This window comes from Oryza sativa, chromosome 8, assembly GCF_034140825.1.
Source record: "Oryza sativa Japonica Group chromosome 8, ASM3414082v1".
Lineage (NCBI taxonomy): Eukaryota > Viridiplantae > Streptophyta > Magnoliopsida > Poales > Poaceae > Oryza > Oryza sativa.
This window is the reverse complement of record NC_089042.1, coordinates 1,904,263-1,976,351: the sequence shown is the minus strand read 5'-3', so window position 1 is coordinate 1,976,351 and position 72,089 is coordinate 1,904,263. Positions and strand designations below refer to the sequence as shown.

General features: G+C 47.1%; 2 protein-coding genes, 1 long non-coding RNA gene and 1 pseudogene across 3 annotated transcripts; 1 reads left to right on the top strand and 3 right to left on the bottom strand.

Moving 5' to 3' along the window:
* The first annotated feature begins 36,198 nt into the window (after positions 1-36,198).
* LOC107281889 (probable sugar phosphate/phosphate translocator At3g14410) lies at positions 36,199-37,266 on the top strand (annotated as a pseudogene).
* A 3,195-nt stretch (positions 37,267-40,461) lies between these two features.
* LOC4344603 (plant cysteine oxidase 3) lies at positions 40,462-43,725 on the bottom strand. Its single transcript, XM_015793049.3, has 7 exons — positions 43,397-43,725; positions 43,089-43,249; positions 42,819-42,966; positions 42,451-42,502; positions 41,280-41,428; positions 40,859-40,974; positions 40,462-40,754 (listed from the first exon to the last, which is right to left on the bottom strand). Exons 1-7 carry the CDS (start codon positions 43,566-43,568, stop codon positions 40,740-40,742), a joined length of 813 nt encoding a protein of 270 aa, XP_015648535.1. The 5' UTR covers positions 43,569-43,725; the 3' UTR covers positions 40,462-40,739.
* A 224-nt stretch (positions 43,726-43,949) lies between these two features.
* Positions 43,950-45,895, bottom strand: LOC136351391 (uncharacterized). Its single transcript, XR_010734458.1, has 3 exons — positions 45,827-45,895; positions 45,511-45,691; positions 43,950-44,171 (listed from the first exon to the last, which is right to left on the bottom strand). It is a non-coding gene; the product is annotated as an uncharacterized lncRNA (long non-coding RNA).
* Positions 45,896-46,812: 917 nt separating this feature from the next.
* Positions 46,813-50,015, bottom strand: LOC4344602 (uncharacterized). The gene is made up of 5 exons (XM_015792724.3): positions 49,900-50,015; positions 49,528-49,783; positions 49,134-49,442; positions 48,729-48,946; positions 46,813-47,601 (listed from the first exon to the last, which is right to left on the bottom strand). The coding sequence occupies exons 2-5, from the start codon at positions 49,766-49,768 to the stop codon at positions 46,981-46,983; spliced, it is 1,389 nt and encodes a 462-aa protein (XP_015648210.1). The 5' UTR covers positions 49,769-49,783; positions 49,900-50,015; the 3' UTR covers positions 46,813-46,980.
* Positions 50,016-72,089: the final 22,074 nt, after the last annotated feature.

Here is a 72,089-nt window from a genome sequence, read left to right as displayed (position 1 = left end):
GTTGCGCACCAAATGCTCAGGAATGACTTGGGGTATCATCTGGTTGCACATGATGAACCAAATGCTCAGGGACAATCTGAGTTGTGACATGCTGCCTCGGCTGATTATCAGGTGTCCTCAACCCAGCCGATGCATTTAGCAAACCTTGCTGTTGAATCGGCTGATGTAACACCCTGAAAATTCGACCAACAAAATCGAAACCCTAAAATTTCGGGCCTTCAAAAACTTTTTAAATAAATTGCATCATGCCGATTTTATTCGCCTATTTCATTGGATTTTGATCTCGGAGTTTGTTGATCGCGAATAAAGAATAACTAATTAGGAATAAACCCTGAAATTTATTTGGCTAAATAAATAATCGGAATACAATTTAAAATAAAGGTTAAGGGAGGATAGAAATAAATAAAAATATTATCACGACCATATTGGTAATAATTAAATTTAAATGCGGCGAAATAAGAATTAGCCCTAATTACAATTCAAATAAATTATATATAGCTAAAATTAATCTAGAGTGAATCCATTGGTTGAAATAACACAAATATTCTGTAAACTTCATTTGTGTAAAAATTAGGAATTAAAGAATAAAATTTATATATAGAATAGGCTAAATTAGGGTTAAATAAGAACTAGCACTGTTCATTGCGCTGTAGGTGCTCGACGAGGTTCCCTAGCCCTGCCTCCTCCCCTGCCGCGCGCGCCTCGTGCCCCGAGCCGCCGGGCGCCGTCGCCATCGCCGCCTGCCGCCGCGTGCACGTCCCGTCGCCGCGCCGCCGTCCCATCGCCGCTGCCGCGCCGCGCCGCTGCCGCGCCGCGCCGCGTCGCCGTCGCGACGCCTGTCGCCGTTCCGCCCGTTCCGTCGCACCGAGCCCCGCGCCGCGCCGCGCCGTGCCGCGCCGCCGTCATCGTCGCCTTACGCCCTGCGCGCCGCGCCGTCCCATCGCCATTAGAGCCGGCCGCCCTTCCCCGAGCCCTATAAAACCCCCTGGCCAACCCCTTTCCACCCCACACCATTCCCCCCATTCCCCTCTTCCTCCCCTCTTTCCTCTCCACCGCGCCGCTGCCTTCGTGCCACCGTGCCACCGCCTTCGTTCCGCCGCGCCGTCGCCTCGAAGCCGCCGCACCGCGCTGAGTGCCACGCCATGCGACGCCGCCTTGCGCCGCCGCCGCCGCCCTCCCCCCCCCCCCCCCCCCCCCGCCTCGCGTCCGGTCGCCGTTGCCGCCCGGGTAGGCCGTGAGCCGAGAGAGAGAGGGAGGAAGAAAGAAGCCGGGGGGGAGAAAGGAAAAGAAAAGAAAGAAAAGAGAGAGAGAAGGAAAAAGAAAGGAAAAGAAAAGAAAGAAAAGAGAGAGAGAAGGAAAAAGAGAGAAAAAGGAGAGAAAGGAAAAGAAAAAGGAAATGGGGGAAATAAAATAGGAGTTTGAGGGAGATTAAGAAGTTTAGGAAATTTAGAATGATTAAAATTTAATTATAGGTTAGTTATAGCCTAGAATTGTAAAATATTAATATGATTATAGATTATTTTCGGTAATCTCTGTGAGAGGTCGATTCGCGGTAGGAATTTAGATTTATTTAAGAAATAAATAATTATGTTGAATTCCTAGGAATGTACTTCCCGAATCCCAAAATGACTTAGGTTAAATGACCCAACAATTCGAATAAAGTGGTTTCGCAAACTTTGTAGTCAATTTAGAAAGATCGATTTGCGTTCGACTTTTATGTGAGTTATTTGGATTTTATTTGAATTCAAATCATTTCTTCGCACGTAATTTTAGAGTCCGAGGGAGTTGCGGATCCGAACGAGAGTCAAGACCCGCAGGACTACGAGCAAGGCAAGTCATCACTATTCCTTGAACATGTTGAACCCAATTGCGAAATTGTTTTGCTTACAAATAAAATTGCATGCAATGATGAACATCCTACTTGTGATTATGCCATGCCTTGATTATTGTTTACCCCTTATTCCTTCGTAACCATGTTTACGTATGAGTCCCTAGTCAACTATGACAGATGCTTAGAAATAATATTCTAGAATCATGCATACTCATATTTATCAAATACTATATGCTTGGGCAATTACCTTTGGGAAGGTAATTGAGATGCGGCATGTGGAGATATGAACGCCACATTGCCATGATATTGATGACATGATTTGTGAAAAGAGAAATAAAACTAAACAACTATTTTCGACTGGGGCGGACGGAGGATTTGGGTGGTATCTGGAAAAGGCTAGTACCGTCCCCGGTCAGTTAAGGACCGAGCCATGAAGTTAAGCATGAAACGGCCCCCGTACAACCGCACTTCTCGTATGGGTATAGACCTAGCGGATTAGATAGCCGAGCGGAGGCAGTATCCCTGCATAGATGGTTCACCCCTGAGCGAGGCAGGTGCGCTACGGTGGGACAACCGTTGAGGTAGGGCCACGAGGCGTGCTCCTACATCGGTGTCGCCATTGGTAGGACTGCCATGAGAGTATGAGAGAGAACTTAATGTGTGTGTGAGACTTCTTTCCCGGGAGCGCCAGAACTCCTCTCACTGCTAGAAACATGGACGCCTAGAGTGCATGAGGATGTAAGTTCATGGAGCGGGTACTGCCAATGCGAGGTTATCGAAAGGCTTTGCCGTGACGCGTCTCATGTGTTGGGACGAGGCTCATGTGTTGGGCAGTCGCGGAGTGCGGGTAAAGTGTACATCTACTGCAGTGTGAGTAAACCAAATCTATTCGAATAGCCGTGCTCGCGGTTATTGAGCACCGGGACGTGTATTACACTTGGCTAGACTCTAAATTCTTAACTTGTGTGGGATGGGTTATTGCATGATGATTTTATGCTGTTGGAGCCACTTCCTGAGAGGCGGGAAGGTGGACGTCCTCAGAAAACCATGACGACTCAATGGCGGGAAGCTATCCTTGGGATCACAATGGATGGTGGACAGAACCGTCGTTGTTTAATGTGAACACTCGTACTAAAATTTGATCAGTCTATGCTAGGTCTTAGGCTTGTGAAAAGAATTGCAAAACTAGCTTTATGCAAAAGAACCTGAGGCCCTTCCTTGAAATACCCTCTATCATATGTATTGTTGTTGTGGTGGCTTGCTGAGTACGGTTGGTACTCACCCTTGCAATATAAGAAAACACTTAATCAGAGGTCGGAGATGAAGCTTCGGAGGATCCCTACGCTTACTACCAGGAGGGTAATGAAGACAATGGCGCTCAGTAGGTCTTAGTTACGGTCGTTGCCTGTGGCAATGGCGTGCCACTGCCTTAACTCCGCTGCCTTATCTTCTTCTGCTTTTGGGATGTATTCCGGACCGCTCGGTCTGATGATTTAAGGCTATGCCTGCGGGCTTATGATGTAATAATTCGCACTAGATTCTCGTGTATGTGCACTTGGTATTTCAGCTATGAACTCGTGTGTACCAGACTACTTGATCCAGGGAAATGGTACTGTTTACACGATTGATTCCTGTTATAAAAACGGGAGTCCACAGCTGAACAGCCTGTTGCCTTGGTGGCGTCTGCTGAATCGGCTGTTGCTGTGCCGGATCGACAACTAGTGGATTTGGTAAAAACATAGTCGCCACCTGGTCCTGAGTTAGCCGATTGACATTTTGACCAGCATGCTGTGGCTGCTCTCTCACTAACAACCGAGGATTAATTAGTTGACCTGGTGCCGATGATGGTGCAGCAGGTGCAGGAATCGATACTGGTGCTATTGGCTGAGCTGATGGCGCGTTGGGAGCAATTGGCTGAGCAGCCGACTGATTATTAGTAATCAGGGGCCGATAGTTTGGGAAAACACCCCCTGGTAAGTAAACCGGTCCTGTAGCCTGATACTCAGCTATTGAGCCATCAACCATCGACTTCACCATGTTTGACAAGGTATTGACTAACACTCCAGATTGATTAATCAAAGCATGTTGCACAGCATAGTCAATCCGATCTTGGAAATTATTAAACTGTAGCTGTGCCGTGTTGCCATCTAGGTTAGGATTCTCACCTTGAACTCCCTGAGAACCATCATCTTTATCACCTGAGCCATCTGCAACACCTTTATCACCTGATTGAGCTGTACCATCTGAGTCCTGTTGCACTTTTCCATCCTTGGAAGAACTTGTCCCAGGAACGTCAGCAACCAATTTCATCTTGTATCTCTGAACAATTGTTCCTTGGCGGGTCTCCATGAATGAGTTCAAGAATTGGTTCTGTGTTTGCTGCATCATCACGTCAAACTCCTTCTTTTGTTCAGGTGTCAATTTGTCCACAGTGACAGGCACGATGTTGCCTTCATGAACTTCAGAGCCACCAAGCTTCAGGATCCTAGATTTGGGAGGACCCTCTTTGCCGGCCGAAGACGGCGATGCCGGTGGTTTCTCAGCCATGAGAGAATGCTATTGCGGTTCTGACTTCTAATCTGTCCTACTGGGTGTGCCAAAAGCGTGTTGACGTGAAAACACGAGGCCTGGGAGATCTGCTTAACTCCAGTGCAGGTCCAAAACTTGCCTTTGGGTCTATGAGCGTGCCAGTTGATTTGATCCTGCAATCAACAAGAAACAAAGACAAAGAAACCGCGGTTAAATCCATAAACGATAGCCGATCAGCTAGGTGCCGATGACATATTATTTATATTTGAGCCGATGTCATATATGCATCGATCGGCAGTCATGAATAAGTAAGAAAGGACTAAATCTACTCGATTGGCTGTAGATATTAACAATATATAATCCTTATGTCGATATATACTTAAATCAAGTGATTGGGATAGATCGGTCGCCATGCCGAGACAGTATAAATCACTTAGATCGAAATATATATTAACAACAAGACTATATATGTTCATAGCATAGCCGATCAGATAGATCTAGCATGTATCGGCTAATACTCCGATACCACTCTATATTAAGATATTAAGACAAGTAAAATACATTAAACAGAAGCCTAACATATTTCATTGTAATAAGATCTTAACATAAAGGGCAGATCTAGCATATCAATTAAGCACATAAAATATAAAGCTAAATCAGGTAAGATCGGCTGAAACCCCGATGCTACCCTAATCGGCAACCAGAAGGCAGGCTAGATATTAAGATTCTAAGCACGGCTTATAAGGTCAAACTCAATTGATGCAGCTATAAGTATGAAAAGAAAGACAATATCTAGACAATCAAGCCGCTGGATGTTTCATAGAGTGGTGGATATCCTATATAATCTAAGCCAACGTCGCTATTTAACCTAATCGGCTGCCTTCTAGTAACAGATGTTAACCGATTGAAGGTTAAATAACAATATTGTCAGATATTATATAGGATATATGATAACTCGATGAATTACATAAACAAGATTAGAGTATCATAAAGATGGAAGCACTAATCCCGAGAACACAAGCCGTCATAACAAGTTTTACCTCTAGTTGAAGATCGAAACCGATGCAGCTCAACCCGAAAGCAAGAACTCATCGAAACGAAACAAAAGTGAAAGGGTGGCGATGCGCCGAGATTGTATTGAACATGTGTTAATTGATTACATGGGGCTCGGGGTCTATTTATACCCAAGATTACAAAATATGTCCATATCGGACACGGCCCTTATCTCTAACAAACTCTAAGATACCATAAGTCTTTGCGGCAGTCTTTTGCCCAAACATATCTCTAAGGAAATTACATGAAATATCCTAATTAATAGATACAATTGCCTTCTCAGGACTCTATCCATGCATGGCAATCCTCATGAAGCACATTAACTCAACCCGACAACGTATGCTGTAACATATTGTCGAATCCGACCCAATCGGCTAACCTCGTCCGACTCGAATTCTACCGACTAAGGTCGCAGCCGATTCGGACTTAACCGATTATTGCTCTGTTTCCGAAACGATCTTGGACTTGGATTCCGCTTCGATCTGATCTTCCTCCTCGATACTCAGATTACCAAATTTGGTCGTTAACACACGCACCAGCTAGCAGCCCCCACGCTAGACACCGTCTGCACCAGCGTGCCCCTCATGACTTGTTGGTGGAGAGGAGAGTGAGGGAGAGGTGGGGGAAGAAGAAAAGGAATGAATATGACATGTGGGGCCCTCCATATATGTTTTGCTATGTCTCACTAACATCTGGCCCCACCTGATGACTTAACAAGTCAACCACTGTCAATCTATCACGTTGGCAGAAACTACTTCCCAAACCATTGAATGAGTCGATTTGCACTGGCCTTAAAATATGGAAATACGTTATACCTAGTTTTATAATTGTAGGAAGGAGACGGTTCGATCAAGAGTAAGACACGATGGCAGTAATCCTATCTTACTATAAAGTTATCCCCCATTAACTACTTAAGCTTGGCATGAAAAGATACCACATCATCATCCACTAACAAGATGCCACATCATCATCCACTAACAATCATCACATTTAAACATCATGCAAACATGCTATATCTTTTTAGTTTTTATAATTTAAGAGCTTTTCAAATACAAACATGTTAAATTATCATCCAACATAATTCACATAATGTTTCAATGTATATCTTTTTATTATGTTTTATGATATCCTATATACTGCAAACATGCTATATCTTTATAGTTTTTATAATTTAAGAGCTTTTCAAATACAAACATGTTAAATTATCATCCAACATAATTCACATAATGTTTCAATGTATATCTTTATTATATTTTATGATATCCTATATACTTATATAGTTCATCCTCAATTAGTTAGTGCTTAAATGATTAATCTATGGTCCAAATTATCTTTCTCCTTTTTTCCTCTAATTAAGTCATATCACATCAATTGTTTTTAGCCTTTAGATGATTAATCTATGGTCCAAACTATCTCCCTACTTTTCTTCTTCCATAAAGTCATACCAGCTTACTTTTTACGTTTGAATCACCATTCTACATACTATTTAAATTTAAATTATCATAGACCACATTAATTTACTTAATCTGATGTTATCTAGCTATCTTATACATTATTTTTTTATGTTATCATACTAAATTCCCACAGTAATACGCGGGGTTTCACCTACTAAATTCCCGCAGTAATACGCGGGGTTTCACCTAGTATAGACTAATTCCTTTCAGCGGACACCTGGAATTCTAGATTATGGTGAGCCTTCTAGCCCATGAAAATTGTTTTTCTTTCCTTGACATTATTGGGTCCTGTTCATTTTCTGTATTGGGATGGCAAACTAAAGGGGCAATTACTAAGATGGCACTCTGCTTAATAAGGCTCCCATCGAAGGATCTAATTAGCCAAAGGAAAAGCTAATCTTAAATTTTCAAACTTAATTTCAAGATTGATTTTGAGATATTTTCAATATAGTTTCTTTTTTAGAATTAACTTTTAAGTCACCAAGAACACGTATATAAAAGTTTTACCTAGAAATTTATTTTTATTTTCTAATAAGCTGTTTTGACTTATTAGGGAAAAAGCCAAACGATTGGGTCTTAAAACAATTAGTTTAAGGCAATATAATAGAATATTTTTTTAATAAAAAGTTACTCCCTCCGTTATAATTGTCACTATTTGACCAGCATTTGTTGTAACTTTGACCACTAATATATTTTAAATCATTAGATTATGATGAAAGAAAGTTTAGTGTTTATGATTAGTATGTATGTAATGTACTCCGATAAGATAAAATTTATTTAAGTATTTAGAATACTTTTTTAAAAAATGAATAGTCAATATATAGTGCTTAATGACAGGTACAAAGGAATAGTGGAAGTATATTTATTTTTAGAGGTGTATTCACCGTAATAAACATGTGAACTTGTGAAGTAGCTTAAAAGAACACGCTTTTAAAGTTGCCTTAGATAGAGAGCATGCACAGACGATGGATAGTTGGTGAGCTCTCCACAATCATTTCACAATTGCATTCGTTGTTTCTTTCGGTATGCAAATCAAATTTGGCCTTGCAATTGTAGCCCCCTACTATTCTATATCCGCCTGCTAGAATAACTATTCTGTAATCCCCTTTCCATAACTATTCTGTAATCCCCTTTCCCAAGTGCGCCCCTCCCCTCAGCAGGGGCCTCTCCCTCCCTCCCTGGACCGTGCCCCTCCCTCTCCCTTGCTCTCTCTCACATGCTCCCCTGTCCCTAGTCTGAAGAATCCTAGGTACATAGACGGGATTCCTAATATGACAATGCATTTTGAAGGTCCTAAGACTATAAGTGGGTCCCACATGGCAGGTGACGCTAGATTTAATGGGTAAAGCTAAAACATGTAGTTTTGTGGAATGGAGGTACAGGGTGTGTTCGGCAGTGTTAGTAGTTGGCTGCCAACAGCTACAGTCCTACTACAATAAGGATATAGGGGAAGCAGCAGTGCTGCGGCTGCACAGCCACAGTTCAACACTGCCGAACAGCCCCACTAAATCTATAGTTGTGTGAGACAATTTCTTAAATCTATATTTTTATGATAGGTTTTGCAAAGTACTCGTAGTTCTATAAAATTTACTCTTAATTTATACTTCATATAGCTACACGTTTAGCACACACTACTACATAACACACACAAAAAAAGATTGCACTATAGATGTCGGATTGCTAAAACCGGCACTTATAGAATTTTTCCCACCTTTGCGGGGTGGAAAAATATAGAACCAACGCCTTTTAGCAATTATAGGTGCCATTTTTTCTACTAGAACCGACACCAATACTATAGGTGTCGATTTTCTACGAAAACCGACACCAAAATCGACACCTATAATATATTATAGGAGATGGTTAATTTAAAAACCGACAGCCCATAAAAGCCGAGCCAAGCTGGCTCGACCTTATCTGACCCTCTCCCCCATGCACCCCATCAACAAACGTCCGCCTCCTCCCTCTCCTCCTCCCCGTCCACCTCTCCTCTTCTCCCCTTGCCTACCACCTCCTTCTCCTCCTCCTCCTCTCCGTCCGCCTTCCCTTCACTCCACTCCGGGAGGGTTGGTGTGTGGTTTTCTCCTTGTGTTGGTGGGAAGCATGATGTTGCGGAATCCAGTGGGCGGCGACGACGGGCGATGACGGTGGGAATCATGGTTGGCTACAATAACAGCATCGACGATGTCTCTCCTGCTCTCTTCCACCCCACCATCGCTGCCCCACCTCCTCCCTCTCCACCGCTGCGGCGTCGTGGCGTGCACCCCCTTGATGATGGCGACTCCTGCAGATCCCGACTAGGAGGATCGATGGTGGTCTGGGTGTGATGGGGGGCGGCTCGATGAGCCAATGCATTAAGCTAGCTTTTTTTTCATTCGTGAACATCAAATGTGTCATTTCCTAAACTGACCACCTTTGATTCCTCCTCATAAATGCCGTCTACGAGGTGCCAATTAGAAAATCCGGCACCCATATGGGGCTCCCAACCGGCACCATTTCTATAGGAGCTAGTGAATTAAATTTGCAACATATAATCATTAATTCATCCATAAATTAGAAACAATTACCATGAAATGGCTTCATGGAAGAAGAAAGACAATTTTCATCTTTATAACTAGTGATATATAATCGGGATGATGTGAATTATTTAACTTTAACTACGCTTACAGAGGGGGTAATTATATATGTACTACGTACAAACGATTCATGCATACACACTGGTGGAAAAACCATCTTTCGTCGGTCCGACAAAATCCACAATAGTCCCGGATCCAAAAAGAACCGGGACTAAAGATTGTTTTTAGTCCCGGTTATAAAAATTTTGATCTTTAGTCCCGGTTGGTGTTACCAACCGGGACTAAAGATGATCTTTAGTCCCGGTTCATCCCTTGTCAGATGTATGTCAGGGGGCCGAGGATCTTTAGTCCCGGTTGGTGTCAATAACCGGGACTAAAGATCACCACTTTAGTCACGATTGATACTATCAACCGGGACTAAAATTAAACACGTAGTATATAATCCATATCCCTTATCCTCTCCTCCACACTTATCCCCTCTCCTCAGATCTAACTCTCTTCCTCATCCCCTCTCCTCCAACTCCTCCCCTTCCTCCTCTCCTCCCCTTCTCCCCTTCCTCCTCCCCCCTCCTCCCCTTCCCATCCGGCCGGCCGACGGGCAGCGGCTGGCGGCGCCGCGCATGGAGGCGAGCGGCGGCGGCCGTGGCGGGCGGCGGGGCGGCGCCCAGCGGAGGCCGGCAGGGCCGCGGCCGGCGGCGGGCGGCGGGGCCGCGGCGTCGCGCGCGGCGGCGGGCGGCGGGGCCACGGAGTCGCGCGCGGCGGTGGGCGGCGGTGGCCGGGGCGGGCGGAGGGGCCGCGGCCGGCGGGTCCGCGCCCGGCGGCCGGCGGCCGGTGGGGCCGCGCTCGGCGGTCGTGGCGAGCGGCGGCAGCAGCGGCCATGGTTTTTTTTAAAAAAAATTTGTGATGATTCACTGAGATGTATTTGACTGAGAAGTTACAAATTTGTGATTCATTGTTTGGATCTGTGATGTATTTGAGTAATTTCTTAGGATATTGTGATGTATTTGATTTGTGTGTATAAGTAACTTTATGATTTGTGATGTGGATTTGGTGATGTGAATTTGGGATGTTATTTTGATTTGGGGATTTGCCTACTTGATTCGGGAGAAAATAAAAAGGGAAAAAGAAAAAGAAAAGGAGAACATCTGGTACTGCAGCTATTGTCTCTTTAGTTCCGGTTGGTAACATCAACCGGGACTAAAGATCCTCTCTCTTTACTAACCAGGACTAAAGATGTATCTTTAGTCCCGGTTATTTCAACTGGAACTAAAAATGTACATCTTTAGTCCAGGATCCTTATTTCCGGTTGGAAAACCAGGACTAAAGGGGGTTCCCAACCGGGAGTAAAGATGGTTTCTCCACCAGTGACATGCACATGCATGCAGTGGACGTAATACATGGATGGTCCTTAATTAACTTACATGCATGCAACTGGAATAATAATTAATACAGCCTCTCAAACATGTGTATTTTGGTAAATAGAAAAATAATTAGATTTGCTTAACTACGTTGGACTGAAAAGTCAATAACTTGCAATTAAATAGAGAAATTTCGTTGTATTCTCCTAACTAAGAATTTAGCTAATTCATAGTGGAGCATAGCATAGTAAACCGAGAAAACTATGCAAAAGATATGCTCTCTTGCAATAGAAATCCTTTACGGAAAAATCTTCCGTAGCTTCCATGCTCTTGAATTCACTCGCATTCTCTCGAAGATTGGAATGAAACAATCCGCTATTGGAATAGTAGCTCTTCAGGAAGAGTAGCGGGTGCCATCAAACCCTGCTTGTGATATAGACTTCCTTTTTTGGTCCATCAAGATTCAAGATCTCCGTCTCCGCGCGCTCAGGAAATGTTTCTCATACAGAAGTTCCTTGCCTTCACTATTGGGAACACAGCTTGCTTTCTTTATCTTTCTCAATAAGAATGACTACCACCTCCTGCTGGATCTTCACCTTCTGGAGTTCTTTCAGGAACAGGATATGTAACTAATGAAGCAAGTCCGGCTCTATCAATCTAGAGCTACTAGTTTCACAACTGCTATTGGTGGTCAACTAGTGGTGGTGCAATAACATCCTCAATTGCGTAGCCTATATCAAAAGCTGGATCGACTTCTGGTGTGTGTGGCTTTACAGGTCTTGGCTTATACCTTTGCTTCTCTTCTCTAGGGATCTATACTTGGATATGCGAGGTGGACCGGCAATGCACAACAGAAGCAACATCGCAACATGCATGCATCGTCAGATCAATATATATAGCTCATCACACAGACATAACCTATATCTCCATCACAGATTAAAATCGATCGATTCACAGTACAAAAATGGACGACGGCCGATCGATCGGACAGAATGTTTAGCCTGCAGATATATCGCACAGATCAAAATCTGGTTGGTTCCAACACACACACATTAGCCGGCCCGGAGGCAGAAGAAGCTTACGCGCACACGAAAATCTGCTCTCTGGTTTAGTCGTCTGTCCCAACACAAGACAAATATATATAGAGTATATATAGCTAGCAGCATGTCCATTTTCAAGGTACGGTGTTTGATCGACCGCTACACATCCCTGCTCTTGGAATTAATTGTCCTTGCGCTTACCACGGTTGCGGGAGGAGCCTGCCTCATGGTCGTTCTTCTTCTTCGGAGGTGACCGAACCGCTTCCCTCTTGCCGCTCATGAGAATGCCGAGCATCTCAGCCATCTGCTCAAGAGTGTATGCCTTCAGTTTTTCCGTCAGTTTCCCGGAGAACAATGCAGTGGAGAGGTCACCCCAGTTAGTGAAATGCTTAGTGAACTCGTAAGGCACCATCACATCACTTGATGCTGTAGCTGTACAGTTCTCAACAATCCATTTCTGCAGCTGGGGGAACCTCAAGGGTTCTGAGATACCAACAACGGGGACAGCAAGCGCAGGTGACTCACCGGAGGTCAAAGGCTTCTTGTTTGATTGCCTGACCAAGTCATCAGCCTTCAGGAACGAGACGTGGCAGTGATCCCAGGCCCGAGGACCTAACACAACTGAGCTTCCACCGATGCTGCCGTAGCTGGTGGTGTTCATTAGAACATAGATCCCTTCATCTGGCTTCTCTGAATAAGGGAGTTGGGAGCGTGGTGGGAGTTTCTCCTCGTGGTCTTTGAGCCTGTACCACTTGCCTGCACAACAAGATCAGCACGAATATCATTACATTATATATGAACATTGTTATATAAGTTCAATTTAAATATGCATGTTAATTTGTGGATCGAGTTATATATCCCATATTGATCTAATTTGTTATGTTTTCTTTTATGATCTTTTGGGCAACATGTACAATTAAAACAAGGAATTGAATGTCCCAACAAATCCACATTTCACACAATTAATTAGGGAAGGAACGCGCAATTAAGTCGAGCACATTTTATTGTTGTTTTGAAGTTGAGCTTAATTACACATACACAATCTCACTACAATCCCTAATATTTAATCAGGGAGGGGTGTATAGATCTAAAGAAGATCATCAGGAAAGAAAAGGACAAGCACCTCTTGAGTAGAATGCCTCGAAGTAGAGGTCTTTCCACCTGAACAGCAGATAAACAGGTTCGTCGAAGTTTGATTCTCTTCTCGGTACGAGCCGAACCAAGAAGGTGCCTCCACCCTTTGGTGGCGTGCAAAGCTTGCCCGCGATCTTCTCAAACTTGGTGTTCTCTTTCTCGGCTTGTTGGTTGAGGATAGTCTCCAGCTTTGCAGGAATCTCTTCCATCAGCTTGCGGTAGGTACTTGTGAGCTTGTTCAAGTTAAGCTCAAACTCTGGGGATGGAGTGTTGGAATTAATGAATGGGCCTTAGCCCACTCGAAGATTAATTCTTTGGAAAAATCACAAAAGCCCACCTCATGGGATGGCATGCATGTGGAGTTTAGTACCATCTTGCTTATTCTAGGAGAGGGGGACCTCCTTAAAAGGGAGGATGCCCTCCTAGCCACTTGAAGCATGTGTGGTGGAGAGAAGAGGGGAAACACACGCGCGCGCTCGCTCGCCTCGCCGGGCCGGCGGCGCGCGTGCACGACGTACGCGTCGAATGGTCCGAAAAATTGGCTCCTCACCCTTGCGCAGATGCAGCCTCCTTTTGCAGTTTTGTTTTGCTGCAAATTCGGATTCGTTTTCGTTTTGGAAACGTTCCGAAAAATCCGGTGCGTGCAAACGGCGTGAAGTCCGGATAAGTTACGCGCGACTTATCCGGTTCGGTTACGCGCAGTAGAGATCGTGCGGGCGCCCTGATCAAGTGACCCTTCTCTATATAAACCGACTTGCCGTCTTCACGCAATTGCTTGCGAAATCAATCTAGGGTTTGCCTCCTACTCTGTACTGCGCTGTCGCTCGTAGACTACTCCATCCCGCTCGCCGGCGTGCACCGGCGATCGGGAGAGCAGGTCTCCGGAACCTCTGCCTTCGACGTCCTGCACCAGGAGAAGGCGGCAATAAGGTTTTTGGGAAGCGCTTCGCGCGACTGCTCCCTGTTTGTTCGCGACGGCTCGCCTTCCTCTTCGCTCGTGTGTTTCGTGCCTTCGTAGACACCTGTGAAAAATTTCGACCAAGCAACCGGTCTTTCCGTCACCTCGGTACGTCTTCAATATGTTGCGCATATTTGATCTGTTCATGTTATACTGTGTAGTTTACATGTATAGATCTAATGATGCGTTCATGCTAGTTTTCATCTGTAATGTCATGATTTATTTATGGAATAGATTAAATCATTATATGTCTATAATCTCAACAATCCAAAAACCTTATTATAGGCACTGTGATTTTACTATGGCTGGTTTTGCCGATGCACTGAGGCCGGATAAATTCACCGGTGTGCATTTTAAGAGATGGCAGATCAGGGTCACTCTGTGGCTGACAGCTATGAAATGCTTCTGGGTGAGTACTGGCAAACCTGAAGGAGTTCTTACTGCTGAACAGCAGAAGCAATTCGAGGAAGCCACTACTCTCTTTGTGGGATGCATTCTTAGCGTTCTTGGCGATCGTCTGGTCGAGGTGTATATGCATATGACCGACGCTAAGGAGTTGTGGGATGCACTGAATACTAAATTCGGTGCTACTGATGCTAGCAATGATCTGTATATTATGGAGCAGTTTCATGACTACAAGATGGCTGACAACCGTTCTGTAGTCGAATAGGCTCATGAGATACAAACCATGGCTAAGGAACTCGAACTCCTTAAGTGTGTCTTACCCGACAAATTTGTGGCCGGGTGCATTATTGCAAAACTACCTCCATCTTGGAGGAGTTTCGGTACTGCACTCAAACACAAGAGACAGGAATACTCCGTTGAGGGGTTGATTGCGTCTCTTGATGTTGAGGAGAAAGCTCGGGAAAAAGATGCCGCGTCTAAGGGCGATGGTGGGCAGTCCAGTGCCAATGTTGTGCACAAGGCCCAGAACAAGAGCAAGGGAAAATACAAAGCTCAGCAGACCACCAACTTCAAGAAGTAGAAGAAGAACAACAACAATCCTAATCAGGATGAGAGGACTTGCTTTGTGTGTGGCCAAGTTGGTCATCTGGCTAGGAAGTGTCCACAGCGCAAGGGGATGAAGGCACTTGCAGGGCAGACTTCTAAGTCTGCTAATGTGACCATTGGCAACACTGGAGATGGAAGCGGGTATGGTAATTTACCTACTGTTTTTTCAGTTAATCAATCTACTAATTGGTGGGTTGATACTGGGGCCAATGTACATGTTTGTGCTGACATCTCATTGTTTTCTTCTTATCAGGTCGCACGGGGTTCCACCGTCCTAATGGGGAATGGGTCACATGCTTCTGTTCATGGTGTTGGCACGGTAGATCTGAAGTTTACTTCGGGAAAGATCGTGCAGCTGAAGAACGTGCAGCATGTCCATTCTATCGACAGGAATCTTGTTAGTGGCTCCCGTCTGACTAGAGACGGATTTAAGTTGGTTTTTGAGTCTAATAAAGTAGTCGTGTCTAAACATGGATATTTTATTGGTAAAGGTTATGAGTGCGGAGGCCTGTTCCGCTTTTCCCTTTCTGATTTCTGCAATAAGTCTGTGAACCATATTTGTGGCAGTGTGGATGATGAGGCTAATGTTTGGCATTCACGTTTATGTCATATTAATTTTGGCTTGATGTCTCGGCTTTCCAGCATGTGTTTAATTCCTAAGTTTTCCATTGTCAAAGGTTCTAAGTGCCATAGTTGTGTGCAATCGAAGCAACCTCGCAAGCCTCACAAGGCTGCCGAGGAGAGAAACTTGGCACCACTAGAACTCCTACATTCAGATCTTTGTGAAATGAATGGGGTGTTGACGAAGGGTGAAAAACGATATTTCATGACATTGATTGATGATGCTACTAGATTTTGCTATGTGTACTTGTTGAAAACGAAAGACGAGGCTCTAGACTATTTTAAAATTTATAAGGCAGAAGTTGAAAATCAACTTGACAGAAAGATAAAAAGGCTTAGATCTGATCGTGGTGGAGAGTTTTTCTCGAACGAGTTTGACTTATTCTGTAAGGAACATGGCATCATACATGAGAGGACGCCTCCCTATTCTCCCGAGTCTAATGGGATTGCTGAAAGGAAGAACCGCACACTGACTGACTTGGTGAATGCCATGTTGGACACCGCGGGACTGCCTAAGGCATGGTGGGGGGAGGCATTGTTGACCTCAAATCATGTGTTAAACAGAGTTCCTAACAGAAATAAGGACAAAACACCATATGAGATATGGATTGGTAGAAAACCATCACTTTCTTATTTGCGCACATGGGGGTGCTTGGCGAAAGTCAATGTACCAATAACGAAGAAGCGCAAACTTGGACCTAAGACTGTGGACTGTGTTTTTCTGGGATATGCTTATCATAGCATTGCCTATAGATTTTTAATAGTTAAATCCGAGGTACCGGACATGCATGTTGGTACAATTATGGAGTCTCGTGATGCTACCTTCTTTGAGAGCTTTTTTCCAACCCTCTGAAATAATTCCCAGTTCAATCACACCACCAGAACAAACTGAACATACACATGAACTTGTCTCTGAGGAGGATGTCAGTGAAGCTCCTCGAAGGAGTAAGAGACAAAGGACGGCTAAGTCTTTTGGTGATGATTTCACTGTATACCTCGTGGATGACACTCCTAAGTCAATTTCAGAAGCATATGCATCTCCTGATGCAGACTACTGGAAGGAGGCTGTCCGTAGTGAAATGGATTCCATTATCGCTAACGGGACTTGGGAGGTGACAGAGCGACCCTATGGGTGTAAACCTGTGGGGTGCAAGTGGGTGTTCAAGAAGAAGCTTAGGCCTGACGGTACTATTGAAAAGTACAAGGCTCGGCTTGTTGCTAAGGGCTATACTCAGAAAGAAGGCGAAGATTTCTTTGACACTTACTCACCTGTTGCTAGATTGACCACAATTTGTGTGCTACTTTCCCTAGCAGCCTCACATGGTCTTCTCGTTCATCAAATGGACGTTAAGACAACTTTTCTTAATGGAGAGCTGGATGAGGAGATCTATATGTATCAACCTGATGGGTTTGTAGTTGAAGGTCAAGAAGGCAAAGTGTGCAAATTTTTGAAGTCTTTGTATGGTCTGAAACAAGCTCCTAAGCAATGGCATGAGAAATTTGACAAAACATTGACATCTGCAGGCTTTGCGGTCAATGAGGCAGATAAATGTGTGTACTATCGCCATGGTGGGGGTGAGGGAGTTATTTTGTGCTTGTATGTTGACGACATACTGATATTTGGGACAAACCTTGAGGTGATAAATGAGGTTAAATCATTCTTGTCTCAAAATTTTGATATGAAGGATTTGGGAGTAGCTGATGTTATCTTAAACATTAAGCTAATTAGAGGTGAGAATGAGATTACACTCTTGCAGTCCCATTATGTGGAGAAGATCTTGAATCGTTTTGGCTACATTGATAGTAAGCCTTCTCCAACACCTTATGATCCTAGCTTGTTGCTTCGCAAGAACAAGAGAATTGCTAGGAATCAACTGGAATACTCCCAAATCATTGGCTCGTTGATGTACCTGGCTAGTGCAACTAGGCCTGATATCTCCTTTGCTGTGAGCAAGTTGAGCCGATTTACCTCTAATCCGGGAGATGATCACTGGCGTGCGCTTGAGCGAGTAATGCGCTATCTGAAAGGTACTGTGGAATTGGGGCTTCACTATACTGGGTATCCTGCGGTACAGGAGGGTTATAGTGATTCTAACTGGATCTCTGATGTGGATGAGATCAAAGCCACTAGTGGATATGTTTTCACACTGGGTGGTGGTGCTGTTTCATGGAGGTCTTGCAAACAGACCATTTTGACGAGGTCAACCATGGAAGCAGAGCTAACGGCACTGGATACTGCTACTGTTGAGGCAGAATGGCTGCGTGATCTATTAATGGATCTGCCTGTTGTTGAAAAACCGGTGCCGGCTATCCTTATGAACTGTGACAATCAAACGGTAATTGTCAAAGTGAATAGTTCTAAGGATAATATGAAATCGTCTAGACATGTGAAAAGACGATTGAAGTCTGTCAGGAAATTAAGAAACTCCGGAGTTATAACGTTGGATTACATCCAAACAGCGAGAAACCTGGCAGATCCCTTCACGAAGGGACTATCACGAAATGTGATAGACAATGCATCGAAGGAGATGGGTTTGAGACCCATGTGAGTTATACTATGGTGGTAACCCAGTCTATGTGATCGGAGATCCCGTGAATTAGATCCTGGGAAGAACAAACCATTAATAAACTAGAGGAGAGTACCAATATATATACCCTCTCCAAGTGAAGATGCATATACTCTTGTGAGCTGCAAGGCAGGTTGGCTATGCCTTAATGAGTTCTGTTGGCTTTAATTAGCGAAGATGTTGTCCTGCAGAGCATTCTTGAAAGAACTCACCTTTGTGAGCTTGATTGTTGGTCGCAGTCTATGAAGATTTTGGGTGAATCTTCTAGGAAGCTTACTAAAGACCTAGGAGTATGACTTATACGCTCCACCCGAGGGGTAGTCTACAGACGGTCTAGTACCAGATAAGACTTTGAGTGAAACTTGCTTGCACAAGACTTGCAATTCAAGGCGTAGTCCATTGTTCAAGTTGTGAGTAAGTGTAGCTTGGAGTTCTAGGTGGATGTTCAACCTTAATTGGTCTCCATCGAACCGCTGGTATATAAACAGTATATTGGAAAAGGCAAATCTCAGTGGGATTTTGAGATTTGGTGGGGGATTGTTGGAATTAATGAATGGGCCTTAGCCCACTCGAAGATTAATTCTTTGGAAAAATCACAAAAGCCCACCTCATGGGATGGCATGCATGTGGAGTTTAGTACCACCTTGCTTATTCTAGGAGAGGGGGATCTCCTTAAAAGGGAGGATGCCCTCCTAGCCACTTGAAGCATGTGTGGTGGAGAGAAGAGGGGAAACACACGCGCTCGCTCGCCTCGCCTCGCCTGGCCGGGCCGGGCCGGGCAGGGCAGGGCAGGCGGCGCGCGTGCACGACGTACGCGTCGAATGGTCCGAAAAATTGGCTCCTCACCCTTGCGCAGATGCAGCCTCCTTTTGCAATTTTGTTTTGCTGCAAATTCGGATTCGTTTTCGTTTTGGAAACGTTCCGAAAAATCCGGTGCGTGCAAACGGCGTGGAGTCCGGATAAGTTACGCGCGACTTATCCGGTTCGGTTACGCGCAGTAGAGATCGTGCGGGCGCCCTGATCAAGCGACCCTTCTCTATATAAACCGACTTGCCGTCTTCACGCAATTGCTTGCGAAATCAATCTAGGGTTTGCCTCCTACTCTGTACTGCGCTGTCGCTCGTAGACTACTCCATCCCGCTCGCCGGCGTGCACCGGCGATCGGGAGAGCAGGTCTCCGGAACCTCTGCCTTCGACGTCCTGCACCAGGAGAAGGCGGCAATAAGGTTTTTGGGAAGCGCTTCGCGCGACTGCTCCCTGTTTGTTCGCGACGGCTCGCCTTCCTCTTCGCTCGCGTGTTTCGTGCCTTCGTAGACACCTGCGAAAAATTTCGACCAAGCAACCGGTCTTTCCGTCACCTCGGTACGTCTTCAATATGTTGCGCATATTTGATCTGTTCATGTTATACTGTGTAGTTTACATGTATAGATCTAATGATGCGTTCATGCTAGTTTTCATCTGTAATGTCATGATTTATTTATGGAATAGATTAAATCATTATATGTCTATAATCTCAACATGGAGGAGGCTGAAAGAGATCGCGAGCGAGAAGCAGAAAAAACCAACGATCAGATCGATTACAGAGATCGAAGAACACACATGCATGGCCGGCCGCGAGAAGTCAGTGGAGAAGGAGATCGTATTATATTCGTACGTACCTCCTGATCCTCCACCACCTTCTCCTTCCCCTTCCCCTTCTTCTTATCTGGACCAGCCATGGCAGAAGAGGTCGGTTCGAAGCGTGCCTGATCGATCAAGGGTTTTGGATGGGTTTAGTGTATAAGAATAAAAATAATCAAGCCGCAGCAGTGGACGATCGAGTGGGTGGGTGGGTGAGCGTAGCAGTCTCACCTCTTTTTTTTTTCCCTTCTTTTCTAGAGCATTTTTTTTCTCCTTCAAGGGCAGATGCGGATGTGTGTGGGGATGGAGAAGCCGGCCGGAGAGGAGGAAGAGGAGCACGCGACACGGCCGGGCAATGGCAATGGCAATGGCGGCCTCGGCGTTGGGCGTTGCTGCGTGGGATCTATTATTATTTTATTATTTTCCGGGGTTCTGTCCTATTAGCCAGTGAGGAGAGAGAGAAGGTGAGAGAGAGAGGAGGGGAGGTAAAAGGCTATAGCCACACACACCACCCATGTCCCTTCCCGCATACGCCACGCCACGCCACGCCTCGCACCCCCATCCACCAAACCCTCGCCACCGCCGGCCGGCCGGCCGGCCGGAATCCAGGCCGCGCCGGCGCTCCACTACCCACCACACGCACCTGCAACCTGCACGTACGCAGCCGCACGCGCTCGGGTATACGAGCTCGGTCGTGGCTCCATTCCGCCGGCTAGCCGAGGCGAGGCTCCTCCAGCTTCTCACGCGCGCGGGCCGGCCTCCCTGGCTCCTTGCTCCTCGTCGCTCGATGGCCGAGGGTGGCCCGACGGCGCCGCTCTTGGGGCGCAGCAGTGCCCGGGTGCCAGTGCCAAGTCGGCCGGGGCGCGCGAGCATCGCGATAGGGTTGTCGCGTCCGTACAAATGATCTTCACCAGCAGAATTGCAGAATTAAGGTAAAGGATGCTGCTACAAAAGGCTAATCATTTCGACATGGCTTACTGCAATCAGCTGCGCCATTACCTATAGCAGAATGCCAGAATGAACAAAATTCTCCGAAATTTAAACTGTTGAACAAGCAAAAAAACATGAAGGCCATTCTTTGTGTGTTTGAACATCTCTCGGGGCTAAAAATAAACTTTCATAAAAGTGAAATTTTCTGGTTTGGGGGAGCCAAGGAAATGGAGGACCAATATAGACAACTGTTTGGTTGTAATTCTGGTTCCTTTCCATTCAAATACTTAGGAATCCCCATACACTATCGAAAACTCAGAAATTCTGATTGGAAATATGTGGAGGATAGGTTTCAAAGAAAACTTAGCACATGAAAGGGCAAAAACAGCTCCTATGGTGGGAGATTGGTTCTTCTTAACTCGGTTCTTTCAAGTCTTCCCATGTTCATGTTATACTTTTTTGAAATACCTCGAGGTGTACTTCAAAGACTGGATTACTACCGATCGAGCTTTTTCTGGAGCAGTGATAGCCAGAAAAAGAAATATAGGTTAACAAAATGGGATTATATATGCCAGCCAAAAGATCAAGGTGGACTGGGTGTCCTAAATCTTGATATCATGAATAGATGTTTGTTGAGCAAATGGCTATTCAAGCTTCTTAATGGTGATGGCCTATGGCAAAACCTTTTGCGCAACAAGTACTTAAAGGGTAAACCCCTATCCCACATGTCACACAAACCAGGAACATCCCAATTTTGGGCTGGCCTAATGAAAGTAAAAGATCAATTTTTTCAGTATGGATCTTTTAAACCTGGTAATGGGATGGAAATAAGATTTTGGGAAGACACATGATTGGGCTTGCAACCTCTCAAATATCAATATCCTTCTCTGTACAATGTGGTCCGAAAAAGACATTCTACTTTGGCAGAGGTTATGAGCACAACACCGTTGAATGTTTCATTCCGACGATCAATTGTAGGACCAAAGTTAGTTGAGTAGAACGATCTGATCTCTCGACTAGCTAACATAACCCTGTCAAATGAAAAGGATTGCTTTATTTGGTCGCTACATAAAAATGGCCATTTTTCGGTCAAATCCATGTATAATGCGATCATCAATTCCAATGTAAGAATCCACAAGAGGATCTTATGGGAGGTAAAGGTACCACTAAAAATCAAAGTATTTATGTGGTTTCTTCACAAAAAAGTAATCTTGACAAAAGATAATCTCATAAAGAGAAATTGGAGGGGAAACAAGCAATGTTGTTTTTGTAATACACAAGAGACCATCCAACATCTTTTCTTTGACTGTCATGTTGCACGTTTTGCTTGGCGATGTGTCTTCTTTGCCTTCAACATCCCCCCTCCCCACAATGCAAAAGATATTTTTGGTGACTGGCTAAGGGGAGTGCCTAGACCCACAAAAAAAATGATTTTGTTTGGAGCTTGTGCTTTATGTTGGTCAATTTGGCGTTGCCGTAATGATATAGTTTTTAACCATAAAAAAATGCCTAACATCATGCAGGTTATCTTCATGTGTTCCAATTGGCTCCACTCTTGGTGTATGATGCTTTCACAGGAACAACAGGATACTATGCGCAATGGTGCTACACGCTTGGAATTAGTAGCCAAGGAACTTTTATTCCATTTTGGATGGCGTAGTACCTACAGAATTTCGTGATAGAATCTACGTGATTTTGAAAAAAAAATATTATTTTAGTAGATCATATCATCGGCAGAAGTTGGGGGTTTGTCCCGTCTCGCCTTTTTTAACTTTTCTGTTCACGTCTGAATTTTTTGGCTGTGTGCCTACGGGCAGAGGCCGGAGATGTAACACATTTCCATTATCTAAAAAAAAAATTTAAACTGTTAGATGATCCATGGATGCACTGTTGCATATATATCTATATGAGTAACCTATTTCTGTGAAGTTGTATAGTTTTGTTGATCATTTTCAGGTGCCCAAGATTCTTCTAGTTATCATGTTTGGCCACTTTTAACAGTTTGCAATGCTTGAGAAGGTGTTGTAATGCTGTTCTACTCTCACTGTCTCAAATACAAGCCTATAGTGAATATACCTTGTCCTTTATATGAATCCCGTGGAACTTTATACAGCATGGAAAATATTCATTTGCTCTTCAAAGGTTGAAATATCTTCAACAGAGGTAGTTGTGTAAAAGCTTGGTGATTTCTAGCTTGCGCAAAATTTACAAGTTGTTTTAATCATTTGTGGATTCCCCGCAAAGAAAAAAAACCCCAATCATTTGGGGATTGTGATTTTGTGATGATTAAACATGCTGTATCTATATTTGTAATGCTATAAATTGTATCTTGCATCTCTAAATTTCCTGTTCTATTGAACCTATGTTGTGCGCTCATCATGTGCTTCAGCTTGCGTATTGGTTGATGAAGATGGAGATCACAGTTTCATCTCATACAGTAACCACCATAGGGTCATAATTGATGTATGGCTTTCTGTTTCTGTTGTGTTTAAATTTTGAAGCTTATCTTTGTTCGCTGTAGGCCTCAATCCATGCGGGATGATAATCAGAATTTTCTTTTGCAGATTTGATAATTCATTTGCTTTGAAGATGGTTAATTTGAATCTGTCAAGTTCTTAAGCACTAATGCGTCATTTATAATGCTGCTGAAGATCAGAGGTAATTAACCATAAAAGGGTCTATCCCTTTCTTTTGTTTTGGAAAGGAAGTATGACCTTTTCACTAGCAATAGATTTTGTGATTTATAAGCGTACTATATGTTCATATGTTTTGCGTGCATATAATCATACATTTTCCTTCTTTCCCTGCCTTTTAGTACTTGAGAAAATTTACAGCTACCCAGAACGGTCATGTACTAATGCATCAGATTCAAACCCTCATGTCTGATTCTTCTGCAGAGACCGCACTGTTAGAAAAGCAGATCTGGGATTGGGAAGGAGGATGTTAGAGGCATCTGGAGTTTGATTGTTGATAAACTAGGCTTGAGTGAAAAAAGTTGTTGCAGATTCAATAGCATTTCCATGGTATTTGCTAAAGGTTGCAGAGGATGAATTGTTAGTAGCAGATCACAAGTATGTGCCTCTTCTTGTCCCTTCCATTTGACCTTTTAACTGTCAATTTGATTAACTTGGGTCTTTTCCCACAATTTCTATAGGCATTTACATACAATTTGACTTACTTTTTAACTTTGTGCACCTCTTAGACTTGTTATTTGGTTTAGAGGTTGGCATGTTGTACATATGTACAATTCAGTCAATATCAATTTTAGTTCCATATTGATAATGAAGATCAATGATGTATTGATGTTCCTGTGGATGCTTGCTAGTTATTTCTTTGGTTGACTGGAACCTAAGATTCTTTTGAAGAGAACCATCTCATTTGCTGTTCATATAGTTTTTACAAAATATTTTGACCAAATGTAGCTTTGCTTTCCATTAATTAAAAAAAATTGGAAGCGCTTAAGGCAGCAATGTCACACTACATTCTTGGTTTATGTGGTACCCACACACACAATGTACTATGAATCAACTATAGTAGGCTCCTGTTGGAACATGTTGTCTTGGCTGCTGATTTGCTAAGAAAGGCTTCTTAGTTCTTATACTACTGTTGTGCAACTTTGAAACATCATGGATATTGAAGCATGTCAACTAGGGAAGAAAAAGGAAACTGGAAGAGGTCAGTGTTAGGATTAAGTTTTCCTAGCTCATTGAGTTGTTAAATTATTTTGAAGGTAGGACTGAAAGAATAAAACCATATCAGCAAGCAATAAATGAGAGATGTGCTCTCCTGATGCGCTAAAGAACATTATGATCTGTTAGGCAGATCCCCTGCAAGAAATTTGTCTTAGTTAGTTGCGAGATTTCAGAAGTACGATATCTTCTGGGATGCAGGTTGATATACAAGCTGTTATTGATGTTAAGACTTAATTTGCAGTCAAATTATGTACCTAATGAATTATTCCAATATATTTCCTTTCTGTGAAGATGGTTAAAGGGGTTTGAAGCATGACTTGGATGCCAAGGACACCTCAAATATTCAATTTTCGAATTTTGGATGCCATATCGGTTAGTTTTCCATCTCAAAAGAGTATCAACAGATTTTTGAAGAAGGTAATACCTATTCCAAAGTTTGCTAATGCATAAATCTGTTATAAAACAAAAGCAATATGCTGATGGTTATCGCATATCCTTGTGAGTTGTGATACAGGAGAAATGAGCTATCACTTTTTCTATGAGTTGGCCAGCTCTCCTTGGATACATTATATTTTCCCCTCTTCCTACCAATCAACAAGGAAGACATTTTGTACAACGTACAATGCTTTAAAGAACTGAAGGGTATACATTAGCTTACCATGCATTTTGAACTGTTGTATGCACAAAACAGTCAGAGCACGGGACATACATACTAACTAGGTCCAGTAGATGTATTTTGTTGTCATTTAAAGTTTTAAACTGCTGTAGCAATTCATCAGGTGATCAGGTTCTTCATAATATGCAACCTGATTCTTACATAATGTTATTACTTACCTAATAGGAGGTCAATGGACGGCTGTTTGTATGAAGTATAAGCGTATGACTGTATGGAATTGCAGTTTTCCAAAGATCAAGAGTCTGGTATAGTGATATGTAACCTCCAAAAACTTCTTAAATTCCATGTCGATCCATTCTATACCTTTTGCACTTTGAGCTATCTGAGATGTTCTCTCCTGAAGTGCTAAAGAACGTTCTGATCTGTTAGGGAAGATCCCCTGCAAGGAACTTGACTAATCTGTCACAAGATTTCAGAAATACATTGTCTTCTGGATGCAGGTTGATATATAAGCTGTTATTGATGTTAAGACTTAATTTGCTGTCAAATCATATAACAAACTATTCCAATTTATTTCCTTTCTGTGAATCTGGTCAAAGGGTTTCGAAGCATGACTTGCATACGAAGGATACCTCAAATATTCAATTTTTAAATTTTTGGGATCCTTTTGGTTTGCCACTGTTTGCCATCTTGAGAGTATCGACCTGGTAAGCTGCTTATTTATATGCATATGCTCATTGTGTTTGTGTGATGATATGGAAATTGATGTGCTGATTAAAGCCTTCTTGTGCATTCTTTGGGCATTCATTTCTTATTTGCTTGTGATGAATCTGTAGGAGACATTCAACTGGACAATTTGAAGAGCATATCCATCAAATAAAGGTGCTTCCTGGTAATTGATAAATTTAACAGTAGCACCATTGTTAGTTGTGCACTTATCAAAAAGCTCAAACTTATTTGCAAGTTGGTCTTAGGACGCTTATTACTTTTGACAAAGGGGTATCACATTTGCTATAAGGGCTCTCCCAATGCATAGTGTCTAGATTATTTTGTATTAGAACAGAGAACTAAAACTTCAACTTAAGAGGAATTTTACTTCTTGATTTCACTATTGGTGCCACATTAGTAGCAGAGAGAACTAAAAGTCCATTGTTTGAATAGTAATGTAAGTTATTTAGGTGCATAATTTTAAGAGGAGCTTGACTTGTTTTCTTTTGGTGCCACATTGTACTGTTGCATGGGGGTCGATTAAGATACTGATGCAACTCGAGGTGTTCATCACAACAGGAAGATGCAATATAAAAGCCTGCTTAGATATACCAGCTAATATTGAACTTGCCGCACCTTTGGTTGGGATTTGTATTTGATGCCAAATAAGGGGATCAGGTGCTGAGATTTCTGGTTCTCATTGACCAGCCACAGAAACAGAAAAGGTAAAAAGAACTCCCCCTTTTGGTCATGTACATTTGAATTTCTTGCAGTGAGTTCAACCCTAGTGCCTAGTTGGAAGAAGCTGATCCTTCTTATTTTGATTTACAGCACATTTCCTTTTCTTCTGTAAGAAATTATGTACTTAGTGTTTTGTGCTTTTGAAATGCTTCTTGAAGTTATATGCTAGCTGTTTGCCTATTGGCCGAGTGCCTGACTATATCAAACTTCCTTAGGTCGAGGGAACACAAGGGATTATGTCAGTTTATATCAGTGCACTTCATAATGTATTAATGTATCATTGGCTGGCCAACACTATTTTGTCCAGTAATTAGCACTACTACTGCAATAGCACACCAATCACTTGCCAGGAATCAGCAGAAGTACTTCGTTCTGTTAATAGTCACAGTATGTATAACGCTAAACCCATGTTTTCCTAAAATAATCATTTTTTCTTCCGTGATGTCAATGTTTTTCCTTTTGTTGTCTAGGGTGGTGCGGTGACTGATTTGCAAGAGACTATTGATGCAATCATAAAGGCATCTGATTTTCCTTCGACCATTCTTGTTGCTGGAGTTGGTGAAGTGGACAGAAATGGAGATAATGGGACTGGAAAGTTTCTTGCAAGTATATGATTGATCTACTTATTTCTTATCAGAGCTAAAATTGAACTGTTTGGCTAGGTCTTGCCCACTGCCTTAGATGTTACAACAAATACCGATAACCTTATATTTCCCAGATTGGATAGATTGAGGAGGGAATGACTACCTACATACGAGTCATGAACCATATAAGATTTTCTTATTTGCACAGTAGTTTTTCATCAGTATATCATGTTCCATGACCCATCGAAGCATGAATAAAGCATTTGCAAGTCTGTCTCTCCTCATATGAACAAATCAGGAATATAGTTTATTTTTTTTGAGGGAATGGGTAGGAGCTCTGCCATTTCATTGACATAAGAAAGCAGGAATATAGTTTATGCATTTATATGTATATGTTGAAGACGTATTATTATATCCTTGCTGACATTGTTGGATTTTTGTCAAAATAGATACATATATCTCATGTTAGAGAAGGAAAAAAATGGACAACAGTTAGACAGCTGTTCCTTGAAACCTCCTCTTAGGACAGGGAAAAAAATGTTATCCTGTTTGTTGTTAATGAAAAAAAAACTTTATGCTTAAGATTTCAAGTAATTGAGCGGGTTTCACATTTTTTAAAAAGATTCTGACTGGGGCAGCAACTGAATATGCATATGGTAATGTCAAGAGGCATGCGATTATAGAACATAATAGAAGTCATTTGAAATGTGGTAGTCCCTGGATCTCGATTGGATGGATGTTTCTTAATTCTGAATAGTGTAATGAGTAGGCTTGCTTCTACTCTTCTTTCTTTTTTTAGTCGGGCCGGCCAAAGTAGGCTGGCTAATTACATTAAGATTGGGAGATAGTTTTACATAGTTGGTAGATAATGAAGGCTTTACATTGACAGAAGACTGTCGAACAGTGGAGTTAACACAACCGCCCGGTGATTTTATTTCTTTTTTGCCCTGGAGTTAACACAACTAATATCCACCAAACACAGTGTCGAAACATGATTTCGGCAATAATAAAACGGGGTAGCGCACGAGACCTAAAAGTGGATGGATGTGGAGACAAATGATTTAGACAGGTTCAGGCCCTCTCAATGAGAGGTAATACCCTACTCCTGTTTGGGGATTTGAATCCGCCGGGTGTATTATAGATCTGACGATCTAGTTGTCTCATGTATGCCCCCTAGAGGGCCTCCTGCCCACCTTATATAGGATGGGGGGCAGGATTACAAGATAGAAACCTTAACCAATACGGTATCGGTTTCCTAAATCAGGACTTTAGGCCGTTCCGTAATATACAAGGAAACGTAACACCCAAGTCATGATCTGTTACATATTACATAGATACAAGTTATCCCCTATAACTAGTCGGATAACCATGCCGTGTGGGTATGGGGTACCCATAATCTCCACAGTAGCCCCTGAGACCTTCACAGTCGGAAAGATAACCTTCTCTCGAACTAGATTACTCCAAAGTCGAGTGCTTCAATCATCTTCGCCATGATCTCCCGAGTACTTTTACCAAATCTGAAGACTGTGGAGGGCTGAAAAATATAGTCAGGTGTATCGACTAGATGCACCTAATAGGTGTAACCCCCGACTATGTGGTTAATCGAACAAACCAAACATATAGTCAAGGAATAGATAATCCAACCAACCGAGTGGTTTTGATAATTATAGTCAACCAAGCGACTTAATATCAATATATAGCATATGCGGTGTGAATCCTCCAAATTACATGATCCGAGTGATATACCAACTGCTTTGTAAAATATGATGAGTGATATAGCAAAATAGCTATAAAGAAGCTTGTATATTGTGAATAAAGAAATTTCCAAAGTATTGGGCATACGCCATGCGCACACTGCTTTAACAGATGTGCTTAAGTCCCTAGAAGACACATGGTTTCACCACACCTGGAAATATATGGCATATGTGGTGTAAAATCCGAATAAATAAACTCATAAAGGATTTACCAACCGCCTAGAAAATGACCACAATATATAATCAGCCTAAGCCATAATATTGGTCAATAAAAATGCACACTTACGTGGCAAAAAGCAATGATATTGTATCCAATCAATTGCTTAAAAACCCAAACAGCACCTTGACTTATATATAAAAAAGTCAGCGGGACAGCTATATAAAGCTTTACTGTTTGACACCTTTTAAGATGCATTGTACCAACTCCTAAAAAGTTAAGTAACTGCGGTATAAAAGGATTTTAAGGTATTGGGCACTTGATCACGCGCACTTTGGCCTAAGCAAAAAGTGCCTAAGTCCCTAAAAGAACGTGACAGGCCACACCTGAAAATATGGGCTGCAGACATATTAGGCCTAGGCCAAAAAATATGCCTTCGACACCCTTTAAAGGATGACGCATGTGACATGCTCCCGAGTAACAAATCTTCTGGGTAATATAGACCAAGTGTAGCTCATATGAATAGCTTCTGATCTGAATGACTATCCCTTATGGGATACTCCAAAATAAATATAATAATTGAATCCCGACTGGCGCAAGTATTCAGTTGATAGCCTTTACGGGGAATAATAATTGGTCCAGTCTTTGAGCATAGAAGATAGACTCATGACTATGAATCCATGTGGAATGTATCCGGAACAAGTCCCAATTGGAGATATAATCCTCACGCTTGAGTTGATGAGCCCCTGAGCATATAGTTTGTCCTTCTGTCATAGTCAAAATTGTCTATTGGCAATAGCTGACGCAGTCGGCATGGAGATGAAATGACCAACATGAAGACGAAATTGCTCATCAGAAGTAACGGAAGATGTCAGTGGTAGTAAAAAACAGTGACACCAATCAAAGGTAATGAAGTTGCATAACCATGGAGGCGAAGAAACAGTCGGTGATGACAAAAGCAAACCGACGATGAAGACGTAGACGCGCATCAACAGTGATGGCGAAATCCACCAATCATGAAGATGAAGAAAATAGTTGACGACGACAAACGCAACCGACATGATGAAGATGACGATGTCGGTGATCCAGCCAATAGCAGTGTAGCAACCAATGATAATGACAAAGACGCTCATCAGCATTTGCATAGTAGGTCAACCGTCAAGGTGAAATAATAAGTCGGCGAAAACATAATCATCCATTAGCAACAGCAGAGATGTCAGGGTCGATGAAGCAGAGGTGCTGGTGATGATGTCAGTGACAATAATCCATCAAATTGGTGTTATAGCTGTTGCAGATGCTTCACTTGGAGGAAAGTAGATGATGTTGTCCAACTCGTCGAAACTGAGCTGATTGGTTGATAACTCTGCTCTAAAGCAAAGACGAAGATAATGACTCCTGGAATTGACTCGTTGGCTGATTAATTGATTGCTTCATCTTGTCGAATTTTGAGAGTCTTGTATTTGTGTAGCCCCCGACTCTTTGGTTAGTTGGGAAACAACTGAACATAGAGTCGAGAATTATAGCTTCTTGTCGTCGAGTAATCATTGCTTGATTGAAGATATGTGTTGAAGATGTCCAAGTAGAAATCCGGTAGTGAAGACGCGCAGTTGTGAAGATAAAAGCACCAGTCGGCGGCGGCATAATCAGTCGGCGACGGAAGATGATGATGTCCATCAGTAGTGGTAGCTGTATAAACCAGATGTAGAGGCGAGGGCACTAGTCAGCAGCAGACGAGACGACCGGCGATGAAGATGGTAAGGCCAATCAACACTGGCAGAATCATGCAGCCATGGAAGTGAAGAAACCAGTCGGCAGCCATGGCAAACGTAGGCAGCTTGTGTTGAAGATACTGATGCCTATTAGTAGTGACAGCGATGTAGCCAGCCGTGAAGAAGATAGCATCAGTTGGCGTTATAACAGGCCAGCCGTGCAGGCGGTGACACCAGTCAGCGGCGGATGCGGCGGCCGGTCGGTGAAGACGTAGACGCCCAACAACGGCAGCATAATAGGCCAGCCGTGCAGGCGGAAACACCAGTCGGCGGCGGTCGAAGCGGCCGGTCGGTGAAGACGTAGACGCCCAACAACGGCAGCATAATAGGCCAGCCGTGCAGGCGGAAACACCAGTCGGCGGCGGTCGAAGCAGCCGGTCGGTGAAGACGTAGACGCCCAACAACGGCGGCATAATAAGTCAGCCGTGCAGGCGGAAGCACCAGTCGGCGGCGGACGAGGCGGCCGGTCGGCGAAGACGTAGACGCCCAACAACGGCGGCATAAAGGCCAGCCGTGCAGGCGGAAACACCAGTCGGCGGCGGCGAAGGCAAGCCGGTCGGTGAAGACATAGACGCCCAACAACGGCGGCATAAAGGCCAGCCGTGCAGGCGGAAACACCAGTCGGCGGCGGCGAAGGCAAGCCGGTCGGTGAAGACGTAGACGCCCAACAACGGCGGCATAATAGGCCAGCCGTGCAGGCGGAAACACCAGTCGGCGGCGGTCGAGGCGAGCCGGTGGTGATGTTCTGACTGATCCATTCCTGGAGCGTAAGAGATAAGCTTAAAGCCATGAATCCCTTTTATGCATATCTGGATCTGGATCCTGCAGAACAAACATATAGGATGAGTAGTATCTGATATAAATATAATACTCGAGAAAAAATCAAGTATTTTAAAATATTTATAAATATGTATTTCTCCTCTTATCAATTGTGATTTCCCCGAGCAGATGACTCTGTACATTTAAACACTCTGTCCGACTAGTCATAGCCCACAAGCATCGGGAGTCGGCCTAGGCATTTCCCAAACATGCATATGAGTGATATGAGTTCGTCATTAATGGAACAAAGTTTCACGGATCAGAATTTACTACTCGGGTACTTTTGCAATTATTAAGAGCAGAAAATAAATTTATCTCGTCTCTATGCTTTTGATTTATTCCGAATAATACTTAGCACCTTGCGTTACTCGGTCCATCGAACGAGCCCCCGGGTGCTAGGAATCGGCCCAAAGGCAACCATCCAATGGCAAACCAAACGGAAAGCATAGGAAGATAGAACTCCATAACTCGATAGGTACTTTTGTACTCAGATTATGTCGCAAGCAATCAAGATAAATATTATAAAAAATATGATATAACATCTATAGCCCTCGACTCACTACTCAATGGAAGACCAATTGGTGTAGTGAGGCAGAGGAAAAGGAAAAATATCATATAAAGAATAAAATAAATGATGACTTAGCTTTGTAATATTCCCCTTGGTGATGGCAGAAGTGACCAATGTGGGAACAAAGTCGTCCATCAATAACAATGAAGACACCAGTCGGCGGCGACGGAGGCAGGCCGGCGGTGAAGTCGTAGACGCCCAACAGCGGCGGCATAATAGGCCAGCCGTGTAGGCGGAGGCACCACTCGGCGGCGACGGAGGCAGGCCGGCGGTGAAGTCGTAGACGCCCAACAGCGGCGGCATAATAGGCCAGCCGTGTAGGCGGAGGCACCACTCGGCGGCGACGGAGGCAAGCCGGCGGTGAAGTCGTAGACGCCCAACAGCGGCGGCATAATAGGCCAGCCGTGTAGGCGGAGGCACCACTCGGCGGCGACGGAGGCAAGCCGGCGGTGAAGTCGTAGACGCCCAACAGCGGCGGCATAATAGGCCAGCCGTGTAGGCGGAGGCACCAATCGGCGGCGACGGAGGCAGGCCGGCGGTGAAGTCGTAGACGCCCAACAGCGGCGGCATAATAGGCCAGCCGTGCAGGCGTAAACACCAGTCGGCGGCGGACGAGACGGCCGGTCGGTGAAGACGTAGACGCCCAACAACGGTGGTGTGACCAACCAACCATATAGGCGAAGACACCAGTCGGCGGCGACGGAGGCAGGCCGGCGGTGAAGTCGTAGACGCCCAACAGCGGCGGCATAATAGGCCAGCCGTGCAGGCGGAAACACCAGTCGGCGGCGGACGAGACGGCCGGTCGGTGAAGATGTAGACGCCCAACAACGGTGGTGTGACCAACCAACCATATAGGCGAAGACACCACTCGGCGGCGACGGAGGCAGGCCGGCGGTGAAGTCGTAGACGCCCAACAGCGGCGGCATAATAGGCCAGCCGTGTAGGCGGAGGCACCAATCGGCGGCGACGGAGGCAGGCCGGCGGTGAAGTCGTAGACGCCCAACAGCGGCGGCATAATAGGCCAGCCGTGTAGGCGGAGGCACCAATCGGCGGCGACGGAGGCAGGCCGGCGGTGAAGTCGTAGACGCCCAACAGCGGCGGCATAATAGGCCAGCCGTGTAGGCGGAGGCACCACTCGGCGGCGACGGAGGCAGGCCGGCGGTGAAGTCGTAGACGCCCAACAGCGGCGGCATAATAGGCCAGCCGTGCAGGCGTAAACACCAGTCGGCGGCGGACGAGACGGCCGGTCGGTGAAGACGTAGACGCCCAACAACGGTGGTGTGACCAACCAACCATATAGGCGAAGACACCAGTCGGCGGCGACGGAGGCAGGCCGGCGGTGAAGTCGTAGACGCCCAACAGCGGCGGCATAATAGGCCAGCCGTGCAGGCGGAAACACCAGTCGGCGGCGGACGAGACGGCCGGTCGGTGAAGATGTAGACGCCCAACAACGGTGGTGTGACCAACCAACCATATAGGCGAAGACACCACTCGGCGGCGACGGAGGCAGGCCGGCGGTGAAGTCGTAGACGCCCAACAGCGGCGGCATAATAGGCCAGCCGTGTAGGCGGAGGCACCAATCGGCGGCGACGAAGGCAGGCCGGCGGTGAAGTCGTAGACGCCCAACAGCGGCGGCATAACAGGCCAGCCGTGTAGGCGGAGGCACCAATCGGCGGCGACGGAGGCAGGCCGGCGGTGAAGTCGTAGACGCCCAACAGCGGCGGCATAATAGGCCAGCCGTGTAGGCGGAGGCACCACTCGGCGGCGACGGAGGCAGGCCGGCGGTGAAGTCGTAGACGCCCAACAGCGGCGGCATAATAGGCCAGCCGTGCAGGCGGAAACACCAGTCGGCGGCGGACGAGACGGCCGGTCGGTGAAGATGTAGACGCCCAACAACGGTGGTGTGACCAACCAACCATATAGGCGAAGACACCAGTCGGCGGCGACGGAGGCAGGCCGGCGGTGAAGTCGTAGACGCCCAACAACGGTGGTGTGACCAACCAACCATATAGGCAAAGACACCAGTCGGCGGCGACGGAGGCAGGCCGGCGGTGAAGTCGTAGACGCCCAACAGCGGCGGCATAATAGGCCAGCCGTGTAGGCGGAGGCACCAATCGGCGGCGACGGAGGCAGGCCGGCGGTGAAGTCGTAGACGCCCAACAGCGGCGGCATAACAGGCCAGCCGTGTAGGCGGAGGCACCAATCGGCGGCGACGGAGGCAGGCCGGCGGCGTGAAGTCGTAGACGCCCAACAGCGGCGGCATAATAGGCCAGCCGTGTAGGCGGAGGCACCACTCGGCGGCGACGGAGGCAGGCCGGCGGTGAAGTCGTAGACGCCCAACAGCGGCGGCATAATAGACCAGCCGTGTAGGCGGAGGCACCAATCGGCGGCGACGGAGGCAAGCCAGTGGTGAAGACGATGTCGCTATCGGCAACGGCGGCGGCACACACCAACCGTGGCAGCGAGGCCGCAAGCAGTGAATGATTGTTTGATCTCGACTGCCATCCAATGCATGCGAACAACCATCGCTCCAGCATACATGTAGATTAAATCGACGTATACACGTGCTTGCTCCTGGTGGCCGAGTATATTCCTGTGTCCTGTGCCAATCTAGCAGCACGTCCATCTGCATGGAAGGGAAGAGAGGAGCACTCGGACACGGCAAGAGGCACCCGAGTGGCCGAGTAGGCGACGATGGCGGCCGTGTCGTGATCTCAACCAGCATGTGAAAAACAACAAAAATTGCCAGGAAATCAAAACGGCCGGCGATTAGGGATTAATTAATAATCAATCTAATAAAAATTAAATTGGAACAGCCAACCCAAGTTGTACGGCGTGGCTTGGATACGTCGTGCGCGTCGATCAGCTTGGGTCGCAATGCCTCGATCAGCAGTAGCCGGCGGAAGCCATCAACGGCCCTGCGACCTCGGAGAGTCGGCAGCATGTAGATGACCGACCGGGGCAGCTGTAAAGCCTAATGATAACAGCTCGGAGGCGACCGACTACGGAGACGGTGGAGCCGGTCGGCGCTGACGGATATAGCCGGCAGTAGATACGGCCGGCGGTGTACATGCAAGACAGATAGCAACAAAATAATTGCTGGTTAGAATCAACTAGTAAACAGATTAACTCTGTAGATGTAATGTGCATGTTGGTTGGATCGTGCATGTATGTTGATCAGTTGAATCAACTCATGCAGTGTTTTCTCCTGGTAAACTGTGCCCAGCGATGGCCACCACATGTCCGCCGGCAAAGCACGAAGAAAGTCTCGATGCGTGAGGGCGTCGTCGACAGCTTCGGCTTGATCTCCGCCGACCGACACAAGATCGACACAGGAAAATATACCAGAAGATTGATCTATGATAGAAAAAAAATTAATCTAATAAAAAATAGATTGGAACGACAAACCCGGTCCAAAGTTCGAGCCATCGAATTCGGTGAGATTGATCTCGCCGTTTCTTCTGAAGTGGATTCCATCTCACTTTTCGACGGGTAATTCGACGCATCCCCTACCTGGCGCGCCAACTGTCGAAACATGATTTCGGCAATAATAAAACGGGGTAGCGCACGAGACCTAAAAGTGGATGGATGTGGAGACAAAGGATTTAGACAGGTTCAGGCCCTCTCAATGAGAGGTAATACCCTACTCCTGTTTGGGGATTTGAATCCGCCGGGTGTATTATAGATCTGACGATCTAGTTGTCTCATGTATGCCCCCTAGAGGGCCTCCTGCCCACCTTATATAGGATGGGGGGCAGGATTACAAGATAGAAACCTTAACCAATACGGTATCGGTTTCCTAAATCAGGACTTTAGGCCGTTCCGTAATATACAAGGAAACGTAACACCCAAGTCATGATCTGTTACATATTACATAGATACAAGTTATCCCCTATAACTAGTCGGATAACCATGCCGTGTGGGTATGGGGTACCCATAATCTCCACACACAGCAATATTTGGCTTGTACTCTTTTGGAAAGGTTTGATTTTCAATATTTGGTTGTAGCTACCCAGCAGCACATGTTTAGGTGCTCTACAATATTTCTATCTAATTCAACCAGTACACCTGGACTTGCAGATATGTTAGTTCGGTCATTGCAATTGGAGCAATGTTTTCAATGACACACTGTCTAGGGAGCAGTGCGTACCTTTACATATCTGTTGCATTTGCACAGATGTTGAAGGAAATAAGTATGTGAGCTCTCTGGTTTTTGATCAAGTTATAGGTTTCTATTAATTTAAAATATGATGTTAATGTACTCTTTGTTTGAGCATTGTAGTAGCTGTGTTTCTCCTCGGAGCTGCCCTTGGCCTTGAAGAAATGAGCTGTAAAATGCTTGCTATCATGCCTGTCGAGCTGTAAAATGCTTGCTATCATGCCTGTCATCAGCATTGGGGTTATTGTGGCATCTGTTGGTGAAAATACAATCAGCTTGATCTGTGTGGTTTACCAGATGGGTGGAATCGTCACAGAAGCCCTTAGACTGATCTTCATGAGATTTTTCTGAAGAAAAAGGGAGAGGCTTAACTTGATTTCCATGATGTACTATGTGAGCCCTTGCATATATCTTGACCACTTGATCTCATAATTAATTAACTTGAAAATTGTTCTTAAACTGCATATGCACTTTCACCCTAAATCCCTCAGTCTTCCTTGTCATTTCCAGAACTAGTGCACTGACAGCTCGTGTTACTGGAATTGTGAGGGATTGGACTGTGGTGTTGCTGTCAGCTGCTATCTTTGCAGATACACAGCTTACCTTTATAAATATAATTGGTTATTTGATAGGTATATTATACTGTTTTTTCTCTTATTGGTTTAACTTTATTTTCTCTTACACCCTTGTTCAAGTTTGAGCCCATTAATTTCTCTTACACCATCTTTTCTGCAATCTGGAGCAATAGCAGGTGTTGTTGCATATAATAATCATAAGCTCAAAGTGAAACCCCAATGGAACGAGCAGCAGGAGGTCCTCAAGATGTTGAGACATCATCAATCTCGACTAAAGAAGCTTCATAGCACTGAATGCTGGGCTGTTTTGAACAGATTTCTGAAGAAGGTAATACCTATTCCAAAGCTTGCTAATGCATAAATCTGTAATAAGCACAATTGCACAAAACATGCTGATGGTTATTACATATGCTTGTGAGACTGAGTTGTGATACAGGAGAAATGAGCTCTCACTTCTCCTATGAGTTGGCCAGCTCTCCTTGGATACATTCCTTTTTTTCTCTCTTCCTACCAATCAACACGGAAGAAATTTGTACAATGATTCTTAAAGAACTTAAGGGTATACATTAGCGTACCATTTTGTGCTATTGTAGTAGGCACGAAACAGTCAGAGCACAACATACATACAAACTAGGTCCAGTAGATGTATTTTGTTGTCATTTGAAAATTTAAAACTGCTGTAGGCTTGTAGCAATTCATCAGGTTCTTCAAAATATGCAACCTGATCCTTATATGATGTTATTATTTACCTAATAGGATGTCCTGCCAATGAAGGGCTGTTTGTATGAAATATAAGCGTTTGGATGCAGGTTGATATATACTCCACTTTGTTTCCACTTTATTGGTATGCATCCTCTCCGTCTCAAAAAGATTCAAATCCTGGCTATGTCTTGATTAGTTGATTTATTTTGGGAGGGAAGATGTATGTCATTTTGGAGAAAGCTGTTATTGATGTTAAGACTTAATTTGCTGTCAAGTCATATGGTAGTAATAAACTATTCCACTTTATTTCCTCAGACCTACCTGCAAGTTTATAATAAACTATTCCACTTTATTTCCTAGACTTTATATTTTCGTGGCTCAGCGTCTCCAGAACCTGAGTGTGTTTTTTCTGCGTGCTTGCTGTTGTCAGTTGGGTGGTGGGTTTTGTTGATGATGGCTTGAGTTGCTAGCTCCTGTTATTTGGCCCTGGTTTGCTCCACACATGCAGTGGAGGTTAGTAGCTCGTTTTAGTTTGTAGGGTCTTCAGGTGCTGGCAGTTTGAACTGTAGCTGTTCTTGGCTCTTGTTTTGGAGGTTTAAGAACTGTAGAACTTCTCATTTCTGGTAATGGAAATGGGGGCTTCATGGCTTCATATAAACTAGCCACATAAGCCACGCGTTGCGAGGCTCTTAAGACCCGTTTAAAAGATGTGTATATATAGGTCAGGCCAACAGTGCCCTGCCGTTGAGATCTCCTTGATGGGAAAAATTTCGAAAGTTTGCTCAAGAAAAAACAAACGTTATATATTTATGACAATAGAGTATTATTGTATGATAAAGAAATACTAACTTGTTTCTCCGTCTATTTTAAAATATATAAGGCATTTTTATTTTGAGAAAAATCAAAACATAAAATCTTGTCTAATGAATGGATTAAAAGTACAGGATTGGATATGTGATTAATGTTATGACTTTTTATTTGATTTTTATATCATTATATAATAAAGTAGTATTGTTAGATTTTTATTTGACTATTTTTATATGGCGTCGATTTTGTAGGTATTGATAATAAACGAAAGAAAATAGTAGTAGTTAAAGTATAATATTGAAAAGATTGTTTGAAAAGGTAATTATATTTATATATATCTCAATACATTTTAAAATAAAGGGAGTAATTTGTACATATGCATACCTGGTATGATTGGATATTTGATTAATGTTATGACTTTTTATTTGATTTTTATATCATTATATAATAAAGTAGTATTGTTAGATTTTTATTTGACTATTTTTATATGGCGTTGATTTTGTAGGTATTGATAATAAACGAAAGAAAACAGTAGTAGTTAAAGTATAGTATTGAAAAGATTGTTTGAAAAGGTAATTATATTTATATATATCTCAATACATTTTAAAATAAAGGGAGTAATTTGTATATATGCATACCTGGTAAAAAAATTAGTACAAATGCATATTAGTAATACAGATGTTCCAAAAAAAGTTCATTGTTCACTCATCCTACACATACCAATACAAACATCAAAAGACTAAAATACCCTACTTTATCTCATCCTAATATAACTATTTATCACTTTATCTACTTCCAATGCAATTATTCTTTACTATTATAAACTTTGATATAATTATTACTAAAAATCAATTTATTTTGAGATAAATGGGATGAGCTAAAAATAATCTTAATATACGACAGAGGAAGTACTTAATAAAAATGCTTAAAAGAAGACTTGCTACACTGTTACATATGCATATTAACATACATCATGTAAGGGTGTGTTTAGTTCACTCGAAATTTAGAAGTTTGGTTGAAATTGGAACGATGTGATGGAAAAGTTGGAAGTTTATGTGTGTAGAAAAGTTCTGATGTGATGAAAAAGTTAAAAGTTTGAAGAAAAAGTTTGGAACTAAACTCGGCCTAAGTAGCCTATTTGTCTGCTTAACCAACCGATCACTGATCACATATGGCAAGTACGGGAGTGACAGGAAGATGGGCGAAGCTTCCTGAAGCCTGTGCTTCTTTGCTTGACCGTGACACACTCCAGATCCAACGGTTCAAATGAATCTTTCTTCCATCGGATGGTCTGTATTTAATTGATGATGTGGCGCACTGAGATGGTGAAAAACTCTAGTTTTTTCACACTACTTTAGATATAGAGGATCAGAGGATTCATGTTCCTGAAAGTGAAAATGAGCTACTAGATGCTATTCTAGTGCTCCATGCAATGAGTAGTATGTTATGGCCGAGTTTAGTTCCAAACTTTTTCTTTAAACTTCCAACTTTTTTATCACATCAAAATTTTTCTACACACACAAACTTTCAACTTTTCTGTCACATCGTTTCAATTTTAACCAAACTTCTAATTTTAACGTGAACTAAACACGCCCTATATCTCAGACGGTCAGACCTGCCTGAGCATAGCTTGCCATCGGCTGAAGACGCCATGTAATGATGGCCGTCGGATCGTGCGTGGACGTCCCAATTCACGTAGCTTTCATGTATAGTGGCGCCCGCGCCAATGTGGTGCAAAAATTTGAACTTCCCGCAAGAAGCCCAAGAAGGCCAGGTCCTGCGTGCTGAGCCCAAATTAATGGGCTTGAACGACGGAAGAGTAATGTGACTCACATGCGGCCCATATATATTGGGCCAGAACAGTGTTGTAGTTCATGTTCAGCCCATACATATTGGGCCAGTACTTTTTGAGCTGCCAGCTTGTCAGTTTCACACTTTAACTCTTTCTTGAACTGCATTGAGTTTGCTTTGTAATCCCAATAAAAATACGGAAAGAACAGGTACAAAATGGAGCACAATAATCTAAAAATTTTGATTGAATCTCAACTACCATCTTAACAAGGGTTGTTGAATATTTGAATTCCAGACCATATTGACACCATGGCAACCAGCCTCTCTGAAGGCATAGAAATAGAAAGAAAAATGTAGGCATTAACATAAATACATTTACAATATCTCCAGAAGCAATTTAGAATGCAGAATTTGCAGATTGGTAACTAAGATACAAAGTGGCTAGTACAAACTGTTTTGACTATGTCACCATTATAGCCACACCTTTTCAATGAAGGACAACATAAATCAAAAGTTAAAGATGAACATGTTACATTTACATCACTACATGATAAGAACTGTATTTGTGAGATGGCACTTGGACACAGTTTGACGCTCTGTCCTGCCCATTTTTATTGATTATGGCAGATGTTCCTAGCAAAAAGACAAATATTCCATCAGAAAAACAGTCTCAACTCTCAAGCATGTTTTGGTTGCTACAGAAGACTATCAACAAAATGCAGAAATTTAGGCTATACCTGTATAGTTGGGCCAGTATACATGCCAGGGCGCATATTAATATTCACCGGTACGTTTAAGGCCTCAAGCCAAGCATAATTATCTGGCCCATGGACTACTTTTGCTTGTCCAGCTGCTGCAGTTGGAGTGATCCGTGAGAAAAATCAAACATGATATAGCATAGTGAAAATGATCACTTTTGTGTTTTGACAATATATCAACAAATTAAGTTTTCTTCTCATATAAAATGAACATAATGTATAAGGTAATTGCTGTTCTTGACAGAAAAGATCTGAACAGCATTGTGACTAATAATATATGTTTTGAACAACTACCAGCCAATACCAGAGATGGCTGGTATTCTGCTTCCGCCAAAAGATTTAGTTAAACATGAACCTGACAGAAATATGTAATATGACGACAGTGAGGGATTTCACTTACAGAAGCTAGAAAATGGATAATCATGAAAATAGGGGCAAACACGGCCAGATGATTCAGAGTATGGTGGGGCAATGACATCAAGAACAGCACAAGATTTTACTGAAGTGAAGCAGTGCATGTTCCCACCACTTTGGGGATACAAAACAGCCAGTGGCAGAGCCAGGATTACATTATAGTGGGGGCTGAACTAAAAGTGGCCGAGAAAAGTTGAGACATGTCTTATGTAAATTGACTATATGTCTAATACAAAGTGTAAATATATAGAATTAACAAGAAATAAGCATTATCCATACCAAAACAATATTGAAATATCCAATAGATAATGACATGATGTGCGACACTAGTACACCCTATCACCAATTATTCTTCATCAGGGTAACCTATACAAAAGAAATGTCAAATAACATGTGAGCAGTGTTCTTTTTGACATCTTCGCAATCTAGCAATATAACAAAGTAGCAAACTAGGAATCAAAATCTATGATTTTTTGAAGACTTGAACTATCAATAACAACTAGCCATGACAATTGAAATTGATTTTAAATGACAAATCAGAAATTTTATATACCTCACTTGTTCAAATCCTCAATTGTTGAGTTGTTGCCTTGCCCCTTGACGCTTGCTGCTGCTTGCCTTGCTGCCTTGGTGGTTGGTGCCGTCCGGCTTGCCGCCTGCCTTGTTGCTGCCCGGCGCTACTTGCCTTGTTGCCTTGCCTCAGTTGCCTGGCTGCTGCTGTGCCGGCGCGCCGCCGCGTCCCCCCGCCAGCCCGCCCGCGCGCCGCGCCCTGCCTGGCTGCCTTGCTGCCGCCCGGCGCCCCCAGGCCCCAGCAGCCAGCGGCCGGTGAGCCGCGTGCCCTAGCTGCTGCTGGCTGCTGCAGTGCCGGCGCGCCGCCGCCGCGCGTCGCGTCCCCTTGCCGACCGCCGGCCGCCTCACCGGCGCTTCGAACTGGAAGCCGTCGCGCGCGAGTGCGCTCGTGTGCCGCCGCCGCCACGAGTCTCCGCCTCTCTTCGGTTGGGGAAAGAGATTAGGGTTGGCCGGTTGGGTAGAGTTGTGGGATATTTTGGGCCTTCTCAGCCTGTTGGGCCTTCTAAAATCTCAGAACAAAGTCTATTTCAGACCCTCTTGGGATTAAAATTGGCGCCCCCACGCTGTCTCCGCCACTGAAAACAGCAGTTGGACAAGGGGCATTCAGAACATCATCCGTATGTAACTTTCCAAGTTTCACTGCACATCAGGAGAAAGAAAAAAAAAATCCTTAATATACCAGAACCCGAAAAATCATCAAGGCATAGAAATGAGCAATCTAAAATGATGCCTGAGCAACAGTGCAACACTAGTGACCAATAGGGCTGGGTAGTATCGATACTATGCCACAACCGCTATTATTCATTAACTTGCTATTCTAGAAACCATCTGAAGCATAAATGTTTTACACTTCTATTCTCAGAGACAACAAGCTCATTAAGTCATAACTCTGCAATGCAATATATACTAGTAGATAAATAAAAACAAATATTTGAAACAGGGTATGAAAAATAACCTGGCTTGCCACTTGCTAGAACAGCAGGCTCTACCCAATCATACGATTTGACATGCATCGAACCATAGAGTAATTTGCTCAATACAGTCATTCCCGGATGATCATGGAGAGGAATGACCGCCGACGTTGGTAAGCAGAATATTCCAATCTATGGAACATACAGGAAACAATTGCAGGTTAGCAGAGAAGATATACAAGTATTCATTAAATTCTACTCTTTCACAGAAGTGTTACAATACAAGAAGATGACCAAGTTGAGCATCCACATACAGAGAAGGCGTCACACTCGTAGACATGCAGATAAGTGATGGGTTGCGCCCATCTAGCAACCCTCGCTGAATTCTTCAGGAAGTTTGATTCAAAGAACCCAAACCCTCTTCCATCCTCGAGATTATCATCTCTGAGTCCAACATCAACAGGAGTTATTGTATCTGAACACAAAAATCACATCCAATTCCTCAATACATCAGCATACGAACGATTTTGCAGAGGAAAGAGCAATCAATTTGCAGTCCGAACTCTGAACCAAGAACAAAAACAAGATTGGGCGGCGGGTCAGGTCAGGTCAGGTCACCTACCCATCAGAGAGGAGATGGCGCGGATGGCGTGGTCGGGCGGCGGGGACGACGGTGAGGAGGACGCGGCGACGGAGGACGGCGATGGGAAGGTGCGCTTGCAGAGCTCGTACAGCGCCTGCACCCGCGACGGCGTCGACGTCGCCGGTGGCCGCGTCGGCATGCCCCACCCCATTGATGAGGCCGTCGACGACCTAGATGTCCCCCTCTCCCGCTCTTCCAGCTCGCTCCCTTCTCGCCTTCTTCCTCCTCTTCTCCCTCCTCGCGTGGTCGCCGGAGAGGAGCAGCGCCGCCGCGGCGAGCGGTGTCGCGACGCGAGGGCTCAGGCGGCGCGTGGCGTATTGTCTCGTCTCTTCCAGCGCGAGGATTAGGTTGCTGTTCGTGGGCCGTGATGGGCGGCCCAATATGGGCCTTAGTTGTATTAGTAGTATTTACTAGTGGGCTTTGAGTTTAAACTTTTTTTTTAGTTTTCCTTTTCTTTTTTTACTAGAAATTTGACTGGAATTGTGAGCTCCTTCAAGCTTTCCATCACAGAGCTACATAATTTTATAGCAGATACAGAAGATCAATTTGCCACTCGATTATACTTGTTCACATACTGGTCCGGACATTTTGTGGCTACTTTCACTAAAAATTTATAGCTGATGCATTGTGTTCTCGCCTTCTCGCAGAAATCTTGGTCAACACCACCATCGTCTCTAATCTTTAAATGTAACTCAATTCTGTATAGTGTACCAAGTACTCGATTATTAGGTCCTGTCAAAGTTAATGGTTCCTCCTGTAAATAGATTAGGGAAAATCATGTCAGAAATGCCCGCAAAAAACACCAAACTCGACAAGTCCAATACAATTAAGACAATGCCAACTGTATGTTAAGAGATTCGGGTACTTTCCTCTGGTCATAACGCAGTTGACTTTGACAACAAAATTTGATAATTTATCTTATTAAAAAAATACAATTATTTTTTTTGACTTGTTTTATTGTTAAAGGTACTTTAAACATGATATTTTTGCATATTTTTACACTAAACTTTTAAATATGATAAATGATCAAACTTTATGATCAAAATCAACTGCATTAAATATTTATAAAGGGAGCACATACTACGTACATATAATAATTTTAAGTATTTTACCATCAAAGTTGGGTTTGCATAAATAGAAAATACAACTCAACTAATGGTTCCAAGCGAGTAAAGTACATGATTTGTTCTTTTCTTCAAATGAGAGAACATTATTGTGCATCTGCACATCAGACTGTCTCACTAATCAAGAACAATGTAGCCAACAAGATTCAATCTTTTTGTAACGGATTGGTGTATTTTGAGATGGATTCAATCTTTTTGTGGCATAACACTGTCATCAAGCCATGGCTTCTGAATTAAGCTCTAGACCCTACTGAAACCAGAAAATTACCAACACAACAATTCCCTAGATCTTAAAAATGGCAAGCATGGCATTCATACTCACACATATTGATCACGCATAAAAACACACAATAAAGTTAATTACCAGCGTAGAGAATTAAGTTACCTGTAATAATATTCCTCAGACTAGATACCTACAAATCTCACTGGTCCATAAAGTGACCATGATAGCCAAGTTCTTCGGGCGAACATCAAGCTTAGCTAATCCTTGAAGCATACCCTTCCTCACATCAACAGCAAACACAACTTCTTCTTTTTTTTTTTTTTTGCGGGGGACAGCAAACACAACTTCTAACCTATCCGTTTTCATGGGGCTAGTTATAGAGAGCAAGTAAACCACATCCTCATCCATGCTTATGGTGGGGTTTCCAATTGGAAGTTCCTTGAACATTGTTTCAATTGTCTCTCTGTCGTCGTCGTCGCTGCAGCTCAGGTTAGAACGACATGTGCCGCGCGCTCAAGGTGATGTGTTTATCTTATAATTTGTAATTCTTATTATCTTATATATGTTACATCCATCCAGCAGCAACCAAGCAAGTAATCAGGAATCAAACAGGGTAAACTATACATATATATCAGGCTGCTCACATAATCAATACACATATACTAATTGTAATGTCTGAGTTATCTGAATGATAGATATATTGACGAATTAATTATGGAATAATAATAATGTACACTAGTACTCACCATAAGAGCAATACAATTTCTCCTCCACTACCTCCATGTCGAGGGATCGATTAGCGCTACAAGGGGAAGAAGAATCTCCATCTTCTTCGGCAAGCTCCCGCTTGCGCTTGATTGTTGCAACCATGAGCCGATCCCCCGCAACCGAACCGTCGTTGCCGCCCTCCGCCATCTGCGAGCGTTGCTGCTGATGCGCGATATGATGGAGATAAATGAACAAAAAAAGAAGAAGAGGCGATTGCATCGAATTCGGAAGAAGAGGGGATCGATGCAGCGTCAAAAAAAAAAAAAAAGAGGGGATCGATGTGCGCGCGCGTACCAGGGAGATGTGGCCGCCGCCCGCAGAGAGAGGGAAAGGAAAACTAGGGTAATATAATTATTGTGATGTGGCGGAAGAACATAACGGACTAAACTACTTGGTTGGATCGGATCACTCGTGAGACAATTTGTTATCATTTTTTGATTTTTTGATTTTTTTAATTTTTAAAATAAACTCTCGTAAAATTTGTTTCCAAAAAATAAATCTTTTTCACTACGCCAAACCCCGTCTAACGTGGTAAAACAGCATTTTGTTTTGGCACCCCAGTTAAGATGGCGTGGTGAAACAATATTGCCACGTTGGGTTAAGATAGTCTGTCTGGCGTGACCAAAAGTTCGTGGAAATAAGTTTTTGAGAGAGTTTATTTGTAAAATTTAAAAATAAAAAGTTCACTTTAACTTCCTTATCAAATCTGATTCAAATTGCATGAGTTCGCTTTTTGTGTTGGGATGGCAAACGAAAACTTCAGAGGGCAGCAGGCTTTGACCTGTCTGCCATGCTGAAAACAATTAGTTTAAGCAATCTAATATAAGATTTCTTTTTATAACAAAAATATATACTCTGCAGTGAAGTAGTTAAAAAAAAACAGGCTTAGATAGAGAGCGTGCGCAATGCCATCCAGTTCCTATGGTGAACTTCTTGACTCGAGAGACGACGTAGCAATTGTATGGCCGCTGGATTAGGTTCAGGGCAGGAGGGTGGCAACTGTCACTGCATCTCAGATATTAATCTCTCTGTTTTAGGTCATAAGACGTTTTGACTATGGTCAAAGTCAAATTATTTCAAGTTTAACTAGGTTTATAAATAAATATAATAATATTTATAATACTAAATTAGTTTCATCGAATCAATAATTGAATACATTTTTATAATAAATTTATCTTGAGTTGAAAATGTCACTATTTTTTTTCTACAAGCTTGACCAAATTTAAAGCAGTTTGACTTCGACCAAAGTTAAAACGTCTTATAACCTGAAACGGAGGGAATACCACGCATGCATGTGTCTAATTAAGATAAGCGTGATCATCATTTACAGACTGAGACTAGCAATACATATCTAAGAGAATATTCTTAGGAAATTTTATGGATAGATAGATATGTTTTGAGTGCACCGATCATATATGACTCTGATAAGTGCACCCTTTTTACAGCCTTCAAAGTAACAGTACAATGCAACCAATGCGCTTCCACATATTGGGCCGTCGCCGAGTCTTTACTGCCGTCCAAATAATATTAACTTGAAACTCATAACAGCCTTGCTTGCAGGTAAATTCTTCATCATAGTGCCCTAGAATGAACTCAAAGCTTTGAGCTTCATCTTCACCCTCAAACACACAAATATTGAGCACCAGCTCCTTATCCAATGGGACAACTACTAAACCACGATTTAGCTGAACAGATCCATCAGCTGTAATCTCTGTCCGAGTGTCTGCAACTTCACTGTCATAGAGAACTATTTCATCTTCATCATTTCCAGTAGTCCAAGCAGTCACTCTACCAGTGAAAACAGATGCCCCCCCTAACATTTTCACCGCAAGGGTAGCTTCAACGGCATATTGAACAGTCACGAATGCAAATTCCACTACACTTAGCCAGCTCCTGAGATGTAAAGTCTCGAGTCTCCCTGTTCGACAGACGACATTGTATGGCAGCAAACCTTTGCTAAAATCTTTGTCAACTCCATCATCGCCCTTCATCTTTAAATTGAACTCGAAAAACATATAATCTTTTGCACCAAGACCTCGCTTTGGGCCTGTCAAAGTTAGCATGTCCTCCTGCAAAGGGATTTAGGGAAATAACATAACAAAATTACATAAAAGGAACCAAGCTCAGTAATCAAGCATAATTCAGATGATGTCAAGACCAGGTTCAACAGAAACTTGAGAAGATACCAACAATTTGATATTTAAGTGTTTACAACCAAAACAGTTGCTCACCAAAACCTTCGGTGGTGGTGAGTCTGACACCAACCCAATTTCTATAAATTGGTCGGTCTCTCATGTATGTGTGCTTGTTAGACTAAAATAAGACATAGTCTAACTAAAAGATCAAACAAAAATGAAAGCCAACTCATGCATTTTATGGGCAGTATGGACCGATTAAATGACAAAGATATACTTCTCTAGATCATGCAATTTAATCATAAGCAACTTATGAGAATTCAGTTAATGTCATTAGAAGATCCAAGACTTGATAATTTAGCACTGTCAACTTCCATCATGCCCTGTTAATCACATTATATGCCTCATTTCTATTTTCACAAAATGAGATAAAACATTAAGTGTATGTGTGAATCAAACTTGCTCACTAGTACATTGAGGACCAACTGTTCATTTACACGATTTAATGTGCAAGAAAAAAAGAATATAACAGAGTGAAATGCATTTTCTGAGATGAATTGATGAATCTTTTGGTGGTATGTAGCCAAGCCGATTTGTTCTTACAGTGTTTATAACAGGTTAAAGCAAGAGAAAATATGTGCAGACGTGCAAACCACTTGATAAACATTTGATATTTCCAATAATACTGAAAATTATCTCATGTGTGGGTGAGGTGATATTATGCAACTATGTAAAAGTTCAAGAAAAAAACCCAATCTAGTTTGTGAGATATGAAACAGGCAAACAGCAAGAAAAGGACTTATTTTTTCCTGGTTTCTCAATTTCATATCTCACAAAACGGATTGAGTTTGATCCTAAATTTTACATGGTTCTATAACATCACCTCCCTGAACTTTTATACGGTTGTTTTGACCACGTAGATGGTTTCCATTATTCCATCCCGGTAAAACTTAAAACCAGAACATATTGACAGAAACAGTCTAATCTCATAAAAATAAGGAAATATGCTATTGAGTAGTGAATGGCAGTGTAGTAAGAGGGAGGACGAATCGAATACAAACCGGTGAGGTGATGATCTGGGGATCGTCCCTGCTACGCCTGAACAAATACACACACCTATAGTCATACTGATCTCTCGCTAACACGGTGCCGAAGATGCTGATAGGGTAACCCACGTCAGATTCGACAACCTTGATTGAAATGATATTCATGGAGGTCTCCAAATGGCGATAATCAGAGGAAGTGAGCGAGTGAATCGGTGGCCCAAGCCCAGCCTTAGCTGTAAAATCAGAGACATGAGACTTCAATCAGACAAAAGAATATGTATGGTTTTTACACACTAAAATAAATCCATCAACAAATGTGATGAATGGATAGAGAGGCCGCATACGAATGTTAAGTTGAATTAGATCATATACAAGGAATTGAGGTTAAGGGATTGATGCATGGTGAATGCATGTACTCACACTCTTTGTCGAGGTCGAAGAAGGCGGTGTTGAAGAGGCAAAGGCGGGTAGGCTCAAACCACTCCATCTTGGGGTCGAATTCAGTCACCTCCCATATACGAACCATGTGAAGAACCTTCAACACCTTCTCCTCCCATGTGAGCTCCTCCTCCTCCCAATTCTTCCTCCTCGGTTTAGGCTTCAGCTCCGACTTAGTCTCCACCACCTTCTCCTTCTCCTTCTCCTTCTCCTCACCATATGTGTGCTTCTCATTACAATTCACCTTGCCCATCTCTTCATTGCCACCACCACCACCGCTAGCTGCAACCACTAGGGAATTTTGAAAAAAAAAAATCATGTATCCGGCAAAACAATGAACAAACGGAGAGGGATATTTCCTGAGGTAAATACTTACTAGAAGGAATGTCGGAGCAGGGACTAGGGCAAAGATGACCCTCTTCGTGATCGCATTCGATAGGGGTTTCGGAGTCGACTAGATCAACGACCGTGCGAGCCTTCTCCTTGTCCTTGTCCTCCCATGCGAGCTCCCGCAGACGCCGCGTTATCGCGGCGGGCAGACTAGGCTCCGTCGCAGTAGCAGCATCTCCACCACCGCCAATCACCGCAGCGCGCCACCGCTCATCCGTGTCCACCATCGATCTTTGCCGCCGCTGCCAGATGAGATGATATAAGACTGAGGGTAATCTAAAAATTCTGAACGTTCACAATTGCATTGGGAATTGCATCCGAATATAGAGGATTGATTGGCGTGAGAGAGCGTACATACCGTAGCGGGAACACCGATCCTCTCCAACTCCGGCTGCTCTTCGGGGACGAGCCGCCGCCGCCGCCGCCGAGCCAGAGGCGGTTAGGGTTTGGCAAAGATGTCAGATGGGCTATTCCGTCTCTCTCGGACAGGCCAGATTCTCTAAAGGCATACCCTCCTTCCTTTCCTGGGCCCGTTTGGCACGTTACGGCTTTCTAGTTTTGGAGGCCGAATAAGTTCACAATAGGTCCCTCCATTTATCGCATTTTCGTCCTCAATCCGGAAAACCGGATACAACACAATTACAAAATCATGCAAACAATCCAGAAAACCAGATACAACACATCCTTAACTTACAAAGCCATGCAAATGAGATCCCTCAGTAGTATTGACCCGGGCTTGGCTAATATGGAACCTACATAGATCTTTTAACAAGGTTTTCATCCTATATAGCATTGACGTGACACTTACGTGACAATTTGATCCAGAAAAATAAAAAAATCATGGGCCCACATATTAGTTACACACACAAAACAATAAAAACAATGGTGAGGCCCATGTGGCCTCACATGTCATCCTCGCTACTCTCTGCTTCTCTCTATCCTCTCTTTTCCTTGCAAGGAGAAGGCCAGAGCAAGCGACGAGCGGGGTGGGCGATGGGCGGAGCAGAGGGGCAGCGGCGAGCGAGCTCCTCGTCCCCTCCACCTCCTACTCCATACCGCGCATCCTCGTCGTAGGAGTCAAAGGTGGGGGAGGGTTCTCGAAAGAGGCGGGGTGGAGAGGCCGGCAAGGAGATGGGTGGCGCGCAGGAGAGGAGCGGAGGCACGCCGAATGAGGGAGAAGGAGGCGGAGGCCTTGAATGTCACGCGGCACGGCACCGAGTTGGAGTGTGTCGTGCAGCTAAGGGCGGAGGCGGTGGCGTGGCAGGCGAAGGCGCTTGCCGACCAGTCCACCGTGGTGGCGCTCCACGCATAGCTCCAGCATGCGGCGGTTGCGGCTATTAACGGTGAAATTTGGTAAGCCCCTAGGAGAATTATCGCATCGCCAATAGTCGGATTCCTGCTATATTCGGTTAAGGAAATTGATCTATTTATCTAAAAGTGACCGAGTTCAAGAATGATGCGGCATAGCAAGTTATCTATTAATTAGGAATAATTTGTTAGTTTCCTTTTATCTTTAGGAAAGTGTGTTTAGTGTCCTATAAGGACTTTATATTTTCCTTTTATCTTTAAGAAAGTTTCTTTCTTGTCCTACAATGACTAGTATCTCCCCATGGGTATAAATATGTACACCCGGGGTCATTGTAAAATATCTCACAATCAATACAATTCGGCGCATCGCCACACATTTATACTTTTCTACTTTATTTACCATCTGGCGGAACTTGGCACCTGACACAGGGCTGCATCGGTTTTCGATCTCCGGCGAAGGGGCAAGTCCAATGTTTCGCCGGCCCAGGCAATTGTCTAGTCTACGTCGGCGTCGTTCAAGACTGCATCAGTACGTTCGACCTCTTGGATTGCTCCGGTTTGGATGATATATTTGTCTGCCTATTTATCATATGTCTTAGTTAATCTAGTCTTAGTATCTCAATTTAGCTCTATCAGTTGTTTCTCGCTTTAGGGTTCCTGTCGGTACCGGCTAAATTGTTTTACTAGATTAGATTAGCTAAGACATCTACCACCCAAAAATTAGTCAAAGGCTTGATTGTCTAGATATTATGTTTCTATTCATACTTAGTGCTGCATAAGTTAAGTTTGATCTACTAAGTCGTGTTTAAAACCATAATCCCTAGCCTGCTTTTTGACTGCCAATAAGTGTTTCATCGGGGTTTCAGCCAATGAGTTATCTAGACGTTGCATCAGCTTACAAGGATTGCATACATATTGGATTTAGCCGATGGCAACAAAGATTTTACTGATTATCTAATCTTGTGGATTTAATGCTATCGGACCTCCAGCCGATGTATGCTTTAACCTTCGGATCGATGCTTATTTACCATATCATTATTAGCCGAATGGTTTCTACTGGACTATATTATTGCTATATTATATTATCATCAACCGATTGCCTTTATATTGTTGTTTACATCAAGTGTCAGATTCTACATTGGATATATAGTCGATAGCTCAAAACCCTATCGCTATCGGCTGACATAGGCATGGGCTAGAATTACTCCATCGGCTTGTCAGCCGATCGGCTCATTGATATGCTATTTGTATATTTTGTCAGTTGCAGAGTCAAACTGACTGGCAGACCCGCATCTCATCGTCCTTTGGATATGCACTGGAACTAAGCAGATCTCCCAGGCCAGTGTGTGTTTTTTGCGTCAACAGCGGCACGGGCAAGGGATAAGGCGGCGGAGGATGACGACAACAACGCCGGCCCTGTGGACAACGCTGAGTCTAGGTTCTTCGACCTGGACAGTGTGGAGGAGGTGACCTAGCCACCACCGCCGCCGCGTCGAGGCCGTGCTGGACGTGCCAGGTGAGGCCGTCCTCCCTTGTTGTGGATATTATGGGTACCCCATACCCATACGGCATGGTTATCCGACTAGTCATAGGGGATAACTTATATCTATGGAATATGTAACAGATCATGACTTGGGTGTTACGTTTCCTTGTATATTACGGAACGGCCTAAAGTCCTGGTTTGATAATATTGTAAAGTAGATTTAGGAAACCGATACCGTATTGGTTAAGGTTTCTATCTTGTAATCCTGCCCCCCATCCTATATAAGGTGGGCAGGAGGCCCTCTAGGGGGCATATGAGACAACCTGATCGTCAGATCTATACTACACCCGGCGGATTCAAATCCCCAAACAGGAGTAGGGTATTACCTCTCATTGAGAGGGCCTGAACCTGTCTAAATCCTTTGTCTCTGCATCCATCCACTTTTAGGTCTCGTGCGCTACCCCGTTTTATTATTGCCGAAATCATGTTTCGACAGTTGGCGCGCCAGGTAGGGGTAAACGCCGAGTTTCCTGACGACGAGTGCGATGGAATAAACTTTATGAGTCGCCGGCTTCGTCTTCGCTTTGGGAGCTCCTTGATTCCTCGCCGCCGACGACTTCAACAAGACGAATCGTCGCTGCTATTCTCTGCCTGATCTTGTTCGCATCAGCACGACGGCAACGACGGGGCAACGACAGCTCGACGGATTTGATGGTCGTCCTCGTCCACCACCAAGCCTACTGGTCCAATCTACCCAACGAGGATGCCATGGTGTTGCAAGATGGATCTACAAACACGAAGCATGCCAAAACCGATCTAATCGGATGCATAGGAGACGGCTGCAGCCACGCCGATGCCTTCCTGCCGTCCTGCGTCGTGCTGATGGACACCAACGCCGCCCGCGACTGCGACCTCCGCCTCCTCCGCTCCGTCTCGGAGTCAGTCGAAGAGATCAATCTCGGCGAGTTTTTTCCTTTTAATCTCCGACTTCGCCGGGTTTTTTCCTTTTCAACTTATTGTTGTTTATTAGATTGATCTCTAAATGTCAGATTAATCTCTCTTGGTATTTTCTGCTGTTTGCATGTAACGCCGCGGCACTACTCTTGCCGACTGGTGTTTCCGTCTACATGGCTGGCCTATTAAGCCGCCGCTGTTGGGCGTCTACGACTTCACCACCGACCTGCCTCCGTCGCCGCCGACTGGTGTCCCCGCCTATACGGTCGGTTGGTCACACCACCGTTGATGGGCATCGTCATCTTCACCGCCGGCCTGCCTCCGTCGCCGCCGATTGGTGCCTCCGCCTACACGGCTGGCCTATTATGCCGCCGCTGTTGGGCGTCTACGACTTCACCGCCGGCTTGCCTCCGTCGTCGCCGAGTGGTGCCTCCGCCTACACGGCTGGCCTATTATGCCGCCGCTGTTGGGCGTCTACGACTTCACCGCCGGCCTGCCTCCGTCGCCGCCGAGTGGTGCCTCCGCCTACACGGCTGGCCTATTATGCCGCCGCTGTTGGGCGTCTGCGACTTCACCGCCGGCCTGCCTCCGTCGCCGCCGATTGGTGCCTCCGCCTACACGGCTGGCCTATTATGCCGCCGCTGTTGGGCGTCTGCGACTTCACCGCCGGCCTGCCTCCGTCGCCGCCGATTGGTGCCTCCGCCTACACGGCTGGCCTATTATGCCGCCGCTGTTGGGCGTCTACGACTTCACCGCCGGCCTGCCTCCGTCGCCGCCGATTGGTGCCTCCGCCTACACGGCTGGCCTATTATGCCGCCGCTGTTGGGCGTCTACGACTTCACCGCCGGCCTGCCTCCGTCGCCGCCGAGTGGTGCCTCCGCCTACACGGCTGGCCTATTATGCCGCCGCTGTTGGGCGTCTACGACTTCACCGCCGGCCTGCCTCCGTCGCCGCCGAGTGGTGCCTCCGCCTACACGGCTGGCCTATTATGCCGCCGCTGTTGGGCGTCTGCGACTTCACCGCCGGCCTGCCTCCGTCGCCGCCGATTGGTGCCTCCGCCTACACGGCTGGCCTATTATGCCGCCGCTGTTGGGCGTCTACGACTTCACCGCCGGCCTGCCTCCGTCGCCGCCGAGTGGTGCCTCCGCCTACACGGCTGGCCTATTATGCCGCCGCTGTTGGGCGTCTACGACTTCACCGCCGGCCTGCCTCCGTCGCCGCCGAGTGGTGCCGCCGCCTACACGGCTGGCCTATTAGGCCGCCGCTGTTGAGCGTCTACGACTTCACCGCCGGCCTGCCTCCGTCGCCGCCGATTGGTGCCTCCGCCTACACGGCTGGCCTATTATGCCGCCGCTGTTGGGCGTCTACGACTTCACCACCGGCCTGCCTCCGTCGCCGCCGACTGGTGTCCCCGCCTATACGGTCGGTTGGTCACACCACCGTTGATGGGCATCGTCGACTTCACCGCCGGCCTGCCTCCGTCGCCGCCGAGTGGTGCCTCCGCCTACACGGCTGGCCTATTATGCCGCCGCTGTTGGGCGTCTACGACTTCACCGCCGGCCTGCCTCCGTCGCCGCCGAGTGGTGCCTCCGCCTACACGGCTGGCCTATTATGCCGCCGCTGTTGGGCGTCTACGACTTCACCGCCGGCCTGCCTCCGTCGCCGCCGAGTGGTGCCTCCGCCTACACGGCTGGCCTATTATGCCGCCGCTGTTGGGCGTCTGCGACTTCACCGCCGGCCTGCCTCCGTCGCTGCCGATTGGTGCCTCCGCCTACACGGCTGGCCTATTATGCCGCCGCTGTTGGGCGTCTACGACTTCACCGCCGGCCTGCCTCCGTCGCCGCCGATTGGTGCCTCCGCCTACACGGCTGGCCTATTATGCCGCCGCTGTTGGGCGTCTACGACTTCACCGCCGGCTTGCCTCCGTCGTCGCCGAGTGGTGCCTCCGCCTACACGGCTGGCCTATTATGCCGCCGCTGTTGGGCGTCTACGACTTCACCGCCGGCCTGCCTCCGTCGCCGCCGAGTGGTGCCTCCGCCTACACGGCTGGCCTATTATGCCGCCGCTGTTGGGCGTCTGCGACTTCACCGCCGGCCTGCCTCCGTCGCCGCCGATTGGTGCCTCCGCCTACACGGCTGGCCTATTATGCCGCCGCTGTTGGGCGTCTGCGACTTCACCGCCGGCCTGCCTCCGTCGCCGCCGATTGGTGCCTCCGCCTACACGGCTGGCCTATTATGCCGCCGCTGTTGGGCGTCTACGACTTCACCGCCGGCCTGCCTCCGTCGCCGCCGAGTGGTGCCTCCGCCTACACGGCTGGCCTATTATGCCGCCGCTGTTGGGCGTCTACGACTTCACCGCCGGCCTGCCTCCGTCGCCGCCGAGTGGTGCCTCCGCCTACACGGCTGGCCTATTATGCCGCCGCTGTTGGGCGTCTGCGACTTCACCGCCGGCCTGCCTCCGTCGCCGCCGATTGGTGCCTCCGCCTACACGGCTGGCCTATTATGCCGCCGCTGTTGGGCGTCTACGACTTCACCGCCGGCCTGCCTCCGTCGCCGCCGAGTGGTGCCTCCGCCTACACGGCTGGCCTATTATGCCGCCGCTGTTGGGCGTCTACGACTTCACCGCCGGCCTGCCTCCGTCGCCGCCGAGTGGTGCCGCCGCCTACACGACTGGCCTATTAGGCCGCCGCTGTTGAGCGTCTACGACTTCACCGCCGGCCTGCCTCCGTCGCCGCCGATTGGTGCCTCCGCCTACACGGCTGGCCTATTATGCCGCCGCTGTTGGGCGTCTACGACTTCACCACCGGCCTGCCTCCGTCGCCGCCGACTGGTGTCCCCGCCTATACGGTCGGTTGGTCACACCACCGTTGATGGGCATCGTCGACTTCACCGCCGGCCTGCCTCCGTCGCCGCCGAGTGGTGCCTCCGCCTACACGGCTGGCCTATTATGCCGCCGCTGTTGGGCGTCTACGACTTCACCGCCGGCCTGCCTCCGTCGCCGCCGAGTGGTGCCTCCGCCTACACGGCTGGCCTATTATGCCGCCGCTGTTGGGCGTCTACGACTTCACCGCCGGCCTGCCTCCGTCGCCGCCGAGTGGTGCCTCCGCCTACACGGCTGGCCTATTATGCCGCCGCTGTTGGGCGTCTGCGACTTCACCGCCGGCCTGCCTCCGTCGCCGCCGATTGGTGCCTCCGCCTACACGGCTGGCCTATTATGCCGCCGCTGTTGGGCGTCTACGACTTCACCGCCGGCCTGCCTCCGTCGCCGCCGATTGGTGCCTCCGCCTACACGGCTGGCCTATTATGCCGCCGCTGTTGGGCGTCTACGACTTCACCGCCGGCCTGCCTCCGTCGCCGCCGATTGGTGCCTCCGCCTACACGGCTGGCCTATTATGCCGCCGCTGTTGGGCGTCTACGACTTCACCGCCGGCCTGCCTCCGTCGCCGCCGAGTGGTGCCTCCGCCTACACGGCTGGCCTATTATGCCGCCGCTGTTGGGCGTCTGCGACTTCACCGCCGGCCTGCCTCCGTCGCCGCCGATTGGTGCCTCCGCCTACACGGCTGGCCTATTATGCCGCCGCTGTTGGGCGTCTACGACTTCACCGCCGGCCTGCCTCCGTCGCCGCCGAGTGGTGCCTCCGCCTACACGGCTGGCCTATTATGCCGCCGCTGTTGGGCGTCTACGACTTCACCGCCGGCCTGCCTCCGTCGCCGCCGAGTGGTGCCGCCGCCTACACGGCTAGCCTATTAGGCCGCCGCTGTTGAGCGTCTACGACTTCACCGCCGGCCTGCCTCCGTCGCCGCCGATTGGTGCCTCCGCCTACACGGCTGGCCTATTATGCCGCCGCTGTTGGGCGTCTACGACTTCACCACCGGCCTGCCTCCATCGCCGCCGACTGGTGTCCCCGCCTATACGGTCGGTTGGTCACACCACCGTTGATGGGCATCGTCGACTTCACCACCGGCCTGCCTCCGTCGCCGCCGAGTGGTGCCTCCGCCTACACGGCTGGCCTATTATGCCGCCGCTGTTGGGCGTCTACGACTTCACCGCCGGCCTGCCTCCGTCGCCGCCGAGTGGTGCCTCCGCCTACACGGCTGGCCTATTATGCCGCCGCTGTTGGGCGTCTACGACTTCACCGCCGGCCTGCCTCCGTCGCCGCCGAGTGGTGCTTCCGCCTGCACGGCTGGCCTATTATGCCGCCACTGTTGGGCGTCTACGACTTCACCGCCGGCCTGCCTCCGTCGCCGCCGAGTGGTACCTCTGCCTACACGGCTGGCCTATTATGCCGCCGCTGTTGGGCGTCAACGACTTCACCGCCGGCCTGCCTCCGTCGCCGCCGAGTGGTGCCTTCGCCTACACGGCTGGCCTATTATGCCGCCGCTGTTGGGCGTCTACGACTTCACCGCCGGCCTGCCTCCGTCGCCGCCGAGTGGTGCCTCCGCCTACACGGCTGGCCTATTATGCCGCCGCTGTTGGGCGTCTACGACTTCACCGCCGGCCTGCCTCCGTCGCCGCCGAGTGGTGCCTCCGCCTACACGGCTGGCCTATTATGCCGCCGTTGTTGAATGTCTACATCCTCACCGTTGGCTCACCTTCGTTGCCGTCGACTGGTGTTTCCGCTTACACGGCTGACCTATTATGCCTCCATTAGTGGGCATCTTCGCTTTCACCGTCGACCGCCTTCGTCGCCGCCGACTGGTGTCTTCATTGTTATTGATGGACGACTTTGTTCCCACATTGGCCACTTCTGCCATCACCAAGGGGAATATTACAAAGCTAAGTCATCATTTATTTTATTCTTTATATGATATTTTTCCTTTTCCTCTGCCTCACTACACCAATTGGTCTTCCATTGAGTAGTGAGTCGGGGGCTACAGATGTTATATCATATTTTTTATAATATTTATCTTGATTGCTTGCGACATAATCTGAGTACAAAAGTACCTATCGAGTTATGGAGTTCTATCCTCCTATGCTTTCCGTTTGGTTTGCCAATGGATGGTTGCCTTTGGGCCGATTCCTAGCACCCGGGGGCTCGTTGGATGGACCGAGTAACGCAAGGTGCTAAGTATTATTCGGAATAAATCAAAAGCATAGAGACGAGATAAATTTATTTTCTGCTCTTAATAATTGCAAAAGTACCCGAGTAGTAAATTCTGATCCGTGAAACTTTGTTCCATTAATGACGAACTCATGTCACTCATATGCATGTTTGGGAAGTGCCTAGGCCGACTCCCGGTGCTTGATGGTTATGACTAGTCGGACAGAGTGTTTAAACGTACAGAGTCATCTGCTCGGGGAAATCAAAATTGACAAGAGGAGAAATACATATTTATAAATATTTTAAAATACTTGATTTTTTCTCAAGTATTATATTTATATCAGATACTACTCATCCTATATGTTTGTTCTGCAGGATCCAGATCCAGATATGCATAAAAGGGATTCATGGCTTTAAGCTTATCTCTTACGCTCCAGGAATGGATCAGTCAGAACATCACCGACCGGCCGCCTCGCCCGCCGCCGACTGGTGCTTCCGCCTGCACGGCTGGCCTTTATGCCGCCGTTGTTGGGCGTCTACGTCTTCACCGACCGGCTTGCCTTCGCCGCCGCCGAATGGTGTTTCCGCCTGCATGGCTGGCCTTTATGCCGCCGTTGTTGGGCGTCTACGTCTTCACCGACCGGCTTGCCTTTGCCGCCGCCGACTGGTGTTTCCGCCTGCACGGCTGGCCTTTATGCCGCCGTTGTTGGGCGTCTACGTCTTCACCGACCGGCTTGCCTTCGCCGCCGCCGACTGGTGCTTCCGCCTGCACGGCTGGCCTATTATGCCGCCGTTGTTGGGCGTCTACGTCTTCACCGACCGGCCGCCTCGTCCGCCGCCGACTGGTGCTTCCGCCTGCACGGCTGGCCTATTATGCTGCCGTTGTTGGGCGTCTACGTCTTCACCGACCGGCTTACCTTCGCCGCTGTCGACTGGTGTTTCCGCCTGCACGGCTGGCCTTTATGTCGCCGTTGTTGGGCGTCTACGTCTTCACCGACCGGCCGCCTCGCCCGCCGCCGACTGGTGTCTCCGCCTGCACGGCTGGCCTATTATGCCGCCGTTGTTGGGCGTCTACGTCTTCACCGACCGGCCGCCTCGCCCGCCGCCGACTGGTGTCTCCGCCTGCACGGCTGGCCTATTATGCCGCCGTTGTTGGGCGTCTACGTCTTCACCGACCGGCCGCCTCGCCCGCCGCCGACTGGTGTCTCCGCCTGCACGGCTGGCCTATTATGCCGCCGTTGTTGCGCGTCTACGTCTTCACCGACCGGCCGCCTCGCCCGCCGCCGACTGGTGTCTCCGCCTGCACGGCTGGCCTATTATGCTGCCGTTGTTGGGCGTCTACGTCTTCACCGACCGGCTTGCCTTCGCCGCCGCCGACTGGTGCTTCCGCCTGCACGGCTGGCCTATTATGCCGCCGTTGTTGGGCGTCTACGTCTTCACCGAACGGCCGCCTCGTCCGCCGCCGACTGGTGCTTCCGCCTGCACGGCTGGCCTATTATGCCGCCGTTGTTGGGCGTCTACGTCTTCACCGACCGGCTGCCTCGCCCGCCGCCGACTGGTGTCTCCGCCTGCACGGCTGGCCTATTATGCCGCCGTTGTTGGGCGTCTACGTCTTCACCGACCGGCCGCCTCGCCCGCCGCCGACTGGTGTCTCCGCCTGCACGGCTGGCCTATTATGCCGCCGTTGTTGCGCGTCTACGTCTTCACCGACCGGCCGCCTCGCCCGCCGCCGACTGGTGTCTCCGCCTGCACGGCTGGCCTATTATGCTGCCGTTGTTGGGCGTCTACGTCTTCACCGACCGGCTTGCCTTCGCCGCCGCCGACTGGTGCTTCCGCCTGCACGGCTGGCCTATTATGCCGCCGTTGTTGGGCGTCTACGTCTTCACCGAACGGCCGCCTCGTCCGCCGCCGACTGGTGCTTCCGCCTGCACGGCTGGCCTATTATGCCGCCGTTGTTGGGCGTCTACGTCTTCACCGACCGGCCGCCTCGCCCGCCGCCGACTGGTGTCTCCGCCTGCACGGCTGGCCTATTATGCCGCCGTTGTTGGGCGTCTACGTCTTCACCGACCGGCCGCCTCGCCCGCCGCCGACTGGTGTCTCCGCCTGCACGGCTGGCCTATTATGCCGCCGTTGTTGGGCGTCTACGTCTTCACCGACCGGCCGCCTCGCCCGCCGCCGACTGGTGTCTCCGCCTGCACGGCTGGCCTATTATGCCGCCATTGTTGGGCGTCTACGTCTTCACCGACCGGCCGCCTCGCCCGCCGCCGACTGGTGTTTCCGCCTGCACGGCTGGCCTATTATGCCGCCGTTGTTGGGCGTCTACGTCTTCACCGACCGGCCGCCTCGCCCGCCGCCGACTGGTGTTTCCGCCTGCACGGCTAGCCTATTATGCTGCCGTTGTTGGGCGTCTACGTCTTCACCGACCGGCCGCCTCGCCCGCCGTCGACTGGTGTTTCCGCCTGCACGGCTAGCCTATTATGCTGCCGTTGTTGGGCGTCTACGTCTTCACCGACCGGCCGCCGCATCCGCCGCTGACTGGTATCACCGCCTGCACGGCTGGCCTGTTCTAACGCCAACTGATGCTATCTTCTTCACGGCTGGCTACATCGCTGTCACTACTAATAGGCATCAGTATCTTCAACACAAGCTGCCTACGTTTGCCATGGCTGCCGACTGGTTTCTTCACTTCCATGGCTGCATGATTCTGCCAGTGTTGATTGGCCTTACCATCTTCATCGCTGGTCGTCTCGTCTGCTGCTGACTAGTGTCCTCGCCTCTACATCTGGTTTATACAGCTACCACTACTGATGGACATCATCATCTTCCGTCGCCGACTGATTATGCCGCCGCCGACTGGTGCTTTTATCTTCACAACTGCGCGTCTTCGCTACCGGTTTGCTTCTGTTGCCGCCGACTCGTGTTCACTTCATCACGGCAACACAACTTTGTCATCATGGTGGAGCGACTTCATCTTTATTATCTTCGGTACCAGCAAACTCTATTGCTGCTACTTCACAAGTTTTGCTACATCACCAACCATGACGTTGTTGTGAATCTCGACATCTCGGCAGGCGATGCCGTGTTATTTTACTACAACAAGTGGCTCTCCAACATTCATGATTTCTACTTGGACATCTTCAACACATATCTTAAATCAAGCAATAACTATTCGACGACAAGATGCTACAGTTCTCGACTCTATGTTCAGTTGTTTCCCAACTAATCAAAGAGTCGGGGGCTACACAAATACAAGGCTCAAAATTTGACAAATTTTATGTCAAGCTGAAGAAATTAATTCATCAACCAACGAGTCAACTCCAGGAGTCATTATCTTCATCTTTGATTCAGAGCAGACATTCTACTTCAACAACTTGAAATATTTTGGTTTGGACGAGTTGGACAACAACATCAACTCTCCTCCAAGTGAAGCATCTACAATAGCTATAACATTAATTTGATGGACTATTGTCACTGACATCATCACCAGCACTTCTGCTTCATCGACCCTGACATCTCTGCTGTTGCTAATGGATGATTATGTTTTCGCCGACTTATTATTTCACCTTCACGGTTGACCTACTATGCAAATGCTGATGAGCGTCTTTGTCATTATCATTGGTTGCTACACTGCTATTGGCTGGATCACCGACATCGTCATCTTCATCATGTCGGTTGCGTTTGTCGTCGTCAACTACACAACTTTATCGCTGAGCGCCTTCATATTCATTGCTGGCTGATCTGACTGCTGCCGACTGGTTTCTTCGCCTCCACGGCTGTGCAACTTCATCACTTTTGATTGGTACCACTATCTTCACTACCACCAATATTTTTGCCACCTCTGCTGGTCAATATTATCTCTGTATTTGTCGTCTTGTCTCTATGCCAATTGCGTCAGCTACCATCAATGAACAATTGTGACTACGTGCTCAGGGGCTTACTAGCTCAGACACAAGTATCATACCTTCAATTTGGACTTGCTCTGGATATATGCAATATGAATTCGTGATTATGGGTCTATTTTCTATGCTCAAAGACTGGACTATTTATTATTCCCCGTAAGGGTTATCAACTGAATACTTGCGCCAGTCGGGATTCAATTGTTACATCTATTTTGGAGTATCCCATAAGGGATAATCACTCAGATCAGAAGCGATTGATATGAGCTATACTTGGTCTATATCACCCGTTCCAAATTTATTACTCGGAAGCATGTTACATGCGTCATCCTTTAAAGGGTGTCGAAGGCATATTTTTTGGCCTAGGCCTAATATGTCTGCAGCCCATATTTTCAGGTGTGGCCTGTCACGTTCTTATAGGGACTTAGGCACTTTTTGCTTAGGCCAAAGTGCGCGTGATCAAGTGCCCAATACCTTAAAATCCTTTTATACCGCAGTTACTCAACTTTTTAGGAGTTGGTACAATGCATCTTAAAAGGTGTCAAACAGTAAAGCTTTATATAGCTGGCCCGCTGACTTTTTTATATAGTCATGGTGCTGTTTGGGTTTTTAAGCAATTGATTGGATACAATATCATTGCTTTTTGCCACGTAAGTGTGCATTTTTATTGACCAATATTATGGCTTAGGCTGACTATATATTGTGGTCTTTTTCTAGGCGGTTGGTAAATCCTTTATGAGTTTATTTACTCGGATTTTACACCACATATGCCATATATTTCCAGGTGTGGTGAAACCATGTGTCTTCTAGGGACTTAAGCACATCTGTTAAAGCAGTGTGCGCATGGCGTATGCCCAATACTTTGGAAATTTCTTTATTCACAATATACAAGCTTCTTTATAGCTATTTTGCTATATCACTCATCATATTTTACAAAGCAGTTGGTATATCACTCGGATCATGTTATTTGGAGGGTTCACACCGCATATGCTATATATTGATATCAAGTCACTTGGTTGATTACGATTATCAAAACCACTCGGTTGGTTGGATTATTTATTCCTTGACTATATGCTTGGTTTGTTCAATTAACCACATTGTCGGGGGCTACACCTATTAGGTGCATCTAGTCGGTGCACCTGACTTTATTTTCCAGCCCTCCACAGTCTTCAGATTTGGTAAAAGTACTCGGGAGACCATGACAAAGATGATTGAAGCACTCGGCTTTGGAGTAATCTGATTCGAGAGAAGATTATCTTTTCGACTACGAAGGTCTCAGGGGCTACTGTGGATATTATGGGTACCCCATACCCATACGGCATGGTTATCCGACTAGTCATAGGGGATAACTTATATCTATGGAATATGTAACAGATCATGACTTGGGTGTTACGTTTCCTTGTATATTACGGAACGGCCTAAAGTCCTGGTTTGATAATATTGTAAAGTAGATTTAGGAAACCGATACCGTATTGGTTAAGGTTTCTATCTTGTAATCCTGCCCCCCATCCTATATAAGGTGGGCAGGAGGCCCTCTAGGGGGCATATGAGACAAACTGATCGTCAGATCTATACTACACCCGGCGGATTCAAATCCCCAAACAGGAGTAGGGTATTACCTCTCATTGAGAGGGCCTGAACCTGTCTAAATCCTTTGTCTCTGCATCCATCCACTTTTAGGTCTCGTGCGCTACCCCGTTTTATTATTGCCGAAATCATGTTTCGACACTTGTATTCCTCTCGTGCCTCCACTGCTGCTCGATGGAGTGGAGGAGTGGTGGCAGCATGGAGGGCGCGACGCCAGCGCGGTGGATGATCCTGGCAGGTGGGGCGTGGTCGCCGGCACATATCCCTACCGACCGCCGCCGCTCCTCTCTGCGCACCTCCCATCTCCTCGCGCAGCCTCCTGTTAACAGCGGATTTGAAGGAGTTAATTTGGTTTCCAAGGCCAATGCAGCGCATCGGCTGAGAGCCGTATCGATCGATACAAAATTAGACTCGGTTAGCCGATATGGAAAAGATAGCAGATACAGACAGTTTCCGACTATAAGTCGAGCTCGGATCAAGGATTTAAAGATATTGCCAAACAAGGAGTTTGTTTTAGACAATCGTATCTATTAATTAGGATAAGAGTCAGTTTTCTTTTATGAGTTTTAGAAATCTATGTTAGAGTTCGTAATGGGCTGGTGTGTTTATTTTTGTAAAGTTTAAGTCGTGTCCGATATGGACAAGTTTTTATATAGGTTCGGGTCCCCTAATAGCCCTATTCCTATTGGCTGAAGTCAGTGTTGCCTTTATATATATCAGTATCACACGAGTACTAAATTTGGGATAATCTAATCTAGTCTTGGTCAGCTTAGCGGCATAGAGCTCTCACATGTGGTCGACAGCTAGTATAGTACGCTTCCTCGAATATGAACTTGGTGAGATTGGAGGTCGCCTAGATCCCTCTCGTTGACCTCTATGACTCCATATTAGGTTTGTCTAGGCTTTCCTTGAATTGTCTAAATCTGTATTGGCATGTCTTCACATCTCTCCTCTTCACCTGTGGCGTTTTGTATTTATATCATTAGGTGTCCCCTTGTCCAATCATAACTAGGGTGCCAAGTACGATCCGAGTAGTCCTTGTCATGCCTAAGTAGGACTCTGCTTCTCTTTCCTTATTTAAAACATCTTACATGTGTGAGGCTTGATTCTGTACAAGACTTAATATACGGTGGGTCCTGCTAAGTCTAACATAAAAATATTAGGTATGTCTTATCTATAACAGTAACAACCTCACCTCATTAACCTTAATGAGCTAAAAGCCTAACTAGGCTTGGCTCACGAGCTGACTCCTTAACATGTTTATTTCACCTTTATAATTTCAAATTTACCATTTTACCATATATAAACATAATAATAAACACTAACTAACAAAAAATTCTAAATACAAATGATTAAAGAAGCACTAAGTCCATATAAATATGGTGTTTTCTTGTACCTGTCATCCCTTCTCTCTAGTAACCTCTCTCCCTCTTCTCTCTCTCCCCCTCTCTCCCTCTTTCTTCTTCTCGGCGTAAGCGCAACAGGGTGTCAGGATGATGACGGGGAGCGGTGAAGTGGTTCTCCTCTCTCTCTCTCCCATCCCAGCCCTTTCCGCACCAGCGCCAACAGCGAAGTGGCCTCCCATCGTTTTTGACGGTTTCAATAGTTAGAGAAGTCGTCATATCCAGTTTTATGGTTAATGGATATGAATCAGATTTGATCAAGTTAAAAGAGAGTCAAAGTGAACTTTTTCAATGGTACATACAGGTCGGAGAGAAAGAGAGGCTAGGCGCTAGCCGGTTTCTGTCCATGTGAGGCACACATTCTTTTTAAGAAAAAATAAATCGCTCAGTGGAACCCGACTTGAGTGCCTCTCAAAAGAAACATCAGGATTTAATTGAGGGAATAAAATAAATGGTTTTGAAATTTGACGAGAAGGGGTATCGGTTTTAAAGTTGAAAGGTGTATTTTAGACAAGTGTAGTAATTAGGATCAAATGGACTTATCTTTTAATTAAATATACTCCCTTTGTTTATAAATATTTAAGTTTAGGACAAAATTTGTTCAAAATTTAAAACGTTGATCGGCAGTAACTTCTCAAATTCATAGTTGACAAAAATAATTACATACGTATATTTTACCTTAAAACGTAAGTAGTATCACTATATTAACCTTTCATTATATGAAAAGTAGTAGTTAATGTTTCAAGAGTTTAATGATATCTTATTTAATATTTGTTATTTAAGATCGGAGCAAATAATATTACGTCTTCATAGCCGCTCGAAGCACGTACAGCTCCATCAAGTGCGTACTCCCCCGTCCTCGTTCCAAAATATAAGTATTTTTAGTATGGTATAAATCAAACTTTTAAAATTTTAACTATTAATAAAAAAAATTAAAAAGATTAATCATGTAAATTTGATGTTATCATATTTATCATTAAACGAACTATCATAATATGAACTCTCTTTATTTAAAACATTTTACTTTTGTAGATATTGTTGGTCAAAGAAGCATAAGCATCTTGAAGATCATGCCGAGATCTTAATGCTTATATTTTAGGACGTAAGGAGTATATTAGTGGAGTAGGAGTACTCCCTCCGTTTCAAGTTATAGGATGTTTTGACTTAGGTTAAAGTCAAACTGTTTTAAGTTTATTTGACCAAATTTATAAAAAAAAGTAATAATATTTTCAACCCAAGACAAATTTATTATGAAAATATATTTAATTACTGATTTGATATATATTCTGTCGGTGACATGGGACCGGGAGTATCATGACTTAGAGACTTGAGGCAGACACGATCACCCACGTGGCCTAACCCCCTCGGGGGGGGGGGTCGGACCCGAGGGTGATACGGCCGCCCTTCTCTTTGTCTCCCCGAGGGGTCGGACCGCTCCCGTCTCGGCCCCGAGGGCCGAGGCGCCCCGACCCCTTGTGGGTTTTGCGCCGCGTATACGGGGTAGGTGAGCATAGCAGGGCTCACCTAACCACATTTATTGCGGTTTGGACGAGCGCGTCACGCCGCATGTAACGCAGTGCAGCGCGCTCGTTTATCCGGTCTGTGACCAGTCACAGACCGATCAGATCGTGGGTTAGGTGGCGACAGGCGGTCTGACGCACGCCTCGCCCCATCCCATCAGGATGAGAGCCTCCAAGCACTCGTCCCTAGCCGGAGCCGGCGTGTTAGCTCCTGGAGATGGCACGTTGGTCCCGGTCAGATATATACCAGGCTTCATCCTAACCATTACAAGCAAGACATTGTATGAAGAGGGGCGAACATGCAGATTGATAAACTGACGCGTGGTGGACAAGAATGACCGATTTGTGACCGGTCTGACACTGGTCATGTCGTCAGCAGACAACCATGTTCCCACGTCGCGCCTGCTTCCGGCGGAAGTGGAGGTAGGTATGGGCCGTCCCATCAGAAGGTCATTCGGACGACAACCATACAAGTCTCCGTCTGTTTATGAAAAGAGAGGATAAGTCCCCACAAAAAAAAAAGAGAGATGGTGCATGTGGTATCCCCTTGAGGTATAAAAGGAGGACCTTGCCCACTTAGAAGGGGGATTGATTTTTTCGGATACAGAACGATCAGAGAGGGAGAGAGTAAGAGCTCTCTGGTTCTCCAGCTCTTTTGTAGCTTCTTCATACATAGATCCACCAAAACACAGGAGTAGGGTATTACGCTTTTCAGCGGCCCGAACCTGTATACATCGCCCGTGTCTTGTGCTTTTTCCATTCTCGCGAACCTTCCACACACAGACTAGGAGCTTAGAATCTCACCCAGGGCCCCCGGCCGAACCGGCAAAGGGGGGCCTGCGCGGTCTCCCGGTGAGGAGCCCCACGCTCCGTCATCTGGCGCGCCAGGTAGGGGGCTCTGCGTGTGTTTTTCTAAGCTCTCGCATTCTTTCGTGTGCGCCAAGCTTTTCCTGTTCAGCCCAATGGCCGAACAAGCAAAGGCGCACAACCTCTCTCCGAGAGTTAGCGGTGACGACGGGCAGCCGAACCCACGCCGTCGAGCTCGTACTCCACCGCCCCCTCCACGCCAAAGTCCTAGGCGGGAGGAGGCGCTCGAGAGGGTCGAAGGATCCGCGACTTCGACATCCACGGGTGATGGGGAAGGGCGGCGAGATGGGGAGCGTCGCCTCCTCGTCTACGGCGACGGCAGCACGCCCCAGGGCGCGCTCCAAGCTGCGGGCGCGCTCCTACGTCACCCGCCCATTGTCCCTGACCCGGAGTCTCCAGCCCAACGTTGGCTGGACGACGTGGCCAACTTGGTCATGACGGCACGGCAGCGCCTAGGTGCTGGTGGGCGGTCCTCCGCCACCAAGACCTCTGGCGCTGCTACCACCGGCTCCGTGTCGTCAAGGCAGAGGGCGCGGCGAGCGGCGGCTGTTGCTCGCCATTCGGCCGCCACTCCTTCGTCAGCGCCTCCGACCCAGGAAGATCTGCGTGGGGGGCCGGATGCCCGCATCAGTATCGAGCGCCGGCGTAATGGCCGACGTGCTGCCCACGCAACGGAGGGCGCCTTCTCGTCCGGAGTGTCACATCAACACGGACGCGGGGATCAGCCCTCCGTGCCCCCGGTTGGTGGTGTCGGCTGTAGAGCCTTTGTGGCGAGCCTTCGGAACGTCCGTTGGCCCCCAAGGTTCCGGCCCACCATCGCCGAAAAATATGATGGGAGCGTCAACCCCGCCGAGTTTCTCCAGGTCTACACGACTGGGATCGAGGCCGCCGGGGGTGACGACAGGGTCATGGCGAATTTCTTTCCCATGGCCCTGAAGGGACAAGCACGGGGTTGGCTAATGAACTTGCCACCCGCGTCAGTCCACTCTTGGAAGGATTTGTGCCAACAGTTCACCATGAACTTTCAAGGCACATATCCGCGCCCAGGTGAAGAAGCGGACTTACATGCAGTCCAGCGAAGGGATGATGAGTCACTTCGCTCATACATTCAGCGGTTCTGTCAAGTCCGCAACACCATACCATGCATCCCTGCACACGCGGTGATCTACGCGTTCAGGGGGGGTGTGCGGCACAACCGCATGCTCGAAAAGATCGCCTCCAAAGAGCCCCAGACTACCGCGGAGCTTTTTCAGCTCGCGGACCGAGTGGCTCGTAAGGAAGAGGCATGGACCTGGAACCCCTCCGGTTCCGGTGTGGCAGCTTCGGCCGCCCCCGGATCCGCTGCTCGGACAGGGCGGCGTGACAGGAGGAGGAAGAAGAGGTCAGCCCATTCCGACGACGAGGGTCATGTCCTCGCCGTCGAGGGCGCTTCGCGGGCCACCCGAAAGGGGAGGCCTGCGAGCGACAAAAAGAAGGAGGCCGGCGCTCCCAGTAGGGAGCGCCCAACCGGCAAGTGGTGCATCGTCCACAACACCTCCCTTCACGACCTCGCGGACTGCCGCGCAGTCAAAAGTTTGGCTGAGCGGACGAGGAAGTGGGAGGAGGAGAGGAGGCAGGAGCGCCGAGAGGGCAAGTCCCCGGCGGTTCCTTCCGGCAATCGGCGAAGTGAGGCCAAGCAGAAGGCCCCCACCGAGGACATCGATGACGGCGATGATGACCTAGGTTTCCAAGAGCCTGGGGCCACCATTGCCACTGTCGATGGGGGAGCGTGTGCTCACGTTTCTCGCCAGAGCCTCAAGGCCATGAAGCGAGAGCTTCTGGCCGCGGCCCCTACTCATGAGGCGACGCGCCGGGCGCGGTGGTCGGAGGTTGCCCTCACCTTCGACCAGACCGACCACCCACCGTGCGTTGCCCGGGGAGGACAGATCGCAATGGTGGTTTCCCCCACTGTTTGCAACGTGAAACTGGGGCGTGTCCTCATTGATGGGGGAGCAGCCCTCAACATCCTTTCCCCCGCTGCCTTTGACGCTATCAAGGCCCCGGGGATGGTGCTCCGGCCGTCCCAACCGATTATCGGTGTGACGCCGGGTCACACTTGGCCGCTAGGTCATATCGACCTCCCGGTCACCTTCGGTGGATCCGCCAACTTCCGCACGGAGCGGGTGAACTTTGATGTGGCGGACCTCAGTCTGCCCTACAACGCGGTCCTAGGGAGGCCCGCGTTGGTGAAGTTCATGGCGGCAGTCCACTACGCCTACCTCCAGATGAAGATGCCGGGCCCCGGTGGCCCCATCTCTGTCCATGGCGACCTCAAAGTCGCGCTTGCTTGTACGGAGTAGCGCGCGGACCACCTCACCGCCGCGTCCAAGCCCGAGGGAGGCGACGAGAGGCTTGGCACCTCCGCCCCCGCCGCCCCGAGGCAGCGGATAGTCACATGCGACGAGGTCCCGGTCAAGGAGGTTGCCCTGGGCGACGGCCCGTCCAAGACCACACGGATCGGTGGTCTTCTGGACGTTAAATAGGAAGACGCGCTCGTCTCTTTCCTGCGGGCAAACGCTGACGTCTTCGCATGGAGACCGGCGGATATGCCCGGGGTCCCCAGGGAGCTGATTGAGCACCGTCTCGCCGTGCGGTCGGGCGCAAGGCCGGTCCGGCAGAAAGTACGGCGGCAGGCCCCGGAACGTCAAGCCTTCATCCGCGAGGAGGTGGCGCGACTTCTGGAGGCCGGATTCATCCGCGAGGTCATCCATCCGGAGTGGCTGGCGAACCCGGTGGTCGTTCCCAAGGCGAACGGCAAGCTTCGGATGTGCATCGACTACACCGACCTTAACAAGGTATGTCCTAAGGACCCTTACCCCCTGCCTCGCATAGATCAGATTGTCGACTCCACAGCGGGGTGCGACCTTTTGTGTTTTCTAGATGCATACTCTGGTTACCATCAGATTCGCATGGCTAGGGAGGATGAGGAAAAAACTGCATTCATTACCCCCATAGGAACTTATTGTTATACGACAATGCCCTTCGGGTTAAAGAATGCAGGTCCTACTTTTCAACGTACTACTCGAATTTCTTTGGGTAGCCAAATAGGACGTAATGTTGAGGCTTATGTCGATGACTTGGTTGTAAAGACGCGCAACCAAGAGACCTTACTCTCGGATCTAGCGGAAACTTTTGAGAGTCTCCGCTCCGCCCGCATAAAACTGAACCCCGATAAGTGTGTGTTCGGTGTACCTGCGGGCAAGCTTCTCGGGTTTTTGGTCTCTGCCCGAGGCATCGAGGCCAACCCCGAGAAGATACGAGCTATAGAGTGGATGCGCCCCCCCAGCAAGCTTAGGGATGTGCAATGCGTCACCGGTTGCATGGCCGCCCTAAGTCGGTTCATATCGAGGCTGGGAGAGAAGGCGCTACCCTTATTTAAGCTCCTCAAACGCTCCGGGCCGTTTACTTGGACGGAGGAAGCTGAACGTGCCCTCACTCAGTTGAAGGCGTATCTCAGCTCTCCCCCAGTTCTGGTCGCCCCGGAGCCAAATGAACCCTTGCTACTCTACTTAGCGGCGACCCCGCAAGTGGTTAGTGCGGCGTTGGTTGTGGAGCGCGATGAGGACAATCCTCATTCCGCGCACCCTCACCCTGTGCCGGCTTGGCCCGGGAGAGAGCAGGGAGGAGAGGCCCCCGAGCCGAACGGTGGCCCAAGGCCCCCGACGACCGGAGCAGGCCCTCTGCCCGCTTGTCAGACGGTGCCTGGTGACCCCGACCCCCAGGATGGCCCGAGGGCCACTGCGGGAAGGCCGCACCTATCGCCCTCTGACCCCGAGGCTAACCCTGTGCCGACTCGACCCGGGAGAGAGCAGGGAGAAGAGGCCCCCGAGCCGAACGGTGGCCTAAGGCCCCTGACGACCGGAGTTGGCCCTTTGCCCTGCTTGTCCGACGACGCCAGGAGCCCCCGACCCCCAGGACGGCCCCGAGGCCACTGTGGGAAGGCCGCCCCTATCATCCTCCGACCCCGAGGTCGTCGGCACAGAAGACGAGTGCACTCCGCGAGGCCACTTGGACAAAGAGCGCCCCAGGGATGTGGCCCCTAGCGAAGAGGATCGGCCCCACCGAAAGGTGCAGCGGCCCGTCTACTTTGTTAGTGAGGCCCTCCGGGACGCCAAGACCCGATACCCTCAGGCCCAGAAGATGCTTTACGCTATTCTGATGGCTTCGAGGAAACTGCGCCATTATTTCCAGGCGCATCGGGTCACGGTGGTTACGTCTTACCCCCTCGGCCAAATCTTGCATAATCGAGAGGGTACTGGACGGGTGGTGAAATGGGCAATCGAACTTTCTGAGTTTGATTTGCACTTTGAACCACGCCACGCTATCAAGAGCCAGGCCCTCGCCGATTTTGTGGCAGAGTGGACCCCAGCTCCCGAGCCCGTCTCAGTCCCCGAGGCCAGCTCGGGCCCCTCGCAGCTGCCTCACACCGCCCACTGGGTGATGCAGTTCGA

What these genes read in the sequence shown, in the direction of transcription:
- LOC4344603 (XM_015793049.3), bottom strand. Translation starts at nt 43,568, where the DNA reads ATGGGGTGGGGCATGCCGACGCGGCCACCGGCGACGTCGACGCCGTCG. An exon ending in TCTAGCAAGTGGCAAGCCAG is followed by an intron (nt 42,503 to 42,818) that starts GTTATTTTTCAT and finishes CCTGATGTGCAG; the next exon opens with TGAAACTTGGAAAGTTACAT. An exon ending in TTATCCATTTTCTAGCTTCT is followed by an intron (nt 40,975 to 41,279) that starts GTAAGTGAAATC and finishes CTCCAACTGCAG; the next exon opens with CAGCTGGACAAGCAAAAGTA.
- LOC4344602 (XM_015792724.3), bottom strand. Translation starts at nt 49,768, where the DNA reads ATGGTGGACACGGATGAGCGGTGGCGCGCTGCGGTGATTGGCGGTGGT. An exon ending in CTTCGACCTCGACAAAGAGT is followed by an intron (nt 48,947 to 49,133) that starts GTGAGTACATGC and finishes CTGATTTTACAG; the next exon opens with CTAAGGCTGGGCTTGGGCCA. An exon ending in CCCAGATCATCACCTCACCG is followed by an intron (nt 47,602 to 48,728) that starts GTTTGTATTCGA and finishes ATCCCTTTGCAG; the next exon opens with GAGGACATGCTAACTTTGAC.